The sequence below is a fragment of the Suncus etruscus genome, chromosome 16, assembly GCF_024139225.1.
Source record: "Suncus etruscus isolate mSunEtr1 chromosome 16, mSunEtr1.pri.cur, whole genome shotgun sequence".
Taxonomy (NCBI): Eukaryota; Metazoa; Chordata; class Mammalia; order Eulipotyphla; family Soricidae; genus Suncus; species Suncus etruscus.
In genome coordinates this window covers 85,771,699-85,840,985 of record NC_064863.1, presented here as the reverse complement: position 1 = coordinate 85,840,985, position 69,287 = coordinate 85,771,699, and the positions used below count along the sequence as shown (strand labels likewise).

General features: G+C 52.4%; 2 protein-coding genes across 3 annotated transcripts; one reads left to right on the top strand and one right to left on the bottom strand.

Moving 5' to 3' along the window:
- The first annotated feature begins 22,334 nt into the window (after nt 1-22,334).
- LETM1 (leucine zipper and EF-hand containing transmembrane protein 1) lies at nt 22,335-47,484 on the top strand. 2 transcript variants are annotated; one of them, XM_049789722.1, is made up of 14 exons: nt 22,335-22,622; nt 23,981-24,041; nt 34,713-35,169; nt 36,837-36,980; nt 38,353-38,490; nt 39,265-39,468; nt 41,507-41,626; nt 42,200-42,331; nt 42,510-42,653; nt 42,811-42,945; nt 43,521-43,655; nt 46,322-46,512; nt 46,814-46,952; nt 47,219-47,484. In XM_049789722.1, the coding sequence occupies exons 1-14, from the start codon at nt 22,544-22,546 to the stop codon at nt 47,366-47,368; spliced, it is 2,229 nt and encodes a 742-aa protein (XP_049645679.1). In that variant the 5' UTR covers nt 22,335-22,543; the 3' UTR covers nt 47,369-47,484. The 2 variants fall into 2 exon arrangements, with proteins under 2 accessions (XP_049645679.1, XP_049645680.1); XM_049789723.1 differs by lacking the exon at nt 22,335-22,622 and adding an exon at nt 25,783-25,990.
- Nucleotides 47,485-51,220: 3,736 nt separating this feature from the next.
- Nucleotides 51,221-61,846, bottom strand: FGFR3 (fibroblast growth factor receptor 3). Its single transcript, XM_049789898.1, has 21 exons — nt 61,295-61,846; nt 61,022-61,200; nt 59,247-59,320; nt 59,183-59,200; nt 59,021-59,112; nt 57,546-57,824; nt 57,353-57,406; nt 56,652-56,821; nt 56,443-56,566; nt 56,166-56,356; nt 55,770-55,920; nt 54,503-54,696; nt 54,257-54,402; nt 53,946-54,067; nt 53,730-53,840; nt 53,363-53,553; nt 53,167-53,289; nt 53,014-53,084; nt 52,793-52,930; nt 52,488-52,593; nt 51,221-52,403 (listed from the first exon to the last, which is right to left on the bottom strand). The coding sequence occupies exons 1-21, from the start codon at nt 61,773-61,775 to the stop codon at nt 52,257-52,259; spliced, it is 3,162 nt and encodes a 1,053-aa protein (XP_049645855.1). The 5' UTR covers nt 61,776-61,846; the 3' UTR covers nt 51,221-52,256.
- Between the last annotated feature and the right edge of the window lie 7,441 nt (nt 61,847-69,287).

Sequence of the window (69,287 nt, the reverse complement as noted above, 5' to 3'; positions counted from 1 at the left end):
GTCCTCAGCATACCTGAGCTCACTGAATGTGACCCAAGAGAGACAAGGGACTCAAATGGATCTAGGTCCCAGGATTAGTACAGCACACAGGGCACTTGCCTTACACATGCCATCCCAGGTTCAACTCTTAGTACCCATATGGTTCACCAGATCCCACCGGGAGTGATCCCTGAATGCAAAGCCAGAAGTAAACGCTGTGCAATGCCAGGTGTGGCCCCAAAACCGAAATAAAATAAATAAGAAGGGCCTAGTCTGGACTGGAGAGAAGTCAAAGGGCTAAGCTTTGCATGTATGAGGTCCAGCTTTTATCACCAACATAGCACGGTTCTCCAAGCACCACCAGGAGTGAGCCCTGAGTACAGAGCCAGGACTTACCATAGGCAGTTGTAACCCAAATTCCAACATAGACACTAAAAATATTTAAAAAGGTGGGGGGAGGTTGGAGAGATAGCACAGTGGTAAGGCGTTTGCCTTGCACACAGCTGATCCAGGACAAACAGTGGTTTGAATCCCAGCATCCCATATGGCATATGGTCTCCTGTGCCTGCCAGGAGCAACCCGAGGGTTGCCACAGGGTTGTCACAGGGTGTGACACCCACCCCTCAGAAAAAAACTCCACTGGGGCCAGAACAAATGTCCCTGGGAGGACGTTTGTCTTGCACACGGTTGACCTAGGTTCTATCTCAGGCATCCCATGTGGTCCCACAGTGTTGGTGTACCTATCTGAGACCCTGGATCTAGGTGTAGCTACCTGAGACCCACCCATTTCTGGGAGGGGTCTTGGGAACCAGATAGTAGGTGTAACCTTACCTGCAAGACCCCGCCCATCCCTGGGAGGGGTCTTGGAAAAGGTAGATAAAACCTTGGAGCTAGGGAAATCGGCCCTTTTGGCCCTGCTGAGCTCTTTGGCTTTAGGGTCTCTGCCTCTTTTGGTCTTGGACCAGGATGGAGGCCAAAGGGAAGATGGCTGAATTAAGATGCAGGGTAGCCTAGAATGGCTGAATGCTTGAAAGGTTATGAGATAGGCCACACACATGTGGTGAATAGGGATGAATAAAGTTAATGCTTCCTGATGCCTGTCTCTGTATGAGTCTGATTTCCGCCGTTCACCTGGGCCTGGGACCCGCCGGCTGGATGGGGTTGCGAAGCCACGTGGCCTGGGATGGCAGAGAGAAATCCATCGCCATCCACCGCCATCCAGCCCCATCCATAATTATTTGATACAACACCACAGCACTACCAGGATAGTGCAGTGTGCTCAAATCCAGGAGTAATCCCTGAGTACCACCAGGTATGGTCCAAAAATAAACAAAAACAAAGTATGAAAGAAAACTTCCCAAGTCCAAAAATAGTGTTCAGTGAGGACCACCTACTTTGGAGCCTGGGCCAGGTTAGTCGCAGATTTTATCCCAAGTATCACCTCAAATGCTAGTAAGGCCACCGAGAGAGCATCACTGCAGCTGGCTGAGGTTGTGATCAGCGTGGGTGTAAATGAAGCCAAAAAGGTCATATCCCAAGACGTAGAAGTCACTGCTGAGTGTTGTCTTAATTTTAAATTAAATAGTCCTATTGTTGCTATGGGAAGATAGTGAGGCCTTTCTGGACTCCCACAGCCCCTATGGTCTAGCTGGTCTGAAGGTTGCAGGGTGAGGGCAGAGAGATACACAAAGCAGTCATACTAAGCCTTTTCCCAGCAGCTACTTCTCTACTCCTTCTGGCTCTCTCGGCCTCTGTCTCCCTTTCAGCTGCTTTTCCCAGGCTTCCTAACTGGCTTCCAGGCTGACCAACTAACTGCCTTTGATGATGCAACTGCTGCTGCTTCTTTGATGATGCTCAATTGCTAATGATGAATCTGATGCTGCATCTCTGATAATGATGCTTCTCCTACACTTCTCTAACTCTCCTTCTTATCCCCTCTCTCTCCCCCATGCAGGCTCTTCTACCCGCCCATTCCAGATGTGAGCAGTTCTGATCATTCAGGTGGGATAAATAAGAAGTTGTGGGAGGGGAATACCCACAGGTGAGGTCGCTGGATGTCGAAGTCACTGGTGAGGTTGGATCTCAGGTGAGTAGAGCACTCACAAAGAAACATATACCAGCACTTTGGGAGAGTAACTCGTTTTATTGTAGGTGAGTAGGGGGGAGTAAGGTGGGGACTGTCATATAAGTGGTAGGATGTGAGAGGGGATTACACAGGGTGTGTGCTTCTGTGTTTAGTTAAGATAGGGTAAGGGTAATAAAAAAAAGATGAATGTTAAAACAGGGTGTGCTTAAGGTGATAAGCTTAATCTCCCCTTTTTTAACTTTATAGAAAAATGATGAAATATAAAGTAAAACAAAATAATTCATACCCCAAGATTCTAAGAAAAAGGCAAATAATGTCTCTATTTAAAAGATAAAAGGGGGGCCAGAGAGATAGCATGGAGGTAAGGCGTTTTCATGCAGAAGGTCATCGGTTTGAATCTCGGCATCCCATATGGTCTTCCGAGCCTGCCAGGAGAGATTTCTGAGCTTGAAGCCAGGAGTAACCCCTGAGCGCCCCCGGGTGTAACCCAAAAACAAAAAAAAAACAAAAAAAAATAAAGAATAAAAGATAAAAGGGGTGAAGGGGTGGCATTTTTTTTGCACTGGCACAGCAAAAGTTGGGAAAAATAGAAAGAAAAAACTGGCCTAAAAACAGATGTCCCGGGGCCAGGTGGTGGCGCTAGAGGTAAGGTGCCTGCCTTGCCTGCGCTAGCCTAGGACGGACTGCGGTTCGATCCCCCGGTGTCCCATATGGTCCCCCAAGCCAGGAGCGACTTCTGAGCGCATAGCCAGGAGTAACCCCTGAGTGTTACCGGGTGTGGCCCAAAAACCAAAAAACAAACAAACAAAAAAAAAAAACAGATGTCCCGTGGGGCCCAGAGAGATAACATGGAGGGAGGTAAGGCGTTTGCCTTTCCTGCAGAAGGTCATCCGTTCGAATCCCAGTGTCCCATATGGTCCCCCATGCCTGCCAGGAGCAATTTCTGAGCATGGAGCCAGGAGTAACCCCTGAGCACTGCCGGGTGTGACCCAAAAACCACAAAAAAAAAATAAATAAAAATAAAAACAGATGTCCCTACCCATGAAGCATTCTGCCATAAGACCAACTATACGCGCCAGGCATACTAATTTGTTTAACCTCAAAATCTTTCTTCATGGTCCCAGGAAAGTTTGTCTACAATCACAGTTGTCACAATCAGACTTCAGTAATTAGAGATCTTGGTGTTTGCACAGATCCTGTGTCGAAGTCAGGGTGTCTTGAAGCATCTCCTGGTATTATCTTACTGTTAGGTGGCAAGGCAAGGAAATCATCTGCCTTGAAAGCAAGTTGTTGCTGATTTCCAAGGTATCGTTTGGGTGGTGTTGGGACAAGTAGATGCCAAGGAAGTTCTAGGGCCCTATCCTAGTAGAAGGTCGATTCCTGGTATAGGTGCAAAAAACCATGCCGGATCCAAATATGGGACCCAAGATTCAGGAGTGATTGGCTGATATCCGAGCAACTGAAGCCTAATTCAGGTTACTTGGCAAATGGTCAGGGTTAAGGCCACCCTATAACAAAAAAATTTTGGAGTTCCCATTTCTAATGCATAGTAATTCCTCTCTCTATCTAAAATGTCCCCCATTTTAATGCACCCATGCAAAAAGAACAGTGCCACAGGATACTTATTGGAGCCTAAGGGGAAATAATAAACCAAACAATCCCTATCACCTAGTTCTATCAAAAACACAAAACTCAAAGGATACTTCTATTCCATCAACTATGAATTCCTACTAGCAATTCCTAAGAGAAGGGGGAAACTACATCTATATAATGAAATATACAACAAATAATTATACATATAGAAGAAATACACCTAAGAAACATACAAAGGAGTTATATTTATCCCTTTCAGTCTTTTGAAATAGGCTGAGGGGAGAATACATTCTGAATCACATCTTTAGGCACCGTGGTCTTCTGAAGTCTGAAAAAATGGCTTGCAGCAGTCACGGATCAGGAAATGTCCTAGAGCCAAGGTCCTTTCAAAAGCTAAAACCAGTTGTGTGCAACCGTCCATAGTGAGGGAAAGAGGGGAAGGAGGCCGATGAGAACACATCAACAACAGTGGTAGTATCATCTTCTTCCTGGGAGAAAGAAATGCCTATATACAAGAAGGAAGAGTTATATACAACATAGACAGACAATTATGTACAATATGGATGACATTAAACAGATATGGAGGTGGCCACACAACACACACACACACACACACACACACACACACACACACACACACACACACACTTAGACAAAAAAAGATCAATCCAATGTTGCATTTGAAAAACTGACCAGAGGGGCCCGGAGAGATAGCACAGCGGCGTTTGCCTTGCAAGCAGCCTAACCAGGACCACAGGTGGTTGGTTCGAATTCCGGTGTCCCATATGGTCCCCCGCGCCTGCCAGGAGCTATTTCTGAGCAGACAGCTAGGAGTAACCCTTGAGCACCGCTGAGTGTGGCCCAAAAACCAAAAAAAAAAAAAAGAAAAAAGAAAAACTGACCCAGGGCCAGAGAAATAACACAGCAGTAGGGTATTTGCCTGGCACGCAGCCAACACAGGATGATCCCAGCATCCCATATGGTCCAGCAAGCCTGCCAGGAGTGCAGAGCCAGGAATAACCCCTGAGAACCGCCAGGTGTGACCCAAAACCAAAAAAAAAACCTGATCCAGGTAGAATGGGTCAAAGCACTTCAAAATATAAAGCTGGCATGTCAAGTGAAGATTTTTCAGTTATTTGGAGTAATCAACATTGATGGAGAAGAACTTTGCTGGAAAAGGTTTCATAATTTAGAATATGCATAGAACATTCTTAAAACAATAATAATATTCAAGGCTTGAATACTAATATGATGATGAGTCCACACCTTGGAGTATTGTATCACATGTCTCAAAAATCCAGAGTCCTGGGGCCGGGAAGGTGGCGCTAGAGGTAAGGTGTCTACCTTGCAAGCGCTAGCTTAGGATGGACTGCGGTTCGATCCCCCCGCATCCCATATGGTCCCCCCAAGCCAGGGGCAATTTCTGAGCGCATAGCCAGGAGTAACCCCTGAGCATCAAACGGGGTGTGGCCCAAAAACCAAAAAAAAAAAAAAAAAAATCCAGAGTCCTGGGGCCGGCACAGTGGTACTAGAGGTAAGATGTCTGCCTTGCCAGCACTAGCCTAGGACGGACCGCGATTTGATCCTCGGCATCCCATATGGTCCCCCAAGCCAGGAGCGACTTCTGAGCACATAGCCAGGAGTAACCCCTGAGTGTTACCAGGTGTGGCCCAAAAAACCAAACCCCCCCCCAAAAAATCCATAGTCCTTTCCTGAAGACAAACAAGAACAAAGGCATATGATATAGTACAAAACTAGCATGAATTAAAAATAACTTGGAGGGGCCAGAGCAATAGCACAGCGGTAGAGTGTTTGCCTTGCACGTGGCCAACCCTGGACAGACCTGTGTTTGATCCCAACATTTCATATGGTCCCTCAAGCCTTCCAGGAGTGATTTCTGAGCACAGAGCCAGGAATAACCCCTGAGCGCCACCAGGAGTGACTTCCCCAAAAAGAGCCCAAAAACTAAATAAAAATAAATTTCAAAAACACACTTAATGGCCGGAGAGATAATATGGAGGTAACGTGTTTGCCTTTCATGCAGAAGGACGGTGGTTCGAATCCCGGCATCCCATATGGTCTCCTGAGCCTGCCAGGGGCGATTTCTGAGCATAAAGCCAAGAGTAACCCCTGAGCGCTGCTGGGTGTGACCCAAAAAAGAAAACAACAACAACAACAAAAAAAAACATATTCAATGATTGAGCACTGTAGCAAGAGTATTCAAATGCCTTATCCAAGGATATCTTGGAATATCATACAAGCAGGCATAACCAAATGGAAAATGAATAATTAAAAATATTTGTTAAAACATTATCATAATGAGCTTTGTATTAGGAGTCCAAAAGAGTATATAAATGTAATGCAAAACTAGGATATCCAAACTATATCTTCAAGGATCACTGTGACCAAAATATTAAAAGGTTATAATGGGGGCTGGAGAGATAGCATGGAGGTAAAGTGTTTGCCTTTCATGCAGAAGGACGATGGTTTGAATCCCAGCATCCCATATGGTCCCCTGTGCCTGCCAGGGGTGATTTCTGAGCATAGAGCCAGGAGTAACCCCTGAGCACTGCCAGGTGTGACCCAAAAAACCAAAAAAAAAAAAAAAAATAATGAACATAATAGAATAGAAATTAAGATGCTAAAACATTCTAATAGTAAAAAAAAAAAAACAACATTCTAATAGTGAGCACTGTAGTGGGAGTTTATGTTTTCCCAGTGTATTCTATAGGTGTTTCTGTAGGTAAAAACATTAGAACATTATATATATATATATATATATATATATATATATATATAATCTGTAAAAACATTAAAGCAGTTAATTGAACACCTGCTTAAACTAAACAGCTGTATCTGTTGCTGCAGGTCTCTGAAGAATAAAAAAGAAAATAAGGTGCTAAAGATTTTACAGGCAAGTTGGAGATTTCTGAAACTTTTTTTGGGGGGGTTGGTTTTTGGGTCACACCCAGCAGTGCTCAGGGGTTACTCCTGGCACTATGCCCAGAAACTGCCCCTGGCAGGCACAGGGGACCCTATGGGATGCCGGGATTCGAACCACCCTCCTTCTGCATGAAAGGCAAATGCCTTACCTCCATGCTATCTCTCCAGCCCCTTTCTGAAACTCTTGATGTAAACCAACAATGTCTTGCCACATTTCTACAACAGGCTGTGAAACTACCATTTTCCATTTCCCCATAATGGTTCAAAACAGAGAATGAGTTGTATTCTTCAGGGTTGTCTGTAGAATCCACAGTGTACTGTGACACGTCAAGGTTTTCTAAAGTCAAGTCCACGTAGGTCTGCAGTTTTTTTTCATCCATTTGCCATCGTAGGAAAAGTGTTTCAGATATATTATGAGTGTAGGTGGTAATTTCCCAAATTTCTGTTCTTTTTAGAGAATTCTACTCTGATTTACAGTGACTGCAGTACATTCTTTTGTTTGTTTGTTTGTTTTGGGGCCACACCCAGTGATGCTCAGGGGTTACTCCTGACTATGAGCTCAGAAATCTGTCCTGGCTTTGGGAGACCATATGATATGCTAGGGATTGAACCCAGGCCCGTCTTGGATCAGCCACGTGCAAGGCAAACACCCTACCTGTGCACTATCACTCCACACCTATATAAATCCTATTATTGTCTCTTAATTTTTCTTCCTTGAAAAATAACTTACAGCAATCTTGCAGCATGTGTTTATCTGTAGATGTCAAAGAGAAGGATAAGTGAGTAAAGATCTCAAATGTCCAATATTCTTGGTGACAGATGAGGCATTGAACTGTGGATTTGAACTGGCCTTGGAAATGTGTAGCAGTTAATACATATGAAACTGTTTGTTTCTGCCAAGCTTGTTTTGCGACTTTTGAGTCAACAAGATGATCACTATTTTACTCTTTTTTTTTTTTTTTTTGGTTTTTGGTTTTTGGGCCACACCCGGCAATGCTCAGAGGTTACTCCTGGTTGTCTGCTCAGAAATAGCTCCTGGCAGGCACGGGGGACCATATGGGACACCGGGATTCGAACCAACCAGCTTTGGTCCTGGATTGGCTGCTTGCAAGGCAAATGCTGCTGTGTTGTCTCTCCGGGCCCACTATTTTACTCTTTATGTCTTTTCTTTTCTAAGGGAGTTTGAGTCACTCCCAGTGGCACTCCTGGCTCTGCGTTCAGAAATCATTCCCAGCAGGCTTGGGGGGGGGTGCATATAGGATGCCAGGAATCGAACTGGGGTCTGTCCAGGGTTGTCCACATGCAAAGCAAAAGCCCCACTGTTGTGCTATCACTCCGGCCCTCTTTATGTCTTTTCTGACTATCACTTTTGTTCAAGTCCTGATGAAGACCATCAATAAGGAATAAAAATAGTTCATGTGGGTCTTGTTGCTTGTACCTTGAAAACTGGTCATTTAGCTTCACAATGTGCATCTTAAAGTCTTTTGGGTTGATAGAGCTGTGTTATCCTGCCCACAGGCTTTTATTATTATACTGAGCTAACTCATCTGCCACTTTGCCTTTATGTCCCAACGGATTTGACCTGTTAATGTCCTTCTTGTTATGGTTCTGGTAAAAGTAATGTCAGCCTTGGGATATAATACAGACATTGTAATATTGATTTCATGTAACAAGTGTATCCTAAATTATGAAGTGCGATGAGAGCAGGACCAGTTCCCTCATCTACAGAATCGATGTCCTGGAACTGGTCATCTCCACCCCCAATAGTCTCTGCCTCAGTGTGTGGTGTCAGCTATTGTCCCAGTTATCTGTTGGGGCCACAGTTTGTTTCCTGATCTTTCCAGTACTTTTGATTAGTCTGTGTTGGGTCTGTGGGGCAGCTTATAGACTTATAATGCACCAGTGTCTGATCTTTTTTTTGTGTGTGTGTGAGAATCCTGCTTCTGAAAAGGCATAGTGGGACCCAGAGTTTCTTGGCAGGGTTTTCATATGTACAAACATAAGCCTATCATTTTCCTAAAATAAGATTACCAGCAATACCAGCAATTCATTATAATTTTTACCCAAATAGGTAAATCAAATTTTTGCACCTGAGCATCTTCATTAAGTGTCTTTCTGTAGCTATGTAGAGCTCTCCTTGAGGTAAATTCAGGAAGTTTAGTGAAAATAATGTTAAGGATAGAATGTTCATCAGTGGCATGCCCCTTTTTCTATATTTTAATATTTGAATTTTGAGGGTTCTGTGAGCTCTTTCAACTATGGCTTGTCCCTTTGGATTATAAGTGGCTCCAGTGATATGTTTGATTTTGACATTCTTTGCAAAATGATTGAAAAGTTTTGCTGATGTAGGTGAGGCCATTGTCTGTTTTTATATATTGGGGGATACTCATGACAGAAAAACATTGTTGCATGAATGTGTAAACAGCTTTGGTTTTTTCAGTAGTCATTAGTGTTCCCAGATAAAGTGTGAATACATATTGGCGACCACATGGAGATAGGGTTTATTTGGAAGAAGTCAACATGTGTAATATTTACCATAATTCATTTGTCAATAAACCTCGAGGGTTGGCCCCAGATATATGTGTTCTTTTATTCAAAGATATGCAATGATAAACTTATCCACAATCTGATCTGGCTTGTCTCTTGGAATCTGATAGTACACATACAGGCAGATGGCTTTTGTATGTACTGTTGCATGTTCTTCTGCAGGTGACTTAAATATGGGCATAGCTCGGGCCCGGAGAGATAGCACAGTGGCATTTGCCTTGCAAGCAGCCAATCCAGGACCAAAGGTGGTTGGTTCAAATCCTGGTGTCCCATATGGTCCCCCATGCCTGCCAGGAGCTATTTCTGAGCAGACAGCCAGGAGTAACCCCTGAGCACTGCTGGGTATGGCCCAAAAACCAAAAAAAAAAAAAAATGGGCATAGCTAAAAGGTCATCAATTTCATTTCCTTGAGAGGTCAGAATGGGCTCTTATGTGAGTGGTGAAATTGGCTCAGAACGTTTTTGCAGAAGAACATGTAATTGTTGAAGCAAGTCTTGAACAATCCAGTTATGAGTATTTAAAGAGGCATTTACTATGCCTGGGAACAATCCTACCATGTAAGCTGAATCACTTACTACATTGCATGGCTCTGAAACATGTGATATTTATTAAAGTAGCAAGTTTGTCTTATTGAGCAGACTTGTAATTTGTAGGCACTATTGTGGTCAGTGAAGGGCCAATGATATTGCCTTTTCCTGATGACGACTTGTCATCTGGGTGTAGGGGAGGAATGGATGATAGAGGAGATAAAAAACATATGTGTCCTTTTGAAGAAATCCCAGGCTTTTCCAGATGAATAATGGGAGGAAACATCTCCTGAAAAAAAAATGATAGAGCTCACTGAAGGGGCTCACTGAGAGGTAGTATGCATTCTACTTGTGTGTGTGTGTGTGTGTGTGTGTGTGTGTGTGCTCTACTTGTTAAAATAGGGTGTGTACTTATGGTGATTAGCTACATGTGGGTTCAGCCATTGTTACAAATGGACCACTGCTAGGGTGTTAGTAGAAAAGGATGCACATGTGTGATCCGGGGTCTATGAACCTAAAAGTGCACTAAAAATTACAATTTCTTTATTTGGAGAAGTTTGGGGAATATGGGAGATGTCTAACTTAAAGTAAACTCCCGGGCCAGAGCTATAACACAGCGGGTAGGGTTTTGCCTTACATGTGGCCAGCCCAGGTTTGTTCCCCAGCATCCCATTAATTCAGTGGTCCTCAAACTATGGCCCGCGGGCCACATATTGTATTTGTATCTGTTTTGTTTCTTCATTGCAAAATAAGATATATGCAGTGTGCATAAGAATTCGTTCATAAGTTTTGTTTTTACTATAGTCAGACCCTCCAATGGTCTGAGGGACAGTGAACTGGCCCCGTTTAAAAAGTTTGAGGACCCTGGGCCCGGAGAGATAGCACAGCGGCGTTTGCCTTGCAAGCAGCTGATCCAGGACCAAAGGTGGTTGGTTCGAATCCCGGTGTCCCATATGGTCCCCCATGCCTGCCAGGAGCTATTTCTGAGCAGACAGCCAGGAGTAACCCCTGAGCAACCCTGGGTGTGGCCCAAAAACCAAAAACAAACAAACAAACAAAAAGTTTGAGGACCCTGCTAGCTCATTGAGCCTGCCAAAAGAGAGAGAGAGAGAGAGAGAGAGAGACAGAAGGGAGGGGAAGGAAGGAGGGAGGGAGGAAGGAAGGAGGGAGGGAGGGAGGGAGGAAAGAAGGAAGGAAGGAGAGAAGAAAGAAAGAAAGAAAGAAAGAAAGAAAGAAAGAAAGAAGAAGAAAGAAAGAAAGAAGAAAGAAAGAGAGAGAGGAGAAAGAAAAAGAAAGAAAGAAGAAAGAAAGAGAAAGAAAAAGAAAAAAGAAAGAAAGAAAGAAGTAAGAAAGAAAAAAAAGAGAAGAAAGAAGAAGAAGAAAGAAAGAAGAAAGAAAAGAAAGAAAGAGAAGAAAGAAGAAAGAAAGAAAGAAAGAAAGAAGAAAGAAAGAGAAGAAAAGAAAAAGAAAAGAAAGAAAGAAAGAAGAAAGAAAAAGAAAAAGAAAGAAGAAAGAAGAAGAAGAAAGAAAGAAAGAAAGAAAGAAGAAAGAAAGAAAGAAAGAAAGAAAGAAAGAAAGAAAGAAAGAAAGAAAGAAAGAAAGAAAGAAAGAAAGAAAGAAAGAAAGAAAGAAAAGAAAAGAAATTCCTACCCCAGCCCCTCTTTGGGTCTTTGGGTAGGGGGTTTCTACAGCAGTGTTGTACAAGTCAACATGCCTGGGTCTGAGACATGGCTCTGGGGCTCCAGGGTGGGAGTCTAGCCTTGTCTATCTGGGGTCCCAGCACCACCTGGTATCTGAGCATCATCAGAAGCACCCCAAGCATGGAGCCAGGATAGCCCCAAGACCAGCACATGTGGCCTGAAAACAAACAGGTTCAACACCAAGCTCATTTGCAGGGACCTACATGACCCATGTCCCTCTGAAAGGGGAATGTGACACAGGAGCACAGAGACAAGTGAGTGCGATGACACATTTGCACACTAAGGAATGATAGAGGAGCCGGCCAAGGCCTGGAACAGGGATACAGATTGACTCATTCAGCTGTATTTGTGGATGCCCGTCTCTTGAATACCTCTGAAGTAGAGTGGACTCCAGCTGGGGACAGGCACAGGCTGGGACTTGGGCAAAGGAGCCCCACATTCATTATGAGAAAGAAATGCAGCTTCCTTTTTTTTTTCTTTTTTTTTTTTTTTGGTTTTTGGGTCACACCCGGCAGTGCTCAGGGGTTACTCCTGGCTGTCTGTTCAGAAATAGCTCCTGGCAGGCACGAGGGACCATATGGGACACCAGGATTCGAACCAACCACCTTTGGTCTTGGATTGGCTGCTTGCAAGGCAAACGCCACTGTGCTATCTCTCCGGGCCCTGCAGCTTCCTTTTTTTTTGTTTTGTTTTTGGGCCACACCCGGTGACACTCAGGGGTTATTCCTAGCTATGCGCTCAAAATCCCTCCTGGCTTGGGGGACCAATTGGAACGTTGGGGGACAGAACTTCGGTCCAGGCTAGCGCGCACAAGGCGCCTTACCAGCCCCCAGTTCCTGTTTCTTGACCTCTGACCTGGATCTTGGCTGGGCCTGGATGCCCTGCAGGGTGCAGGGGCACCCATGAATGGAGGTAAGTCAGAGTGAAGCCTGGGGAAGAGGAGGAGGAAGAATCAGGAGGGGGGAGGAGGAAGAGGAGGTGGGATGCAGAAGAAGGAGGAGAAGGAAGATGTAGGGAAGGTGGTGGTGGAGGATGCAGACAGATGTGCAGAAGGAGGAGGAGGATGCAGGAGGTGGAGAAAAGTGATGCAGGAGGAGACAGAAAAGGTCCCCCCAGCTCCCAGAGTCTCCACAGTTACCTCCATTATGGAATCCCAGCCTGTGCTCAGAGTTAGTGGGGGGCACTTGCAGATCCATCTCCACCAAAGCAGTTCCAAAGACCCTGCCCAGTCAGACCTGTACACAGCAGCCTCCCTGGAAACAGCCACAGACCCACCTCTGGAATCTTCTAGAGCCAGCATCTGTCCTCCCCTTTTCCCTCCACACCTGGGCTTCCCCTCTTCTCCTCCCTACTTACCTTCCATTCCTCCCTTGCTCCTCTCCTTCCCTCTCCCCCCTCAATTTTCCTTTCTTCCCTTCTACCCTCTCTTTCCCTCCACTCTAATTGCCCTCCTTTCTGCTCTCCTTTTCTTCCCCTTCCTCCCCAACCTTGCATTCTCTTTCCTCACATCCCCTCTTCTCCTCTCCCTCCATTCCCATCTCCTTTCCTCCTCCTCCTCTTTTTTTTTTTTTTTTTTGGTTTTTGGGTCACACCTGGCAGTGCTCAGGGGTTACTCCTGGCTCCATGCTCAGAAATCGCCCCTGGCAGGCACAGGACCCCATATCCTTTCCTCTTCTCCACCTTTCCTCTCCCTCTCTTACTTTCCCCTCCTTTCTCCTTCCCTCTTTTCCTCCATTCTTCTCCTTCTTCCTCCCTTACCCTCCACTACTCCCCTCTCCTTACCTCCCTTCTTCCCTCTTCCTCCCTCCTTACCCTCTTCTCTCTTTTGCCCTCTCCTCCTCTACTCTTTTTCCCTTTTCCTTATTTTTTTTTTAGTTTCTGACCCACATCTGTCAATACTTAAGAGTCACTCCTGGAGATAGCATGGAGGTAAGGTGTTTGCCTTGCATGCAGAAGACGGTGGTTTGAATCCCGGCATCCCATATGGTCCCTTGAGCCTACCAGGAGCGATTTCTGAGCAGAGAGCCAGGAGTAACCCCTGAGCACTGCGGGTGTGATCAAAAACAAACAAAAAGTCACTCCTGGCAGTGCTCTGGCGATCTTATGGGGTGCTGGGGATCAAACCCTAGTCAGTTATACTAGCTCTCCAGCCCTTTCCTCTGACCACTCAACCCCATTGGCCTCAGCTCAGTCTCCCTTTGGACCAAAACAGAAGGATCTATTCTTTTTTATTTTGAGGTTACATACACCAAGCAGTGCTCAGAGCTGACTCCTGGCTATACACTCAGGAACCACTCCTATGGGTTCCTCCATGTTTGTCCATATAAGACACCACAAAACATACCCTGCTCCAAACCTTGCCTTGCTCTCAGGGGTCTGTAGACAATGCCTGCCCTCTGCAGGTCTGTCCAGCCCCATCCTCCCTGAACAGCTTGGTGGGGACAGAGGGCACACCCCTCTGCTCCCAGGCTGGGCAAGGGTGGTCCTTCCAGGAATGCCCTCTGCTACTGGTTCTTTGAGGCCACTGGGAATATGACACAGCACACATAGCTATGGTACTTGGTCCTAGAGGCACAATACTAGAAATTAAGGAGGAAGAGTGTGTTTCCACTAAAGATCAGTGAAAGAGGGGTGTGCTCCCAACAAAGTTCAGGGGAAGGGGTGTGTGCTTCTACCAAAGAAAAGGGGAGAGTGGGGGTGTGCTCCCAACAAAGATTGAGGAGGGGGATGTCTGCTCCCACCAGTGGGTTTTCTCCAGCCAGGAGCCAGCCTGATACATTCTCTGTGGAATGTGACACTCCAGACATAGAGGGAGCAGAGGAGAAAGAGTGCCAGCAGTTGGGGTGGTGATGTTACACTTACCTCATAAGAGACTTAGAAGTAGCTATTTGGTTTATTTTCGCTTGGGGTCACACCAGTGATGCATTTTGTTTGTTTGTTTGGCTTATGGGCCACATCAGGTGGTGCTCAGAACTTACCCTGTTCCTGCAATAAAATCACTTCCAGATGACTCAGGGGACCATATGGGGTGCTAGGGATTGAACTCGGGTCCAGCATATGCAAGACCTTCTCTACTGTACTCTCTCTGTAACCACTAACACAACCTTTTTAAGATAATGAAGAGAATCTATGGTCTAACAGGGGTCCTCAAACTTTTTAAACAGGGGGCCAGTTCACTGTCCTTCAGACTGTCGGAGGGCCAGATTATAGTAAAAACAAAAATTATGAACAAATTTCTATGCACACTGCATATATCTTATTTAGAAGTGAAGAAACAAAATGAGAATAAATACAATATGTGGCCCGCGGGCCGTAGTTTGAAGACCCCTGACAAGCAAATAAGTTTTCTTTCTTTTTTTTTTTTTTTTTTTGGTTTTTGGGCCACACCCGGTGGTGCTCAGGGGTTACTCCTGGCTGTCTGCTCTGCTCAGAAATAGCTCCTGGCAGGCACGGGGGACCATATGGGACACTGGGATTCGAACCAACCACCTTTGGTCCTGGATCGGCTGCTTGCAAGGCAAACGCCACCGCTGTGCTATCTCTCCGGGCCCAAGCAAATGAGTTTTCTAACAGAATAACGGGAGCCCTAAGAATCAGCAACACAATGACAAAAGAATGTTTCTTTTCCCCCATTGTCAATGTTGGGGATGTGAAGATGGGCTCACAAGCACACATGCCCAACTGGTGCTCCAGTGCTCAGCTATGGTGCTCATCAGGGTCACCTTGTGCTAGGCTGCCCAATTCACAGTTCCCAGGGCCCAGTGCCTCTAGTTGTGAAGCAGGCAGGCTCTTGCAAACATAACCTTTCCCACATCTGACATTCTGCTCCAGTGCTCACACTACTGCCCAGGGGGCTGGTTCCTCTTTCCATGATGGTACCTCCCCAGCTATCCCTAACCTGACTCACCTAACCCTAACTAACCCAACTAACCTAAACTGACCTAATTTGCCTAACTGTAACCAACTATCCTCACTTAACTCTAATTAACCCAACTAAATCAAGCCTCACCTAACCCTAATCCAACTAACCTAAACCTAACTCACCCTAAACCTAATCTAACCTTTGACAATTTAATCCTAATTTCAGTATTCCTAAACCTACCCTAACATTAATCCAACTAACCTAACCCTGGCTCTATTCCTAAAGTAATCAACCCAATCTAATTCTAAGTACCCTAATCCTAACCTAATTTGTATAATTTAACCTGTCCCTAATCTAACTAGCATGACCTCACTTGAACTAGTTTAAAGTAGCCTTAACTGACCCTAACTGCTAGCTGAGAAGCTCACACACTGACCAACCCGCAGTTGAAAATCTCTGGGGCTCAAGACTCTCAGATAGCAGGGCTGGGGGACTTGAGAGAGGACTGCAAGGGGACAGAAGAATCAGAGAGTGTATGGAAGAGAGACCCCGACCTGAAGAACAGCCAAATTACAGGAAGAAAATAAGTCTTGGTGTGATGTGATGCACAATACATAAGGACTTGTTTTGGGGCCACACCTGGCAGTGCTCAGGGATTAATCCTGGCTCTGCACTCAGAAATTTCTCCTGGCAGTGCTCGGGGGGCCAATTAGAAGCCAGGGATTGAACCCGGGTCAGCCTGTATTATCGCTCCAACTCCTAAAATAAAAGTCTTTAGAAGTTTGCAAGAACTGTTGTCTGAAATCATGCTGGACCAGCACTATAGGCTGAGCCCTCCCTAGTCCCACCACAGGTCTCTGTACTGGGCTACTCAGCAGCTGGTCACCTAGCCTGTCTATCCTCCCTTCCTCCTCCCCACATTTAAACTCCAGGACAAGCCTCCTGGCTTCTGGAGCTGAGCAAACATTTTAGAATAGGCCTCTCTTTACACTTCTTGGTCAAGTCCAACCTCTTTATACTTAAGAGAATGCACATTCCTGGGAGATCTTCCTAACCCTCACTCTAAACCGGTTCTTTCTTTTTTTTTTTTTTTAATCACTCTGGCTCCTGTCAATTTTTTATTTTATTTTACTGAAACCATTGTGATCTACAAAGTCCCTCATAGTTGAATTTCAAATATACACTGAGTCAGGGCCATCCCTACCACCAGTGCCAACCTCCCTCCATCAATGAACCCAGAGTGCAACCTATACCACCACCCTTTGTTCCCTGGCCTGCCAGTATAATAGGCCCACTTAAGTTTATTTATTCATTTTGGATTTTTAGGCCACACCTGGCAGCACTCAGGGGTAACTCTTGGGTCTGTGCTCAGAAATCGCCCCTGGCAGGCTCAGGAAACCATATTGGATGCCGGGAATCGAACCCAGGTTGACTGTGTGCAAGGCAAATGTCCTACTGTTGTGCTATCACTCCTGTCTTGACTTTGGCTTGGATATTTAGTTCTGTCCTTATTTTTTCCCATCAATTCTTCTGAGACCACTTGGCCCCCGGCCCCAGCCTTTCTTTTTTCCTTCTTAGTTTTATAGAAAAACACAGAAATGGGCCAGAGTGGTGGTGCAAGGGGTAAGTCGTCTGCCTTGCTGCGATAGAATGGACCACGGTTCGATCCCCTGGCATCCCATCTGGTCCCCCAAGCCAGGAGTGATTCCTGAGCGCATAGCCAGGAGTAACCCCTGAGCGTCACCGGGTGTGGCTGAAAAACCAAAGAGAAAAAAAAAACGCAGTAATACGTAGTAAACAAAGTAATCCATGTGGTTCTCTTTTTGGGGGGAGGGCTTTGGGTCACACCCCGTGGTACTCAAGGGTTACTCCTGGCTCTGTGCTCAGAAATCGCTCCTGGCAGGACCATACGGATGCCAGGAATTGAACAGGGCTCCATCCAGGATTGGACACGTGCAAGGCAAACACCCTACTGTTGTGCTACCACTCCAGCCCCGTGTCCCAAGGTTCTATGAAAAAGGCGGGAGCCCCTATTTAAAAGACAAGGAAAAAAGGGGGAGGACCAGAGATATAGCACATTGGTAGGGTGTCTGCCTCGCACGGGGCCAACCCAGAACGAATGGTGGGATGGTTGTGGTCCCCCGAACCTGCCACGGGCGATTTCTGAGCACAGACAGGAGTAACCCCTGAGCGCCACCAGGTTTTAACCCCCCAAAAAGGGTGTGTATGGCAGGTTTGGTTTTTTGTTTGTTTGTTTGTTTTGTTTTTGCATAGTCACAGCAAAAGATGGGAAAAAGAGAAAGGAAAAACCTTTGCCCTAAAAACAGGGAGACCCTACCCATGAAGCATCCTGCCATAAGGCCAATTACAGGCTCCAGGCATACTAAGTTGTCTAACTCCATAAGGGTCTGAGGAAGCCACCGCCTCAAATGAAGATTCCAAGGACTAAGGAAAATGCAACAGCAAGCAAGTTTATTAAGCTAGCATGCTGGGGCGACCGTGATCGGCAAGCAGATCACTTCAGAGTCGCCTCAAGCAGCTGGTTTCCATACAGTATATGGACAAAAGGGGCAATTCAGCGGGGGTCAAGCATGTAAATCAAGTTTTACAGAATTCACCAATGCAGTTAATTAACAATAGTGTACAAGAGCCAAAATCTTAGCCTCTCCAGAGTTTCCTTAACAGCCTATAGAGTTTGTCTAATTTCAAGCCTATACTATGTCAGCAACTTCCTTATTCTTTTTTTTTTTTTTTTTTTTTTGGTTTTTGGTTTTTGGGCCACACCCGGCGGTGCTCAGGGGTTACTCTTGGCTGTCTGCTCAGAAATAGCTCCTGGCAGGCACGGGGGACCCTATGGGACACTGGGATTCGAACCAACCACCTTTGGTCCTGGACTGGCTGCTTGCAAGGCAAACGCGGCTGTGCTATCTCTCCGGGCCTCAGCAACTTCCTTATTCTTGTTTGGCAAAGCCCCTTATTCTGATCTCAGATCCCGTTTTAACACAATAGCAAGCAAGTTTCTCCCTTATATGGTATGGACATATCCCTGCAAGTCAGGGCAGGCCTCTAAAAACCATGCCTAATGGGATCTCCTTGCTTAGAGCTCCCCCTAACAACTCCAGAGTCTTACTTTGTGGTCCCAGTAAAAGTTCTTCTCAATCACAGTTGTATCAGCCAGGTTTCTATAGTTAGAGATCCTGGTTTTTGCACAGATCCTATGTTGAAATCAGGGTGTCGTGGAGTTCTGGCTTCATCTCACTCTTAGGTAGCAATGCAGGGAACCCTACCTTGAAAGCAAGTTGTTGCTGTTTCCAAGTCGTCAGGATGTCATATGAACCCACTCTGGAGCAAGTTGGTGCCAGCCAGGACTGCCTTAGGGCTTTCCTTGGTAGAAGTCTAATTCCTGGTGCTGGTGCAGAAAACCGTGCTGGTTCCATAGATGGAACCCAAGATTCAGGGGTGAATGACAACTGTTCAGGGTGTAAGGCCCCACTGCAATATAAAATCTATGTGTTCCTATCCCTATTAGATAAGAACTTGTTTCCACATGTAAGATTTCCCCATTTAAATGTGCCTATGCAAAAAAGGACCAATGTCACATGATACTACAGGTACATACCGGGGTAAAAATAACAAACTAAGGGCCAGAGAGATAGCATAACGGTAGGGCTTTTGCCTTGCATGCAGCTGATTCAGGACAGATGGTGGTTTGAATCCCGGCATCCCATATGGGATGCTAGGGCAACCGTGATCAGCAAGCAGTTCACTTTTGTGACCCATAAGCAAAACAAAACAAAATAAAAAAAACTAAATTATCCCTATAATCTGGTTCTAACATGAACTCAGAGCCCAAGAGAAACTTATCTACTATAATTTCCTATTAATTTCCAGATTCCCCTCCCCCCAAAAAAAGAAACGGGAAAACTACCTCTACATAAGGAAATAGATTATAAGAATAATACCTACCGTATTAAGGAAGTACATCTAAAGGATACGAAAGGAGATATACATATCTTTAAGTCTTTTGAAATAGTGGGGGTGGGGTGGGGAATAAAATCCGGAGCACACCTTCAGCTTGAGACATCGTCCTGTAGAGTCTGAAAAATGGCTCGCAGCAGACATGCATCAGGAAATGTCCTTGAGCTGGGGGTTTCTCATAAACCGAATCTAGTAGTGAGCAACAGTCCACAGCGAAGGAAGGAAGGAGAAAAAGGATCACTGAGAGCAAATCAGCAGCATCCATGGTGGCAGCTCTTCTCAGGCTGAGGCAAGGTGGGCTGGAAATCTGCATTATTGCTTTGGGAACTGGTTGGCAGCCACAACCGCAGGCGCTCAGGGGTTACTCCTGGCCAGCACGGGGAACCATATGGGATATAGGGATTCGAACCACCTTTGGTCCTAGGTCGACCACTTGCAAGGCAAATGCCCTACTGCTGTGCTATTTCTCAATCCCCACCACCACCACCACCAAACCGGTTCTTAACTCAAGCCCTAGCACTAAATCATCCCCGATTCAGGCCCTAAGGCAGTTCCTTCCTCATCTGTGCCCTCACCTGATCCCTAACCTGAAACATGAAACCTTCATCTGGCTGCAAGCCTCATTTCCAAACACCCCCCACAGGCCAGAGATAGAGACAGTATTTCTGCTGTTTCTATCACCACACAGAAACCATTAAAGTCAAGTACGCCTGGAGAGATAGCACTGGGGCATTTGCCTTGCAAGCAGCCGATCCAGGACCAAAGGTGGTTGGTTCGAATTCCGGTGTCGCATAGGGTCCCCCGTGCCTGCCAGGAGCTATTTCTGAGCAGACAGCCAGGAGTAACCCCTGAGCACCGCCGGTGTGGCCCAAAAACCAAAAACCCGTCAAGTACTTACATCAAGTACAATGCAGGTTGTGTAGGAAGAAGAAATGGGAGGGTTTTTTTGTTTGTATTTTTTTCTTTGGTTTTTGGGTCACACCCGGCAGCACTCAAGGGTTGTTCTGGCTCTATTCTCAGAAATTGCGCCTGGCAGGCTCGGGGTACCATATGGGATTCGAACCACCGTCCTTCTGCATGTAAGGCAAATGCCCTACCTCCATACTATCTCTCTGGCCCTTGTGTTTTTTTTTTTTCTGTTTTGGGGTCACACCCAGGAGCTCTCAGGGGTTGGTTATTCCTGGCTTTGCGCTCAGAAATCGCTCCTGGCGGGCTTGGGGGACCATATGGGATGCCGGGAATCAAACCGGGGTCCCTCCTGGGTTGGCTGCGTGCAAGACAAATGCCCTAGCGCTGTGCTATTGCTCCGGCCCAGAAATGAAAATTGTTTAAAAAAAGGGGTAAAGACGTGGGTGGGATACACGCAGGTGCGGGTGCAGCCAGGGGTGCTCTGGGGTGGATCAGTGCTTGGTCGTTTGTAGTGGTCGTCACCCTCAAGTGGTTATGCAAGTGTGGGGTTTTCAGAAGATTGGAAACCCACAGATATGTTCTAGTGACTGAAAACAAGTATTTTTTTGGGGGGATGGCATACCCAGCTTTGCTCAAGGATTATTCCTGGCAGTGCTGGGGGTCCAAATGGGAATCCCGGGGATGAAACCCACGTCAGCCACGTTTAAGGCTCTGACTCCTGAAAGTAAAAGCTCTTTGACCAGTGCAGGAGATCAAAGTCACACCTGAATGTGTGTTCTCAGGCTACCGCGCTTGGCAGAGCCTTAGGGATCAACCTGGCCTCCTCAGAGACCCCGGTGTGCACCCTCCTTGCACTGGCCGGGCCTGGAACAGCGGTCCTCCGGACAGGTCTCAGTGGGGCTCACATCTGCACAGCACACAAGCCCACGTCTTGCTCAGCCCAGTTCAACTGGAAAGGATCTGAGGCAGCCTCAGGGCCAGCTAGAGTCTCAGCCTGCTAGGGGCCCATTCCGTGGCCAGTGCCGGCTGTGGGACAGAGCCTGGCAGCTGAGGACCAGCGTGCTCACGGCGCTGACCAAGGCACAGTCAGGCTTCAGGCACGACCACCGTGGGTCAGGTTAGGTCCAGGTGCGGGCGGCAGGCAAGCGTTCTGTCCGCGGTGCCTCCTAGGGGTGCTTCGGAGGAAGAAGGCCCCGCGGGCGTCCTGGTGCTCAGCTTCATGCTGCCCAGAGACGGGCTTGTCACGGGGGGCGCCGCCTTCTCCGCCCTGAGACTACGGACCTCCCGGTCCGGGGCGACGGAGGGAGCCTGGGGCAGTCAGCCCGTGCTGCGAGCAATGAACCCTCGAGCGCAGAGCCTGCCGGGCACAGGCGTGCGGCCGTGCGCGGCGTCTGAGCAGGGCGCAAGCGGGCGAGCGTGCGCGGGCCCGGGGCTGCGGAGCCTCAGCGAGGAGCGGCGCCCGCTGAGCCGGCCCGTTGCGGCAAGACGGAGGCGAGGAGGGAGGCAGCCCGTCAGCCTCCGCACTGGGCGGGAGGAAGGGGCTCTGGAAGCGCCGGCGGAGCTCTCGGGCCGGGCCGAGAAGAGACGCTACACCCCGCGACGCTCGTCCACCCAACCACGCGGGCCGGCCCACACATGGCCGCGTGAGGGAGGCGAGGCGAGGCGAGGCGAGGCGAGGCGGGAGGCGTCCTAGCTCAGGGACACGCGGCGCGCTCCGCGGGTGGACTCCGCGCCAGCACAGCCGCTCGCGGACTGCGAAGGCCCGGAGGCCGCGGGGCGGGGCGGGGCGGGGACGGGCTGGGGGCGGGGTCAGCGCGGGCGGGGGTGTGGCCAGCGGGGCGCGGGGCAAGCCGGGAGCGCGGGGCGGGTGCCGGGTGCCGGGCTGGGGGCGGAGTCGGTGCGGGGGCGTGGCCAGCGAGCGCGGGGCGGGTGCCGGGTGCCGGGCTGGGGGCGGAGTCGGCGCGGAATGGGGCGCGGCCAGAGGCCGCGGGGCAGGCCGGGAGCGCGGGGCGGCTGCCGGATGCCGGGCTGGGGGCGGAGTCGGGGCGGGGGCGGGGCCAACGGGCGCGGGGCGGGTGCCGGATGCCTGGCTGAGGGCGGAGTCGGCGCGGGCCGAAGCGGGGGCGTGGCCGGCGGACGCGGGGCATGCCGGGAACTCGGGGCGGGCCGGGAGCGCGAGCCGGCCCCTCACCTGGCGGGCGGCGGGCGCCGAGGGGCCCAATGGGAGACGCGGCCGGCCGCCCCGCCCCGTGTCGCCGGACGTGGGTGCCGGGACATGGCCGCCGCCGCCGCCGGGCTCGGGTCCTTGAGCTGAACGTCCGCCTGCCGCCGCCGCCGCCGCCCGTTTCCGTCCGCGGTCCGAGCCGGCCGGGCCGGCGCGCAGACAGAGCAGCAGGCGGCGGGCGCAGCGGGCGGCCGCATGGCGTCCATCTTGCTGAGGAGCTGCCGCGCCCGCGGGCCCCCCCGCTTCCCGCCGCCCCGCAGCGCCGCGCCTCGGGGTAAGCCTGGCGGCGGGCGCTGGGGAGTGGGCGCGGGCGCGGGCGCGGGCGCGGCTGCGGCTCCGCGGGGCCCGGGAGCGCTCGGCCGGCGTGGACGGCGGGCCGCCGAGGAGGCGCCGGGCGCGGTGACTCACGCCGTGACCTTAGACGCCCGCTGCTTTCGGGGAGCGGCCGGCCCGCCCGCACGCACCCCTTGCTCGCAGGCCGCGGGCCGCTGGAGCCCCGGCGTGAGCTGCTGGGCCCCGCGCCCCAGCCCTTCCTTCCCGCACGCTCCACCAGGAGCTGTCACCCCTTGGGCCCCCAGATCCCACCCAGGCCCCGGGGTGGCACGCTGAGACGCCGCCTCTGCCCGGCCGCGCCTGGCACTGGAGGGGAGAGCCTTGGCTGTCAGGTGGCTTCTCCCCACTGGGCGTGGGCTGATGGCCTGGGGGATGGACACTAGCTGCCGCGCACACTAGCTGTCGTGGGTGGTCGCCTCAGATACTGACCGAGATGTGTGTCTCAGGCTAGTCCACCCAGCAGACTGACCTGTGGAGTTGCCGAAAGTGACAGCTGCCGGCTGTGGAGAGAGAGTGCAAGCCAGTAGGGTGCTTGGCTTGTGCTCTACTGACCAGAGTCCAGTCCCTGGCAATCCATAAGTCCCTCCAAGTCCCCACAAGAGTGATCCCTGAGTGCAGCAGGATGTGCCCCCGCCCCCCTCAAAAAAAAAAAAAAAACAAAAAGAAAAGGAAGAAAATGGGACGGTATCAGCCTCATTCCCAGAAAGTCCTCAGGGAAGTAGGATATTGGGAGGGAAACAGTGTCTGTTCTGGCCCTACCCACCACCTCCCTTCGCACACTGGCTTCCCAGTGAGTTCTCAGATCATCAGCACAGAAGGTCAGATGTGCCATCCCAACTTAAATAGTGGCCCCAGAGAGCCCGGGGTGGGGGGACCCCTCTGATCTGGTCCTGCTCCTGTAAATTAACTCTCAATTGGGAACTAAACAAGTGTCACACATACATGAAAGCCCCAGAAATGTGTCCCACACTGATCTGTGCTTTTCAACCAAGCAATGGCTACTCTAGTGGTTTCCCTTGTCATTCCTTGGCTCCTGCCCCTTGCATAAACCTTGATCCTGGTGTGCTTTCTTGGCACTATCTGCCTTGGTTACTGCACCTTGGCCTCTGCCTGCCAGAGGCTGCCGGGCAAGTAGAGAGTACTCTGTATACACCAGCCCCTGGTTCTCCTCATGGGGCATTTTATGGCCAGGGTCTGGGCACAGACTTCCAGAAGCACTTCCCAACCAAGGCGATTCTTTCAGGCTGTTGGTGCTCATGGCAAAAAGAGCTGGGACTGACCTGGTTCTCTCTGTTCTAGGTGCTCTGGGGGATTGTGCATGTCTCAGCTGTACCAGCACCGTGGGCTTGATAAGCCGCATGTAAGTCAAGAAACTCACTTTCTACCTGTTCAGCAGTGGATGCTATAACTCACAAGTGATGCATGACTTGGTTTGGAGGTGGAGTAGAGCATACTCTACTAATACTTTTTAATTTTGAAATATATAACCACATATCTTAGTGAAACTTTGTGGAAAATAAAGTGAACACTTGTAATCCCAAGAGCTGTTTCAGTATTAAGTATTGCTGCATTTTCTTCTGATCCCTTTTTCTTTTTTTCTTTTCTTTTTTCTTTTTTTTGTTTTTTTTTGTTTGTTTGTTTGTTTTGTTTTTTGGGCCACACCCGGCGGTGCTCAGGGATTACTCCTGGCTGTCTGCTCAGAAATAGCTCCTGGCAGGCACGGGGGACCATATGGGACACCAGGATTTGAACCAACCACCTTAGATCCTGGATCGGCTGCTTGCAAGGCAAACACCGCTGTGCTATCTCTCCGGGCCCCTGATCTCTTTTTCTTAGAAATCTGTTTTTCACATTGGACAGTGGGAACCAAAAGGCTATTTTCTTTAAAAGAAAAAATTTTGAGGGGGGGGGTTGGGTCACACCCGGTAGTGCTCAGGGCTCTATGCTCAGAAATTGCTCCTGGCAGGCTCGGGGGATCATGGGATGCCGGGAATCGAACCACCTCCCTTCTGCACACAAGGCAAACGTCCTACCTCCATGTTATCTCTCTGGCCCCGAAAAGGCTATTTTCTAAATGGCTAACTTGCTAGATCTCACCTTGCCTCTTCTACTCAACATTCCCAATGGCTTTCATTCCATTGACTGCCTTCCCTTCCCTCCCCATTTCCTTTTTGCCAGAGCATCATGGTAAATGGCTGTTCCTGATTCTAGGAATAAATATAGAGCATGTAGACTTTGGCATATCCTGTTCAGTGGTAGGAGGTCTGGTACTGCTGCAAGGCTGGAAGGCTTTCTAGAGGAGGTATTATTTGCAGTTCCCTGATCTTTGGTACCCTTGAACTTGAATTTCTCTCTGAACTGTTGCACTCACCTTCTACCATCTTTCTGGGCAGAATTTCCCCTGGGTTCAGTCCCTTGAACTTTTAGTGCAGTATCCAGACCTCCCTCTCAGCACCAGGTCTGAGCCAACCTGTCTAGGACAAAAGACAAAGAAATATGTTCCCTCTGTCTCTCTGACAGCCTGATTATTCCAGTACAAGATTCTTAGCCCAGTGCTAAGCATCTGTCTGCCTAGCCCAATACTAGCACTTCCTTTTTTGGGGGTTAGGGCTACAGGTTTAGGCTATGCCCAGCTATATACAGAACTTCCTCCTGGTTCTGTGCTCAGGGATCACTCCTGTCAGGGTTTGGGGGACCATATAAAGTGCCTGGAATAGAATCCAGGTCAGCTATGTGCAAAGCAAGCAAGTACCCTGCCTGCTGTACTGTCTCTATAGCCTATCATCAGCATTTCCTTTGGAGCTGTAGGTCTATCAGAACTTATTTTTTTGTTTTTGTCTTGGGGCCACATTTGGCTATGATTAAGTCTTCTTGTTCTGCTTTTAGGGGTCACAAGGCTCAGGGAACCATATGGAATGTTGGGGATCAAAGTAGGGTCAGCCACATGAAGAGCAAGATTCCTATCCACTGGCCTACCTTGCTGGCCCCAGTCTGTCATATTTTTTTCATTCATCTGAGCTACTTCATTTGTCATCTTATCTTGGCTGGAAAACATTCTTTTTTGGTTTGATTTGCTTTGGTTTTTGGGCCACAACCCACAGTGTTCTGGGGCTGTGCTCCTCAGCTGTGCTCCAGGATTACTCCTAGCAGTGCCAGAGGACTGCAGTACCAGTGCAGTGACAGGGATCCAGCCCGGAATTCCTGCATGCCACGCTTGCACTCTGCCTGTTGAATTTCTCCAGTCCAAGCAAACGCCCTTTTCTGGAACTTCTTCCTGGGACAGCTGTAATTCCCTGATAATGACACTATGTAAGTCACATGTAAATACTTATAATAGTGCTTAGCCAGTTTTGTTTGTTTGTTTTTGGGTTACATGGTAGTTCTTAGGGGTTAATCTTAGCTTTGCACTCAGGAGTCACTCCTAACAAGCCTCGGAAACTAGGATTCCAGTGCAAGCCAACCTCCCTACCCACTGTACTCTGGCCTTGCTTAGCCAGTTTTAAATTATTTGTCTTAATTTTTGGGGGGGCGGGTTATGAGCCACACCCAGCAATGTTCAGGGGTTATTTCTGGCTGTGCACTCAGGGATCATTCCTAGTAGTGCTGGGGGGAACCATCTGGATGCCGGGATTGAACCCTGGTCAGCTTCATGCAATGCAAATGCCCTACCTTCAGTGCTATCTCTTCAGCCCTTTAAAAAATAATATGAAGGGCACTTCCAGTGGTTCTGGGAGTTTAAGGGTAATTCCCAACTGTGCTCAGGCTGGTGCTGTGTGGGTAACACCAGGGCCAAACAACCTCTCTTGCAATCCCTTCCTGTGTCTGGCCTGCTACAGGAGTACACAAACAGCTCTGGGCTTGGATTTGATTGAGTTTCTGTTTTCAGTCATTGATTGCTATGAGGAATTTCTGTTTCTCTTTTTTTTTTTTTTTTTTTTTTGGTTTTTGGGCCACACCCGGCAGTGCTCAGGGGTTACTCCTGGCTGTCTGCTCAGAAATAGCTCCTGGCAGGCACGGGGGACCCTATGGGACACTGGGATTCGAACCAACCACCTTAGGTCCTGGATCGGCTGCTTGCAAGGCAAACGCTGCCGCTGTGCTATCTCTCCGGGCCCAGAGGAATTTCTGTTTTTTTAAGATGCAAAAGCATTTGGGACTCATGTAGTCTGGGCAAAACTCACCTTTCTGGATTTCATTCTGAAGGGAATCCTTTATCCATGGCCCAGCAAGCCATGCTGGGCCATGTTAATGGGCAAAATGCAGTTCTGCAGGATCAGTTTCTGCACATTCAAGAGAAGCCCCGCATCTGCCTCTGGCGTGAACTCTTGGCTTCAGGACTCACTGCTAAGACAATCTGGAGTCTCACAACAGCCCCAAGTGGGACATAGCACTATGGAGCCACAGCTGGCCTGCTGGCAGGACAAAGCCCCTCTGTTCACTCCTCTACTTCTGGAAGTTGTCCAACCAAGTTGTCATTTTGGCCACATGCACTTCTTCCTGGACATTTCTAGATGAACTTTTGTTTGTTTGTTTGTTTGTTTAGGTTTTTGGACCACACCCTGCAATGCTCAGGGGTTTCCCCTGGCTCTGCGCTCAGAAATCGCTCCTAGCAGACTCGGGACCATATGGGTTGCCGGAATCGAAATACTACGTGCAAGGCAAATGCCCAGCCACTATGCTGTCGCTCTGGCCCCTCTAGATAAACTTTTGAGTTCTGTTCTAAACTGATCCTTTCAGCATTGTAACAGGGATTTCATGAAATCTTTGGGGGGAATCTCTTGAAAATAGGTGTAGTCTTTGCAAATGTGCTTTCTTGCTTGAAACCTCTTCTCTGAGCAAAAGGCCCACCTTCCCCATGGCATTGATCACTGGTATTGTCTTGAGACATTCAGATGTGGTGCTTGGTAGTGGAAACGGTCTTCTCTCACTTCCTGCTATAAGTGCTCACTCTTTGTGGCAAGTTAATTGTCTGTGTAAACCTTGCTGTCAGCCTAACAGTTTAGTGCTTCACCACTGGGGGTCACCATTCACGTGAGATGGAAGTCAAGATGATGCAGGCTGTTGGTGGAGGGAAGTGAATACTGGCAAAGGGTTGGTATTGAAACATGATATGCCTAAATCCAGTCATAAATAATTTTGCAATTTTACAGTAACTAAATAAAGAAATAAAGATGATTGTTGTAGGTATATGCTCCAGCCCACTGAGCTATTATTTTGAGTACTTCTTTATCTTTGCCTTAAAGTATCTGGCTTATTTTGTTTTGTTTTTGCTTTTTGGGCCACACCTTGCAGTGCTCAGAATTTACTCCTGGCTGTGCACTCAGGAATCACTCTGGGCAGTGATCAGGGGACTATGTAGGATTCCGGGATCAAACCCAGCTCAGCTGTGTGCAAGGCAAGTGCCCTCTGGCCATGAGCATTTACCTTATATGAGTGAGGTCCTGAGTTTGAGCCCTGGTCCAACACAACAAAATAAATTTATGAAAGTTTGTAGTTTTTTATAAAATTTTTTAGTGTTTTGGGGGGACACCTGTGCTCAGAGTAACTTTTGGCTCTTAAGCATTACTCCTGGCAGTTCTTGGGGAACCATATAGGATGTCAGGGATCAACCTTAAAAGTATTTATCATTTTGGGGCTGGAGAGATAGCATGGAGGTAGGGTGTTTGCCTTGCATGCAGAAGGACGGTGGTTCAAATCCTGGCATCCCATATGGTCCCGGAGCGCTGCCGGGTATGACCCTCCCCCCAAAAAATAAGTATTCATAATTCTGGGGCCGGAGTGATAGCACAGTAGTAGGGCATTTGCCTTACAGCTGCTGACCTGGGACAGGTCCAGGTTCGATTCCCAGGATCCCATATGATCTCCTGAGCCTGCCAGGAGCAATTTTTTGTTGTTGTTGTTCTTGTTGTTTTGTTTTTTGGTCACACCCGGCAACACTCAGGGGTTACTCCTGGCTCTGTGCTCAGAAATCACTCCTGGCAGGCTCAGGGGACCATATGGGACACCAGGATTCCTACCACCATCCTTCTGCATGCAAGGCAAACGCCTTACCTCTTTGCTATTTCTCCGGCCCCAGCAGGAGCAATTTCTGAGCAAAGCACCAGGAGTAACCTCTCAGCATCATTGGGTGTGGCCCAAAAACCAAAAAAATAAAAAAAGTATTTGTAGTTCTAAAAAGAAAAAAAGTTATCTGTAATTCTAATTAACTAGTACCTTTTAATTAATTGATTTATTTATTGGGAAATAAAGTAGGTTATATTTGGAGGTTCTGAGGAGGATGAGGGGAGGATTAGAGAGAGAGTAACACTCTTGAGTAGGCTTCTCCAGAAGCAGAGAGAGCCCCATCTAAGAGTCCACATCTCAAGAAGGGAGATGAGTTGGGCCGGAGTGATAGTACAACAGAAGGGCATTTGCATTCCTTGCGGCTGACTGTGATGCAATCCCCAGGATCCCACATGGCCCTCCAAGCCTGCCAGAAGCACTTTCTGAGCGTAGAGCCAGGAGTAACCCCTGAATGACGCTGGATGAGGCGCTGCCCCCCCAAAAAAAAAAAGGAGGGCCAGAGAGATAGCACAGCGATAGGGCATATGCTTTGCACACTGCCAACCGAGGAGACAGAATCCTATCGGGTCTTAAACTCATGGCAAATGGCCCTCCGTACATTTTGTGGCTCTGCCCTAGAGGAATCTTTTTCTGTTTTGTTTTGTTTTAGTTGTTTGGGTCATACCCCACAGTGTTCAAGGCTTACTACTGACTTTGCACTCAGGATCACCCCGACTTTGCCTCCTGCGGCCCCCAGGTAAATTGAGTTTGAGACCCCTGTGACCTATATAGCCCCTCAAGCCTGCTAGGGGCAATTTCTTTTTTGTTTGTTTTGTTTTGGGAGTTTTTTGAGGTCACACCCAGCAGCGCTCAGGGGTTACTCCTGGCTCCACGCTCAGAAATCGCTCCTGGCAGGCTCGGGGGACCATATGGGATGTCAGGATTAGAAGCACTTTCCTTCTGCATGCAAGGCAAGCGCCCTGCCTCCATGCTATCTCTCTTGCCGCTAGGGGCGATTTCTGAGTGAAGAGTCAGGAGTAACCCCTGAGCTCTGCTGAGTGTGACCAAAAAACAAAAAGAAAAAAGGAGATGCGGGTGACCTGTGGGTGCAGACACCATGTGAATGCTGGCAACACAATAGGTACAACTCTTGTTCTAAGATGGCTTTTTTAGGGTTTCCCCAACCTACTCTAGATAAAGAGTCCTGTTGCTATAAAGTGGTTGTAAAGAGGAAGGTGAGGGAGTTTATGACCTTCTTTGGTATTCCTTTCCTGGCCTTTGTTCCTGTTATTAGGAACGTCTAAAGGGAGCTCCTGGGTAGTTAGTGTAAGGTCTTATCAGGCAAGCATCTTTTTGGTATTTAAGATTCATGACCCTAAAAGACCTAGGAGATTGCTTCAGAGGACTGGAGCACATGCTTTGTGTCCAGTAGGCCCAGGTTCAGTTGTCAACATCACTTTTAGTGACCCTGAAGCACAAAACCAGGAGTAGCCCTCAGCACTGCTAGTGTAGCCCCCCAAACAAAAACAAATGTGGAAGCTGTACTTGATTGTTAAAAATGTTTTCTAAGTCTTGGTCTGGGGATATGGCTCATGGTAGACCACTTACCTTGTATGCATGAGTTTTTGAGTTCGATCCCTGGTACCATACCACTAAAGGAACTTTAGGAAGTTTGCAGTTTTAATTCTTTTTTCAATTTTTTAGTTTTTGGGGGCCACACCTATTGGTGCTCAGGGTAACTCCTGACTCTGCACTCAAGTATTAATCCTGGCAGTTCTCAGGGGACCAAATGGGATGCCAGAGATCAAATTCAGGTATGCGGTATGCAAGGCAAGTGCCCTAACTGGAACTTAGGCTCCAGTTGTAATTTTTATGAGTAATGAAAGCTGTAAAATTGTTTGCTGAGCTCACACACATCAGAGTAGGCTTAATCAATTTGGTAGTTTTAATTGGATAGCAGTAGAAATCCCGCCATGTGGCTCAGCAGCAGCAGACAGAGCCATATGCCCTTTGGGCATTGGTTTTGCCGTCATTGGTCTCTGTGGGGTTGAGGGGGCAGGTTCCTGCAGGTTCAGCCTCCTGTGCCAGGGATAAAGGCAGAGGGTTAAGTGCCTTCCATAGAGTCGAGAGACCCAAGATTTCCATTCCCTGTATCACCCAAAGGTGCTATGGGTAAAGAGCTGGCTCTTTTTTCTGGGACTGCACTTGCCTAAGCCTACATAGTTAAGGGTGTGCGAGCAACCCGGCTCATGATGTGCAAGTACTGTGGAGACCAGTGCCACCCCCGTTTTGAAGCTACAGCCAGGATATGTACCAGCAAGAATGTCACCCTCCCTAGTCCAGCTTATGGGGTATCCAGGCTACTCTGAGACCCAACCAAGTTAGAGAGGGGCACAGGCAGAGTGCCAAGTCATCAGGGAAGTGAACTCTGTTGGTGATAACAGGCCCTGGTGCTGTTCTCACCTGTGGTGAGCTGGAGGTGCCAGGCCTTAAAACTCCCATGGGCCTCTGTCCCCACCTGAGATTTATGTGGCCTGTAGGCTACCCTGTGGAGTTCCTGGACACCAGCACTTTTTTTTTGGTGGGGGGATCACCCTGGCAGCGCTCAGGGGTTACTCCTGGCTCTATGCTCAGAAATTGCTCCTGGCAGGCTCGGGGGACCATATGGGATGCCGGGATTCGAACCACTGACCTTCTGCATGCAAAGCAAATGTTTTACCTCCATGCTGTTTCTCCGGTCCCACACCAGCACTTTTACTTTTTTTTTTTTTTTTTTTGGGCCACACCAGGCAGTGCTCAGGGGTTACTCCTGGCTATCTGCTCAGAAATAGCACCTGGCAGGCACGGGGGACCATATGGGACGCCGGGATTAGAACCAACCACCTTAGGTCCTGGGTCGACTGCTTGCAAGGCAAACACCGCTGTGCTATCTTTCCGGCCCCCACACCAGCACTTTTAGACTTAGCCCTGTTGATGCTAATGCCTGTTCCTGGATCACTTTGTCTCTACTGGAGTCTTTTCTTTGAAGAACTGAGGGTAGCACAGTCCAGACTAATGTTGTGGCTCACAGTCCCTGGAGAAGACAATATGTAATACAAGTTACAGGATGCTCGTGTTCAGATCATCAGCCTGGTAGTTAAGGTCAGTGCTGGTCTGGCTTGAATACACAGACTGTTGGATAGCCAGGTTGGGGCAGCTTCTCCCATCTCCTGGGAGGCAGGAGGAGAACAGGAGTTTGATTCTGGCTGAGGAGTCTTCTGCCGTTAAGGGAGGCAATAAGATAAGGCATCCCAGCTCTTTCGGCTGCTCTGAGCAGATGCCTCAGGGTAGCAGATGCTACCCTGTGCACTCACATTCACACAGGATATCTGAAAGCACAGAGAGATTGAGTTATTTAACTCAAGTCACACAGTAGTCCGTCAGCTGGACTCAGAACCCAGCCATCTTCCCTGAGTTCAGTCCTTTGCTGGAACACGGAATATACTGAATTGGCTGGCTGGCTGGGCATGCTTCCAAGTAAATTGGGGCCTGGGCTGCAGGTTGGTCTCCAGCAGCAGGGAAATAAGTGGGGAACCTTCAGGCATACTAGAAGACACTGTTCTCAAGTTGAGTTGAAGGTTTGATTGGGTGGGCGGGGTTTGGGGAAATTAGGCAATACCTGATGGTGCTCAGAACCCCATGAGGTTCTGGGTATTAAACCTTCGTTGGTCATGTGCAAGGGGGGGGGGGGGAACCATATGGGACACCGGGATTCGAACCGATGACCTCCTGCATGAAAGGCAAACGCCTTACCTCCATGCTATCTCTCCGGCCCCTGCCCTGTCTCTTAAGCTCAGGTGGTTTGGTTTCCGTTTTCTGGAGGGACTGCCTCAGGTGGTGCTCAGGTGCTACTTCCAGTTTCTGTTTTGGAAGTTAGTCCCATCAGTGTTGGTGATTGAGTTTGCATGCACTTCAGTCCTTTGAGCCCTCTTTCCACCACACCCTTAAATTCTGGGCTGTACTAGTGCCATGCTGGGCACTAGGAGCTGTGGAGGCATGTGTGCCCCTGAAACAAGACTACAATGACTTCTTGTGACTGACTGTTATAGAGTTTAAGGCCACAGCTACCTGGGGCCCAGAACGAGACTTGCCTGCCAGACCTCCTGTGTGCAGAGTTCTTACTCCTGGGATTGATAAACCTTCTGGGAGGCCTTGCAAGGCCTTGACCTTGGACCTTGACCTCTATTATCTCTTTGGACCACAGTCACTTTTCTTTTGTTTGTTTGTTTTTGTTTTATGGGCCACATCCAGTGATGCTCAGGGGTTACTCTTGGCTATGTGCTCAGAAATAACTCCTGGCTTGGGAGACCCTATTGGACACCGAGAGATCGAACCGCGGTCTGTCCTAGGCTAGCGTGGGCAAAGCAGACGCCTTACCCCTTGCACCACTGCGCCCGCCCCCACATAGTCACTTTTCTGTATCTCTGATCACCTTCATTTTGTTTTGATTTAAATTTAAATGATTAACAATCCATATGGCCAGGAAGTGCCCACCAATTGCCATACCCTCGTCTTCAGCTAGAAAAGTGGGATCGTTGCCCATCTACATCCCGACCCTGGACTTTATCAATTGTTCCTATACTTTTTGTTTTAAGTCTAACTGCCCAGTGAAGTAGTAGAAACTGACAACAACAACAAAAAAGAAACTCTAATTTTTTTGTTTGTTTTTGTTTTTGGGCTATACCCTGCAGTGCTCAAGGGTTACTCTTGGCTTTGTGCTCAAATTGCTCCTGGCAGGCTCAGTGTACCATATGGGAATCCCCAGACCCTAAAGCTTATAAAGACCACATGCTGTGATCAGTGTCCCCCAGACATCTGGCTGTTGTGTCCAATAGGTCTGAGGTCCTACTATAGCAGTTGCTTCTTCAAATGACTGCCTGCTTCCCTTTGAAACAGCCCTGTCCAGTCCAACTAAATAAGCTTTTGGAGAAGTCCACCTCAGAAACCAAAACTGCTTTCCAATGTAACAGCTAACTGCCAAGATTGTTCTCTTGCTGAGAAATCCCTTGGTATCCACTTGCAAGGAAGAACAGGCTTTGGGCCTTTTCCTAGGGATGCCCTAACTTCTGGTTAGCTGGTGTTGGGGGCCTTAGATTTTGCAGCCTCATTGATTTTTCAGGACTTGTTTAAGAACCATAAGTCTGGGGCCGGGCGGTGGCGCTGAAGGTAAGGTGCCTGCCTTACCTGCGCTAGCCTTGGAGACGGACCGCGGTTCGATCCCCCGGCGTCCCATATGGTCCCCCAAGCCAGGAGCGACTTCTGAGCGCATAGCCAGGAGTAACCCCTGAGCGTTACCGGGTGTGGCCCAAAAACCAAAAAAAAAAAAAAAAAAAAAAAAAAAAAAGAACCATAAGTCTTAAACAAGGGCTTACTACTGTCTCTACACTCGGGTGGATCCCTCCTGATTGGGCTTGTGGGGCCATATGGTGAATTTGCACTTACTATACTGTCTCTGGCCCCAGGTCTTTAAAGTAAGTTATCTGTTAGGGGACAGAACCTTCAACTCTGTAAATTCCCTCCTTTGTACCCCACCTGCTCCCTTCAAATTCTAAAGCAAGAACTGGCTCCCCAGATTATTGGCACTGGCCTTTGAGACCCACTCAGAGGTAGGCATTGTCTGCCCAGGAGTTTGCCTTTGGTCTCATGGGTTGGGGTCTTCCCTGTCCTAGCCAGCTGCTGGCCCTCTTGCGCCCTCTTGTGGCCAGATGACATCACACTGTTCCGAACTGACGGCAGCAAGGCTCACCTACCTATCTTCCTGCTCTCCCGAGTGTCAGGTTTCCCCCGGGTTATTGCTCAGGCATTCAGGAGCCCTGGGAATGTTAACTGTGCAGGGTTGTTGGCTCTCTGCTGTAACATAGCATGTTCCCTATCACTCCTCTGGACATGGTGCTGGCAGGTCATGGGAAGCCCTGGGTCCTCACCACCCATTTCTCTTTTTCTTCTCAAGGAACATCCCATCTAGCTGTTGTGCCCGCTTCCACCCGGGGTACCTTTCTTTCAGAGGTGACACCCTCTTTGGCTCCTGGACTTCAAGGCCTGATCACCCATGGGCAGTAGTGGCCAGGTCACCTTGGACTCCCGCTTTTGCAGACTGTATGATCACAGGGCCACAGCTTCTTCCTGTGCGCTGCTGGCACTCATCCTCTTCTCGGGGTGATGACTCAGTGGTGGAGAAGTCCCTCAAGTCCCTGAAAGACAAAAACAAGAAGCTAGAGGAGGGGGGCCCTGTGTACAGCCCTCCAGCAGAGGTGACTGTGAAGAAGTCGCTGGGGCAGAAGATTCTGGACGAGTTGAAGCACTACTACCATGGCTTCCGCTTGCTCTGGATCGATACCAAGATTGCTGCGCGCATGCTGTGGCGCATCCTCAATGGCCACACCCTGAGTCGACGTGAGCGTAGACAGGTAAGGGAGCTTTCTCTTGAGGTTGCACAGGCACCCCACCTTCTGCGCCTTCATTTCCTGTTGTTTCTTTCCCTTTCGGTGTTAGGGATGGCCAGGCATGTCTTCTGCATAGAGATGTGTCCTAGCCCCTCCTTCATTATCTCTTGAGGCACCTCAGTCAATTTATGACTTCATGGTTGAGCCAGCTCCAATCATGGCTTTCCAGATCTGTTTCTAGGGCTGCACACCTTTGACAGGGCTCTGTGCTCCTGACCGTGGTCTCATCTCTATAATCAATTCTAGAGCCTGGAACGATAGCCCCTTGTACCTGTGGCTCCTTTCAGTTCTCAGTGTCCTCCTGGCTTCCTAGGAGCCCAGCTCAACCTGATGCATTGCTGCCTTTTCTCTTTCCTTTCTTGCTGAGTTCTCAGGGCCCAAGGGTAACTTCAAGCTCTTCAAGTTCTACAACAGTATCTCCCCAAATGAAAAGACACAGTTGACTCTTGGATCTTCTATCTTGTATAAAGACTCAGCAAACTAATGGTTTGAGTATTACTCTTGGTTGCTGTGTTTTCTAGACTCACATCTGGGTACTCAGGAAATGCTTCTTCATCTAGTTCCTGTCCCCTCCATTATTTTTGTAAACTGCATCAACTTTATTTAAAGAATAGAGTTGATGGCTGGAGAGGTAGCATGGAGGTTGGAAGTTTGCCTTGCATGCTGAAGGATGGTGGTTCGAATCCCAGTATCCCATATGGTCCCCCGAGCCTGCCAGGAGTGATTTCTAAGCGTAGAGCCCAGGAGTAAACCCCTGAACACTGTTGGGTGTGACCCAAAAACTGAATTAAAAAAAAAAGCATAGAGTTGAGATTCTGTAGTATGATTTTTCTGTGTCTATGTAGGTGGCATATAGTATTTTCTCCTTTTAATTTTATTAAATGTTTGAAGTGGCCAGGTTAGATTTAAATGTGGGCCCCAAATCTGTGTTTTTCTGAGAAACACTGAATGCTGAGACCAAAACAGACTGACAGTGAAAGAAGGGGGCCACCAGTCCTATCCCAGAGAGCTGGACCACACGGTACTAGACTGCTAGTGCCACTTGCTCTGAAGAAGGAGTGAATCGTCACACGGACATAGCATTTCTAGATGTTGGTATCCCTCACCCTAGAATGTTGGGTTGTGGGTGAGAAGAACTGGGGTCCAGTGTCTAAGAACAAAGCACATGTGAGCTGGACGGAGCAGGAACTTCTCTCAGGGGTGATGTTGGTGATGGCGCATCTTCTCTGGTCTTGTGGAAAATTGGTAGAAAGGTTAGTGCACAAGGGAGTGGGTGAGAAGAGACAAGAGGTGAATGAGGCTCCTTCCAAAATACTCGGCAAGAAGAAAGGAGCCCCGATTGTGCTTATTCTGGGCTGAGAGTTGCAGACAGAAAAACACCCAGAAGGATGGCTGTGGGGACAGTGCAGAAGCTTCCCTAAAGCACCTGGTCAGTGGGAACTGTGTCCTTCCTAGAGCCTGGATAGAACCTGCAGAGTGGGATGGCACATGCGTGCAGCCTTTCCAGCCCATACCATTCCCACCATCGTGTCAGGAGCCTGGGGGGAAGAAGTGTCTCATGGTCAGTGACCTGGGCAGACCCTTTAGGATCCATCCCTATGCACCCCTGTCCTGTTCTCGCCTCTCCTCAGTTCCTCCGGATCTGCGCTGACCTCTTCAGACTGGTTCCCTTCTTGGTCTTCGTGGTGGTGCCCTTCATGGAGTTCCTTCTGCCCGTGGCCGTGAAACTCTTCCCCAACATGTTGCCATCCACATTTGAGACTCAGTCCATTAAGGTGAGGATGTGGGGCAGTGAGCCTCCTAGGAACTTGCAGGTGCTTCTCACTTTTATGTCTTCACCTCCTGGAGCTGGACTGGGCTGGGATCCTTTAACAAATGCTGGGATTGGGGTCATTTTTCTTGAATTCATTGAATTAAAATACAGCTTCTTCTGAGCCAACTAAGAGAGACCCCTGAGTGCAGTCAGGAATAAGCCCTGAGTACTGCCAGGTATGGTCCCAAAACAAAATAATACTAATAAAACATGGTCTTTTGAAGGGGGAGCAGTGGAGCGGTGGCGCTGAGTGGTAAAGTGTCTGCCTTGCTGGCGCTAGCCTAGGACTGACCGAGCGAGGTTCAATCCCTTGGCGTCCCATATGGTCCCCCAAGCCAGGAGCGATTTCTTTTTTTTTTTTTTTTTTTTTTTGGTTTTTGGGTCACACCCAGCAGCACTCAGGGGTTACTCCTGGCTTCATGCTCAGAAATCGCTCCTGGCAGGCTCGGGGGACCATATGGGACGCCGGGATTCGAACCGATGACCTTCTGCATGAAAGGCAAACGCCTTACCTCCATGCTATCTCTCTGGCCCCACGATTTCTTTTTTTGTTTTTGTTTTTATTTTGTTTTTGGGTCACACCCGGCTGTGCTCAGGGATTACTCCTGACTTTACGCTCAGAAATCGCTCCTGGCAGGCTTGGGGAACCATATGGGATATCGGGATTCGAACCACAGTCCTTCCGCATGCAAGGCAAAAGCCCTACCTCCATGCTATCTCTCTGGCTCCAGGAGCAATTTTTGAGTACATAGCCTGGAGTAACCTCTGAGTGTCAATGGGTATGGCCAAAACAAGCAAACAAATACAAACAAAAACATGGTCTCTCGGATCAGAGAATAGTACAGGATAAGGCATTTCAATCCTGGCACAGCTTGGTCCAGTGAGTATCATTGGGGATAATGCCTAAGGCATAGAGCTGTGACGACCCCCCCAGCCGCCCTCCCCCCTCAAATAGGGAAAAATACGGCTTTTCCAGATTCGGGTGACCGTCTGGAATGGTTGAGATTCATTTGTGGGTTGTCGAGATTAGGGTCTGCTGACTGAAGTACCTGCCAGTGCTTTGGTCACCAAGTTCATTTGGAGACCCTGTGCTGGGTTGAGTGAAGTTGTCTGTTGGCTGTGTGCATCCCAGCGATAGTTCTAGCCCTTTCTGCCACACAAACTGCTACTCACTAACCTATATGGGAAAAGGTGGCAGCCCTGTTCTGGATGTTACAATACACATAAACCTGCAAATTTCACCATGCACACACACACACACACCCCAGAGCCACTGGGTCTCCTCCACAGAGGGACATCTGTCTGGGGTCTCACAAGTTGTATCTCTCTTTCAGGAAGAGCGGTTGAAGAAAGAGCTGCGGGTCAAGCTGGAACTGGCCAAGTTTCTTCAGGACACCATTGAGGAGATGGCCTTGAAGAACAAGGCTGCCAAGGGCAATGCCACCAAAGACTTCTCCATGTTTTTCCAGAAGGTGCTATGACCCGCTGTTCTGAGGCTGTCTTAGCTGAATGCGAGCCTCCTTTTTGTCTCTGACCCCTTTGTGGTGTGGAGGTGCTGGTGGGGGGAGAGGCACGAACTTCATACTTGAACCTAGTGATCCGCAGGCACTTGGTGATGTCACCCCATAGCAGCCCTGGGAGTTCAGCACGTGGTGGAACTTTTGACACCAGGACACAGTGTGGGATGGGGTGGGGAGACCACTGGTCCTCGTGCCAGACCATCTAACTGAGGTTCTCTCTGGCTTTGGAGAGACACACTGGAGGGAATGATAGGGCACTGGCAGCCATACCAACTCCTGCAGGGAACCGAGTCTGGCAGCAAGATTTGTGAGACTGGGACTCCCAGGAGCTCACGGTGCTGCTCTGCCATGGACTATGTGCTGGAGAGGTGGTTACAGCCCTGTAAGCAGGTCTTGTGACCTGAGAAAGGGACTCAAAGGTTACTGAGCTGGAATGTGACCCTGGTGCTAGCTGCTGGGGGCAGTGGCTAGGATTCTACTTTGCATCCAGCTCACCTGCAGTGCTGTCTGCCTTGGACAATACCACACCTATAGCATGGGCAAGGCCCAGCCATGCCCCACAAAAGAGCCCTCTTCTCCCATGCAGGCTGCTCTGGTGTGGGCTGTTTGGGGCAACTCCTGGATGAGGGTAGATCTGGGGGAGGCATTGGGTCCGTCTCCTAGTGGGAGGTGTTGGGCTGCTGAGGGGGCCGTACCTGCTACAGAGAACCCTTGTGACTCCCACAGATCCGAGAGACTGGTGAGAGGCCTAGCAATGAGGAGATTCTGCGCTTTTCCAAACTGTTCGAGGATGAGCTGACCCTAGACAACCTGACACGGCCACAGCTGGTGGCGCTATGCAAGCTGCTGGAGTTGCAGTCCATTGGCACCAACAACTTCCTCCGCTTCCAGCTCACCATGCGGCTGCGCTCCATCAAGGCTGACGACAAGGTACATGACTGCTGTGTGTAAACAAATGGACTGAGCATAGCTGGGCTCAGAGCTCCTCGCTTTCTTGGGCCTCACACTCAGGGCAGGGGACTCTGGGGATGCTCACCTGCCTGAGGGGATAAAAGGCTACCATTTGCTACCCTAAACAGCACCGCAGTAATAATATATTGGGGGCCACACCAGTGGTGCTCAGGGCTAACTCCTGCCTCTGCACTCAGAAATCACTTCTGGTAGGATCTAGGAACCGATTTGGGGTGCTGGGGATTGACCTGAGATCAGCAGTATATGTGGAAAACTCCCTAGCAGCTGTACTATCTCTCCAGCCCCTGCAGTAATCTTTTTTGTTTGTCTGTTTGGTTTTGGGTTTGGGGCCACATTTGGCAGTGCTCAGGGGTCACTCCTGGCTCTGCACTCAGAAATCACTCCTGGGGCCGGAGAGATAGCATGGAATTAAGCCTGCCAGGAGCTATTTCTGAGCATAGAGCCAGGAGTAATCCCTGAGCACTGCTGGGTGTGATTCTCCCCCCCCCCCCAAAAAAAAAGAAATCACTCCTGACAGGCTGGGAAGACCATATGAGATGCTGAGGATCAAGCCCAGGTTGGCTGCATGCAAGGCAAACGCTCTACCTGCTGTGCTGTTGCTCAGCTGAGCTGTTGTAAGCCCCCTGCAGCAATATCTTTATTGGGGACCACACTCAGCACAGCTCAGGGCTGCCTCGTGTCTCAGTGCCAAGGATCACATGGGGTTGTTTGTGTGCAAGGCAATTGCCATTTCTCTGTGCTGTCTCTCAGCACCTTTTTGTGCCTTCTGAAGTGATACTTCCTCTTGCTCTGCTTTCCTCTCCCTTTCTGTCTGTTGTTGCTGGGGTGCCGGGGTCCATGTACTTGTGCTGCTTTAGGAGCCTACTCCTGTTAGCAGTGCTTGCATATGGGGGTCATGCCTGGTGTATGCCTTGGCAGGGAGGTAACTCTTGGGGCTTCTTGTCAGGAGTTCATTCATGGGTCTTGCCCTACTCAGTCTCTGTCTTGAACTCAGTTTGAGTCTGACTATCCCAGCACCACCTCATTGTCTAGAGGCCCTTTTCTCCTTTGATCTATTTTTTGGTATTTCAGGTGTAGGGGACACACTTGGCAGTGCACAGGGCTCACTGCTTACTCTTTATACCAGGATTACTCCTGGAGATGCTTGTGGGGCCAGTCACATGCAAGACTTCCCTTTTATCTATCGCTTCAGCCTTGCCCCCTTGGTTTTCATAGGCCAGGTAGGTTTTCTTTGGACACTGGAAAGTGACAGGGGTTCTAAGCAGTATCACTCTTCCAGGCCGGGCCAGCCAAGTGCTTTGCTGCATTCCCATGACTGTCCTGAATCTACCCTTTCTAGCTGGAGAGCACTCAGTGCTGCTTGGATTCAGCACTAAGGCTTGCTCAACTTCCCTCCCCAGCCACAAGGTCCCACTCTGCTCCAAGGAGGCTCCGTGGATCCATATTTGTTTGTTTGTTTGTTTTTTGGGCCATACCCAAGTGACAAAAAGAAAAGAAATGGGACTCTTGCTTTCTAGTGGGGAGGGTTAGGACAGTGGTGCCACTGATGGCTTCTCTTCCTGTCCTCTTCTCCCCACTGCCCTTGTCTGGCTCTGTGCTCCCACGACTTTCTGGCCGAGGTCATCATCAGTGGGGGCATGAGGGTTGGAGGATTACCCTCAGATCAACCAGGCTTTCCCCTGAGCCCCTGCATCAGTGTGGAGAGGCACCTGTCACTACTTCTTGACACAGCACAACTTCTGTGATAGAGCACATTGGACAGTGTGGGCTCTGTCACCCTCCCAGGTGCATGGAGCTAACTGAAATTTTTTTTTTTTTTTTGGTTTTTGGGCCACACCTGGTGACGCTCAGGAGTTACTCCTGGCTATGCGCTCAGAAATCACTCCTGGCTTGGGGGACCATATGGGATGCCAGGGATCAAATTGCCGTCCATTTGTAGGCTAGTGCACACAAAGCAGACGCCTTACCACTTACACTACCGCTCTGACCCTAACAGCTCATCGATGAGGAGGGGGTAGGCAGCCTGAATGTCAAGGAGCTGCAGGCAGCATGTCGGGCTCGGGGCATGCGGGCCCTTGGCGTCACAGAAGACCGGCTGAGGGACCAACTGAAGCAGGTGTGTCTCCATCCTGTGTGGCACCCCCCCATGTATTCCCAGGGAGGCACCATTTGGACTCGCCCTTCCTGTCTGCTTGGAGCATGGCAGGTGATGTGGTCTGTGCATCCTAAAGACTGCCATGCGCCATGGGGTGGCATGGATTGAGGCAGGAGGAATGGCCAATGCCCCAGACTCAGGTCTGAGCTGCTGCTCTTCGGGTTGTCCCTTCACCATCACATCTCACCTGCTGATCCAGCTGGGACATGGAGCCAGGGGTGGAGTAGGGAGACCAGAGGATGGAGGAATCTAGGGTGAGGTGTGTGGGGGCCGGGCGGTGGCGCTAAAGGTAAGGTGCCTGCCTTGCCTGCACTAGCCTTGGACGGACCCTGGTTCGATCCCCCGGTGTCCCATATGGTCCCCCACGCCAGGAGCAACTTCTGAGCACATAGCCAGGAGTAACCCCTGAGTGTTACCGGGTGTGGCCCAAAAACCAAAAAAAAAAAAAAAAAAAAAAATAGAGTGAGGTGTGTGAAAAAGCCCCTGAGTGTGGGCAGTACCCAAAGGAGTTTCTGAAATTTGGTTTTGCCCCAGTGGCTAGAGCTCCATCTGCACCAGGAGATTCCATCTTCGCTGCTCATCCTCTCCCGGGCTATGTACCTCCCAGACACTCTTTCCCCTGCCGACCAACTCAAGTCCACTCTGCAGACTCTTCCAGAGACTGTGGTATGTGCCGTGGGCCTGCGCATCTCCCTTTCTACAGGTCTGCTTTCTGGATGTCAGGGTAGGCTCAGTGGATCCCTGGGGGCTCCTTGTGGGAAGATGCTTAGAGACGGGGCCAGGGCTTTGTGGGTGCACTTGACCCATGTGTCCCAGGCTCACTCTAGATATCTTCCCTCTGAAGACGAAGGAAGCACAGATGAAAGTGGCTGAGGTAGAAGGCGAGCAAGTGGACAACAAGGCTAAGCTCGAGGCTACACTGAAGGAGGAGGCGGCCATCCAGCAGGAACACAGGGAGAAGGAGCTGGAGCGGCGTATTGAGGGGGCGGTGAGCAGGCCTGGTCTTCCCTGGGTGAGGGGCTCGTTGGGCTGGGCACTCCTAAGAAGGTGGGGTCCTCGGGTCAGAGGCACATTTGACCCTGTATGGTGCCTCAAGAGGCTGCTGTGTGCTGCACGGTGCTGAGCAAGGTGGCTTTGCCTTGCAGAAGGAAACAGAGCCTGAAGTGATAGCCGAAGTCACCTCTGGGAGGCCAGTGGCCGACATGCAGCCACAGGTGACCAGTGCGACCCTGCCATCTGAGGTCCTGAGGGACACAGCCCCCGTCCTGGAAGGCCTGAAGGTGAGGCCACTGCTCTGGGGGCCTGCTCTCTGTGTTCCATAAGGCTATGTAGCCACCCCACAAGGCCTCCCATTGTTGTCCTCCCACCCTGTGCTGTGGCTGGCTGGCTTCCTGCCTCGTGGCCATTTCCGCCCTCTGGCTCTGGTAAGTTGAGAAGCATGGTGGCAGTGCCAGTTCCTCATCTGAGGAACCAGAGGCCTGCTGAGCCAGGGCAGACTTTGATGTGTGCTGGGGTGACCTGGCAGGCAGCAATGTGGGCTCACTGGGGCTATCAGGAGCCTTGTCCACAGGGTTAGACGGAACACCCTGGCAAGCATTGGGGGTGAGCCAAGCCTGCAGGGAAAGAGGGTGAGAGAGCCAGATGCCAGGAGAGATCACTGGAGGTCTGACTCTTGCTCCAAATGGTTCTGGCCTTGCTTATGATGGGTCGTTCCTGATGCTCAGGATCTCTTCTGGGCCATGACAGTTCCAAGACAGGCAGCAGGGCCACTCAGGCCCACCTGAGACCTGGGCATGGGGAAGAAGTGGGCTTTGGGGGTCCCCCTTCATCTAGATGCCCGTCTATTTCTTCCCAGGAAGAGGAAATAACTAAGGAGGAAATTGACATACTCAGTGATGCTTGCTCAAAGCTGAAGGAGCAGAAGCAGCCTCTGACCAAGGAGAAGGAGGAGCTAGAGCTGCTGAAGGAGGACGTACAGGACTACAGCGAGGTGAGCCCCTGGCCGGCCTGTCCTGTCCCCATCCTGGATAGACTCTTCCTCAGCAAGATGGAACCCAACACCAGCCTTTATTTGGGGTTTCAAGCTCTACCTGGCAGTACTCAGGACCGTGTAATGATTGGGCTTCCTCCAGGCAAAGCCCACACTTGGGCATGACTGGCCATGACTGGCCCTAAGCCACATACCCTCTTCTTCTTTCCTTTTTCTTGGCCACACCTGGTGATGCTCAGGGATTACTTCTGGCTATGTGCATAGAAATTGCTCCTGGCTTGAGGGACCATATGGGACGTCGGGGGGATCAAACTGTGGTTCATCCTAGGCTAGCGTGCGCAGGGCAGATGCCTTACCACTTGCGCCACCACTCCAACCCCAAGAGAGAGATTCTGTAGGTTTAGGGTTTGGTGTCAGGATTGGGACCCAGGGTCTCCCCTGTTAGGTGTTGTGCTGCCCACCAGCTGCACCCCAGCTTTTCAAATTTATAATTAATAGAAAGTTTAGCAGGCTTTGCATGGGGAAGACCTAGAATCCCAGTACTGCATAGTCCCCAAGTACTGTCAGGAGGAGCCCCAAAACAAACAAAAATTAAATTAAAAATATTACCTCCTGGGCCCGGAGAGATAGCACAGTGGTGTTTGCCTTGCAAGCAGCCGATCCAGGACCAAAGGTGGTTGGTTCGAATCCCGGTGTCCCATAGGGTCCCCCGTGCCTGCCAGGAGCTATTTCTGAGCAGACAGCCAGGAGTAACCCCTGAGCACTGCCGGGTGTGGCCCAAAAACCAAAAACCAAAAAAAAAAAAAAAAATATTACCTCCTGAGGCCGGAGAGATAGCATAGAGGTAAGGTGTTTGCCTTTCGTGCAGAAGGATGGTGGTTCGAATTCCGGCGTCCCATATGGTCCCCTGTGCCTGCCAGGGGTGATTTCTGAGCATAGAGCCAGGAGTGACCCCTGAGCGCTGCCAGGTGTGAACCAAAAACCAAAAACCAAAACAAACAAACAAACAATATTACCTCCTCTTCTTCCTAATGTGCTTTCTCATCTCTGCTGGGGAAAGTGACTGATTTGGAGAGTGGGAAAGTATTTGGCCACTTTCTGAGATTTTTATGGCCTCCCTCTTAGTATGGGTTCTGGGGGAATGGGATGACTGTTTTTTTAACCACACCAGCAGTGTTCAGGGCTTATTCTTGACTGCAATCAGAAATCACACCTGGTGTGATTGGGGGATCATATGTGATGCTGGGGATAAAACCGGGTCAACTAACCCTTTCAGTTGTGCTATGGGAAAAATAGCTGGAATTTAAAAAGACTTAACTCTCCTCCATTTTCTGACTCATTTCACTCCCTTATTTTACAAATAGGGAGGAAGGATGGTTTTTAGAATAGATTATATTTCCTCTTTTTTTTTTTTTTTTTTTTTGGGTCACACCCAGCAGCGCTCAGGGGTTACTCCTGGCTCTAAGTTCAGAAGTCACTCCTGGCAAGCTCGGGGGACCATGTGGGATGCCAGGATTTGAACCACCGTCCTTCTGAATGCAAGACAAGTTCCCTACCTCCATGCTATCTCTCCAGCCCCAGATTATTTTTCCTTTGGCACAAAAGTAGTATTTGAGTTTACAAAAATAAAAACTGGCCAGAGATACAGTGCAGCGGGCTGGTCACTTTGCTTGCACACAGTTGACCTGGATCTGATCCTCAGCACCCCATATGGTTTCCCCAAACCCTGCCTGGAGTGAATTCTGAGAACTACCAGGTATGGCCTTAAAAAAACAATAAATAGGGGTCAGAGAGATAGCACAGCAGTAGGGCATTTGCTTTGCACACAGCCAATCTAGGATGGACGATGGTTCAAATCTCAGCATTCCATATGGTCCTCCAAGCCTGCCAGGAATGATTTCTGAGCACAGAACCAGGAGTAACGCCTGAGCACTACCGGGTGTGACCCAAAAACAAAACAAGAAATAATATGGGGGGGCCAGAGTGGTGGCGCAAGTAGTAGGGTGTTTGCCTTGCATGCACTAACCTAGGACTATGGTTCCATCTCCCAGGGTCCCATATGATCCCCCAAGGTAAGAGTGATTTCTGAGCGTATAGCCAAGAGAAACCTTTGAGCATCATTGGGTGTGGCCCAAAAACCAAAAAAAAAAAAAAAAAAAGGTGGGGAAACTGAAGCAATAGCAGAGATGTAGGGCATGTATGTGCTTTGTATGCAGCCAACCTGGATGAACTCAGGTTTGGTTCCTGGCATCCCATATGGTCCCCTGAGCCTGCCAGTAGTGATTTCGCTTTGTGTGTGTGTGTGTGTGTGTGTGTGTGTGTGTGTGTGTGTGTGTGTGTGTGTGTGTGTGTGTGTGTGTGTGTGTGTGTGTGTGTGTGGTTTTGGGTCACACGCGCCAGTGCTCGGGAAACTCCTGGCTCCGGGGGACCATATGGGAAGCCGGATTCGAACTGATTCTGCATGAAAGGCAAACGCCTTACCTCTCTGCTATCTCTCCGGCCCTGCCAGTAGTGATTTCTGAGCTCAGCCAGGAATAACCCCTGAGCGCTGCCAGGTGTAGGCCAAAAACCAAAAAAAGAAGAAAAGAAAGAAAGAAATAATAATTAAAACCAGTTTGCTAGGTAGAGCTGACATAAGTCCATGAAACGTTCATCATTTCACTCAGGACTTGCAAGAGATCAAGAAGGAGCTTTCAAAGACAGGAGAGGAGATGTACGTGGAAGAATCTAAAGCCAGCAAACGACTGACAAAGCGAGTGCAGCAGATGATTGGGCAGATGGACAACCTGCTCTTGCAACTCGAGTTAGATCAGAAGTCAGGCAAGCTGGACCCAGCCACAGACGGCACTTCAACTGGGTAAGTTCAGAAGAACTGCTGTGGCTTGGTCTGTGTGCACTTGCTCTCCTCCTCTGACTAAGTCCAGTTTCAGTCCAGCGCAGCGGGCCTTCTAGTCCCCATGTACTACACATGAGCATGTGTGCGCACTGGACCAGCTGCTCCCGTCCACAGCATTAGGGGCTGGTCTCTCTTTGAAGGCACGCACACACCACCAGATATTCCCATAGCAAGGAGCAAGGGGGCTGGAAGGAGACTCCCCATGGTGCCTCCATGATGCCAGGGTGCAGCCAGTGATGCCACATTCTCATTCTGCCCCCAGGGAGACCATCGTCAGCATCACTGAGCTCATCAGTGCCATGAAGCAAATAAAGGACATTCCAGAAAGCAAGCTCATCAGTTTGGCCGCAGCACTGGATGAAAATAAGGATGGAAAAATTGATATCAATGACCTGGTCAAGGTGGGTCCCTGGGTTCTTCCTTGAAAACTGTAGGCTGGAAAGTGCCACCCAGGTCCCTCTCATAGCAGTTTCCATTTGATAGGGCACAAGCCTGTAGGAAGCAGCCTGGCAGCTTCACCTGGATTTGGCTAACCACCAACTCCTGTGGCCCGCCCTTCTCCCTGTACCTTTTGCCAGGCCTAGCCAGGCAGAGTCGGACAGAGCAAGGGCTGGCTGGAGATGGGACAGTACTGGCCACCCCTTGAGCCCCCATTCTCCTTGCACAGGTGATCGAGCTGGTGGACAAAGAAGATGTGCACATCTCCACCAACCAGATGGCCGAGATCGTGGCCATGCTGGAGAAAGAAGAAAAGGTGGAAGAGAAGGAGAAAGCCAAGGAGAAGGCTGGGAAGGAGGCTGCGGAGGCCAAAAATTAGGTGCCATTGTGTTTGCCACACCCACCGCCTGGTCCTGCCATCATAGTGATTGCTTAGCAGTGATTCTGAGCGACAGAGCTAATATTTTGTCTGGAATAAATTGGAAGCTTCCATAATCAAGTTAATTTTTAATAATCATTCCATGAAGATTCAATATGGACCCCCTGGGCTCCCTGCAGAGAGTCACGGGCTGCAGGGGCCACATGGTGACCAAGCCTGCAGTCTTTTGGTGGCCAGGGCTTGGGAGCTAGCATTGGCCTTTGATTGTGGGCGCTAAGTGAATTATCTTCCCTGGAGGAGAGGACATGCTGCAGGGCCTGTACCTGTGACACATGCCAGTGGGACAGATACAGCCTCTACTCCAAAGAAGACATTTCAAAATCAGGGCCTTGGGCCACTGAGCTCATCACATGGTCTCTTGGGCCCATTTCCAAATCCAGGGCAGCCCCCTTCATCTCCCCAGGGGCTGCCTCTGTGTATCATGGCTTCTCCCACCCTTTCCCCACTGCAGGAGCCAGGTTGTCTTTCACTCTCCAGGGACTGGGGTGCCATGCAGGGCACTCCCACAGCAGCCACGACAGCTCCTCTGAGGGGGGGACCTCGTGGGCTTACTGCCTCCCCTCTCCATACCCAGTAGCTCATCATCCTGTAGTATCACTGCCGCTGCTCAGATTTGCCTGTGCTCTGAGAGCCTTGCTTGGGAGCCACAGTTCAGCGGGAGCTTGGGACCGTGTGCCGGACTCTCAAGGACGAGGCAGTGAACAACTGGAAAGAATGACTTACTCCATCGCTTTTCACTCCACCTCCAAAGAGGTCATGCTAGAAAATGCCTTTGCAATTACTGGCACCACTGGCAGGCTGGGGCTGCAGTGCTGCGTTCTGCTCCGAAGAAGGTTGGGCCAATTACCCACCACCAGGACTGCCCAGTGGGTGCTGCCTTGAGCCTAGGGCTGGCAAGGGTCTCAGGCCCTTCACACTGTGCTCTTCTCACTGTAGGAACCTTATTTATTGTGGCTGGAATGAGTGTCACAAATGCAGGCCCAGTGGCCAGAGCTTCCTGCGAGCAGGTGTTCAAAGCAGCTGCCCTTTCCCCTTGGGTACCTGCATGCCCATGGTCTTGGGCCATTTGGGGCTAACCAGGTTTACCGAAGCCAAGTGTCTGCACCTGACAGGGAGACTAGACCTTCCCTTGACCCCACTCTACCTAATGGCACCTTTGCCTCAGGACTCTCAAAGGAGTTTCCCAGACTCTTAACAATGAAGGGCTCCTTATTGGTTTGAGGGAGACCCCAGACTGAGGTCCTCACCACAGGGTAATGTTGCCCACCCTGTGCAGTGACCACACCTGCCCACTGGGCCATGTGTCAACTTGTACTAAGTACTAAGTAAATTGAATGTTCTTGTTCCAGGCCAAGTGTCATGTGTGATACTACTGCTGTGTCCTTAGTGAATGGAGGTGTCAGGACCTCCGTTGCCTGTCTGTGGGGTCTGGGACTGCCTCCAGGGCTGTCAGCCTTGGATGGATGCCATGTGAGAAAGGGTAAATAAAGTAACTGTGTGGATCCATGCCATCCTGGCTTTGTCCAGCTACAGTGGGTTGCCCTCTTCTGGCCAGGAGCCAGATCAGACACGGGAATTACCTGCATGCCTGAGGGCCATGGGGTGGTGCTGAGAGGAAGTTTCCCCTAGTGTATACAGGATCCCCAGTGGACAGTTCTGGAAGCCTGAGGCTCCCCATTCAGCCTCAGTGCCCTGCTTTGAACTGGACTAGTTGTATACCAGCTACTACATCCCTCCCTGAGCACACTGTCCCTGTGTGCACTTGTGCATGGTTCATAAACTGGCCTTCGGACAGGTCCAGGTTCTAGGCCATGCCCACTGCAGTTGCCCTTCAGGACAAGGAGTGAATGAATAAGTTAAAATGTTCCCCTAGGATGGGGCTGGAGAGATAGCACAATGGTAGGGCATTGCCTTGCAAGCAGACAACCCAGAACAACCCAACATCCCATATGGTCCCTTGTGCTTGCCAGGAAGTGTCTCAGTAGAGCCAGGAATAACTTCTGCGTGCTGGTGGATGTGGCCCCACTCCCACCCCAGAAAAAAAGTTGTCCTAGGGTATTCTTGTCTCCACAGCCCAGGAGGCCACAGAAGCAGCTTCCTTGGGGCTGGAACTGCAGCTGAGGTAGCTATGGACAAACCTTCCTCAACATCACACACACACACACACACACACACGCCTGGTACCAGTCCTTATCCTGAAAAAAAGTTGTCCTAGGGTATTCTTGTCTCCACAGCCCAGGAGGCCACAGAAGCAGCTTCCTTGGGGCTGGAACTGCAGCTGAGGTAGCTATGGACAAACCTTCCTCAACATCACACACACACACACACACACACACACACACACACACACACACACACACACACACACGCCTGGTACCAGTCCTTATGCTGACAAGCCTTCCTCAACATCACACACACACACACACACACACACACACACACACACACACACACGCCTGGTACCAGTCCTTATCCTGAAATTAGGCAAAGTCCCTTCCCAAGAGGCAGTGAGGGGACATGCCAGGCAGCACATGGGCACCACAGATGACAGAGCCCTTCTTGGGGGCCTCAGGGGAAGTGGCACTGGCGTGAGCTGAAAATTTAATCCCTGCTATATTTTTTGTTTGTTTTTGGACCAAATCCAACCACACGCAGGGGTTACTCCTGGCTCTGTGCTCAGAAGTTGCTCTGGCAGGCTCGGGGGACCGTAGGGGATGCCAGGAATTGAACCCAGGTTCATCCTGGATCGGCTATGTGCAAGGCAGACGCCCTACCGCTGTGCTGTCTCTCCGGCCCAATCCCTGCTATTTTGTTGGGATCTTCTGTTTTGTGTTTGGGACACGCCAGCAGTGTTCACAGACTTTTCATGACTGCCCAGCAGTAAGCATTGGCAGTGCTCAGGGGACTGTGTGTGATGCCGGGGATGGAACTGGTATCCTGCTATTATGACTGCATGCAGGACAAGCTTAACCCCAGTGCTCTCTCCAGCCCCCATTTGGCTGCTTCATTTTCTTTGGGGTCCTCCCAAGCAGTGCTCAGAAAATCCAGCCTCCCACTCCCAGGCTGAATCAGGACATCTACCTGTTCCTCAGCTCAGAAGCCAAGGGTTGGGACCACAGCTGTGTGCCAGGCCAGCACTTTGACCTTTGTTCTCGGGTTCCCAGGGTACCCCTGGGGCTCAGAGCTCAGGCTATTCAGGTGATGAAGGGGTATGGCCCCCGGTTTCCAGGTTCTGGCAGGACAGCAAGTGGGATATGTACTGTAGGGTAGGGTGGTATCCCAAAAGTAATGGGCACCAGCATGCTAGCCCTGGGGCAGGTCACTGCCTGCTCCCTCCCCTCTTCCTCCTGTCCCTGTCCTTCCCTTTGCACTAAAAAATGCCCCGGCCATGACTCAGAAGCTCCCTGCTGGCCAGCTTTCCTAGGGTGGCCACTGGGTGTCCCCAGAGAGTTGGACAGATACTGGGGTGTTGGGCTGCAGGGCCTCCTAACAGCTGTTCCTAAACTACTGGAATGAAGATCCTAGGGGTGTGTGCAGAACCTGGAGGGGATCTGAGAAACCAAAGCAGGCCACGGTTGAGGACTGGTCCAAGCCAGCGCTAGGCCCAGTCCACACATTTCCAATTGGCCCGCAAAGTACAAGGTACAAGACTGGAGATGCAGAGAGTAGAAGGAGCAGAATGGGAAGTGCAGACAGGACCCTCGGGTCTCCTGCCCGCCCCCAATTCTAGCCACAGTCCTCAGCCCTCTCCCAGGGATCAGGGCCCTCAGCGGCAGGTGTGAGCAAAGGAGCGAGTGGGAGCCAGTCACGTTTATTTCTTGGGAAGCACATTTGCCTGGCTGGGCAGGACGGCAGAGTCCCTGCGGCGCTGCCCCTCGAAGCCAGGGCACCCCCACGCTGAGATGTGGCAGATCTGGCTACCAAATCTAGAAGCATTGCATCAGAAATTTTAAACCTATAGTAAATATATCTTATCAAAACTCAATAAATTATATAGATAGAAACTGGGAACATTCAGAAGAGTGGAGGCATGTAGGAGGGAATCCTCTCCCTGCCTCTCCCCAGCAGGGCTCGAGGCTCTGGAAGCTGGCGAGGTCCCATCCAGGCCCCGGCACCCGCACTCTTTCCTCTCATAGGTGGCTGAAGGGGCTGCAGGACCCTTCTTAGGACCCGTCCCCCCAAGAGCACCCCCCTAGGGGGTGAGGGCTGGGGCATAAATAACTTTACAAATATACAGGCCCAGGAACAATTTCTAAAACAAAACTGCGGGGCCAGGCAAGCCCCTTCCCACTGGCCTGCACTCCAGAGGTGAGCCGGTGAGTGAGTGCTGGGTGCCCAACATGGAAAGGGTGCAGGCCACAGGCGCCTAGTATCTGCCCAGAAGGGTGTCCAGCTTCTACCTTCAACACAGGCCTTTGGGTAGAAGAGAAAAGCTCCCACCTCAGGTACCCGTAATCTCAGTCTCCTTTCAGAGGGCAGCCTGGGGCTCTGCATGTGCTGCCCCAGACGACGTGCCACTTAGCCTACCTGTGGGGTCAGTTTAGGTACTTGGTGGTAGCTTGAAACTTTCTGGGGCACAGCCATGGGAGCAGGAGAGTCTGGGGGACCTGGGGGAATGCCCCCGTTTACATTCTATGTTCTGGCACACAGCAGGGCGGGACCCTAGAGGCCAGCGCTGGGCCATCTCATGCACACACCACCCACACGTGTGTGTATACACACACACACACACACACACACACACACACACACGTCCATCTTGGGCCCAGAGGTTCACTGCAGCAGCGGCAACTAGAGACGAGAGAGCATCCTGCAGACCAGCAGCCCTTCACGTCCTGGGGCCCCCACTGCTGGGGGGAGCAGGGGGTAGTAGGTCATGAGCAAACACGGAGTCATCCCCTGAAGAGCTGGAACTGGGGGTATCCTGGCCACCCGGTGAGTACTGCTCGAAAGGCACTGACAGGTCCAGGTATTCCTGCGTGGTGGGGTGCTGGGGTTGGCCTCTGCTCCCCACCCCACCCCGCCCTGCCCTGCCTCCTCCCCAGGCCAGGACTCTCACATCAGTGGATGTCATGGTGAGAATGCGGTCCAAGTCCTCCACCAGCTGCTTGAAAGTGGGTCTCTGCGAGGGCACGGCGTGCCAGCACTCCCTCATGATGGTGTACCTGGGGCACAGTATCTCAACATCTACCTAACGCCACCCCCTGCACCCACCGAGCAGGGTGACAAGTGAGGCAGGAAGGCCCTAGGATCGATCATTGTGTGAGGGGGAACTCACACCCTCATGTGTGCAGGAGTGGGCGTTCACAGGTCAAATGTGCAAGGGGACATTTCTAGGCCATGTGTGCATGTAGGGACACTCACAGATCATGCGTGCAGTTGGCTGGCTTGTCCATGCGATGACCCTCTTTCAGCAGCTTGAACAGCTCCTCCACTGGGATGCCAGGGTACGGGGAGCCCCCCAGGGTGAAGATCTCCCAGAGCAGCACCCCAAAGGACCAGCTGTGGGGATCTGTGATGTCAGTGTCCTATACACACACAGTGACACCCTCACACACACACACACCCAGCTCCCCTGCACTCACACATCACTCTGATGAGTGTAGACACGGTCAAACAAGGCCTCAGGGGCCATCCACTTCACGGGCAGCCGGCCCTAGGAGGGAAGGAGCGGGTGAGTGCCTGGTGGTCCCACTCCCCAGCCCCTGGCAACTGGCCCCTGGTCCCACCCAGCTCACGTTGGTGGTTTTCTTGTAGTAGTCGAGATTGTGCACATCCCGGGCCAGGCCGAAGTCTGCGATCTTCATCACATTGTCCGCCGTCACCAGCACATTGCGGGCAGCCAGGTCCCTGTGGATGCACTGGTGGGGCAACTGCCATGAGCCTGGGGAACCAATCCCCAACAAGCCTCAGGGGGTGCTGCCGGCCACTCACCTTCTTGGACGCCAAGTACTCCATGCCACGTGCCACCTGGTAGGCACAGGATACCAGGTCCTTGCAGGTGAGCTGTTCCTCGGGCAGCCGGCAGGCGTCAAAGGAATAGTCCATGCCCGGGGGCCGCCGCGCCCGCAAGTACTCACGCAGGTTGCCCTTGGCCGCATACTCCACCAACACGTACAGGGGCCCTGTGGTCAAGGTACCCCCAGGAGGGAAAGGGTGTGAGTGCATGGGGTAGAAGGAGGGAGTGGGGTGATTATGGGGGAGTGTAGCGACTGTAGGAGGGGTGTGTGCATATGAATTTTCCCAGCCCTGCAGTACTCGTCCTTGACACAGACACCCTCTGCCCCACCAGCCCACTCACCGCCCTGTGTGCAGGCGCCCAGCAGGTTGATGATGTTCTTGTGCTTCCCCATCATCTTCATCATCTCCATCTCCGACACCAGGTCCGACAGATCCTTGTCTGTGGCATCATCTGCCGAGGGGGAGGGTCCCAGGTCAAACGGTGCTCTACCCTAGCCCTCTCCGGGCCACACAGGGCTCCACCCTAGTCCTCCCCACCCTAGCCGAGAGCCTGCACCTTTCAGCATCTTCACGGCCACAGTGATGGGCTTGGCTGCTCGGTCCTTGTCGATTCCGACGGCCTCCGCCATGACCACCTGGCCGAAGCAGCCCTCCCCCAGAGGCTTGCCCAAGGTCAGCCTGCAGCAGAGACAGCAGTACTGAGCACTGCCACCTGCACTGTCCTTTACAGGAAGCCCTCAGCACTGACCCACACCACCCTGGCTTGGGAGGTTCCCAGAGGGAGCACATGGCAGGGTGCAGCCAGGAGGTGATGCTGTGCCCTGGAGCACCTCCTCCACTCTCTGATGCCCACGACCCACCACTCACCGGGTACGTGACAGTTCCCACTTGGGGTCAGCCGGCAACTCTAGTTCAGACACGTTGGCCAGTGCAGGACCCTCCCCGGACGACAGCCGGGCAATGCGCACCAGCGGCGTGTTGGAGCTCAGGGACGAGCTAGACTCCAAAGACACCTGCTTGGGGGGGCAGCGCCAGGCTGGTACACGCAGGCAGGCAGGGGGACCCCCATACCCCAAGCTGGGGGCTTGGAACTTGGGAGCTACTTTCTGTTACCTGTCGCTTGAGAGGGAAGCGGGAGACCTTGTGCACAGGGGCCACGGTGTCTAGGTCCTTCTTCGGGGGACTGCGCAGACGACACAGTGTGACAGCCACCACCACCAGGATGAAGAGGAGGAAGGCCACGCCGTAGCTGAGCACTCCCGCGTACACGCTGCTAGCCTCGCCTGCCTCCATCAGCCTCTCCTCGGCTGCAAAGACACGGGGCACTGGCATGAGGGCTGGGCCAGGGACAGAGTGGACGCCCTGCCCTGCCGTGGGGTGGGGTGCCTTGGACTTGACACTCCCTGTCAGATATCCCCATCAGTCCAGAGGAGAAGAAGCACAACAGAGGCACCAGCACCCAGTACCAGCCACCCAGGGAGACGTCGAGGCTGCCGGCCAGAAGGGGGCAGGGGGGGTGTTCCCGAGCCGAAGGGGTGGGCGGGTGTGGGTCCGAAGAGTCGGCAGCCGAGCGTGTCCCCAGAGCCCAGAGGGGCTGAGCGAGCAGCAGCCGGCAGCAGCGGTACCTGGCAGCACCGCCAGCCACGCAGAGTGGTGGGAAAACCCGATAGAATTGCCCGCCAGGCACGTGTACTCCCCAGCGTCCTCAAAGGTGACATTGCGCAAAGCAAGGACCTCCAGCTCCTTGTCGGTGCTGTTAACGCCCGCGGTCTACAAAGAGAACAGAGCAGCGATAGGCCCACACCCAAGCCCACTGCCACCACAGCCCATCCAGGCGACGAACTAGCCAGGCTGCCAGGAAGGTAAACGGCGCTGCTGCCACCACCATTGCTGCCACTGCTGTGGCCGGCCCGGCCCACGGTCCTCTGCCTTGTGTGTCCACACTGAGCCCGAAGCCAGTCAGTCCCTCCACCGGCGGGTCCTCTGTCCCAAGTGAGCACAGGCGTGCAGCAGAGTGCATTGGGCAGGGCATGCAGTGCCATGCAGGGGGAAATGGGGCACGGCGGGAGGGGACGGGGCAGCGGATGCAGGCAGCCATCAAGGGTGTACACACCAGTAGGCATGAAAAGTTGGCACTGGGCTAGAGAGAGGTAGGCAGCAGGCAGATGCACATATAGGGGGCTCAGCCTGGCCAAGGCACACAGCCTCCGGGGTCAATGTGGGTGCAAGTGGGGTTAGCATGGGCCGTGGGACCTAAGCAGGTAAGCACCGTGAGGCCAGCAGGGTGAGGTGGGGTGTGCAGGCGTGCAGGTGGATGGGTGGCCGGCTGGGGAGTCTGTGGAAGTTATGCGTGCAGGCAGGCGTGGGACAGACTGGTTACCTGCTTGGGGCCCATGGACACGCAGCCAAAAGGCCTTCTCAGCCGCGCCTATGAAATTGGTGGCCCGACAGAGGTACTGGCCCCCATCATGCTCGGACACATTGGCCAGGCGGAGGCGCGCGACGGCCTCCACACTCTCACTGATCCACGACTGCAGGGACAAGAGAGCCGGCTCAGGCAGCCACGAGGGAGGGCGCGGGCAGGCAGCCAGGACAGTGGGCAGGCGGGCAGGTGGGCATCCCACACGAACTCATGCAGCGGCCCATGTGCCCACCTGCCCTGCCTTTACACACATGTTCCCTGGAGCTGCAGGAACAAAGTGGGGCCTAGTGGAGGGAGGGGGGGAGTCAGTCGCGCTCCCACCCACCCCTCACTCTGAGGCGCCAGGGTGCCCACCTTGAGCACGGTGACATAGGGGGTGCCATCTGGGCCCACACGGCTTCCGTTCACCTCCACGTGCTTGAGCCACTGGATATGGGGCTGCGCGTCGCTGTAGACCTTACAGTGGAACTCAACGTCGCTGCCCAGCACCACCGTCTGGTTCGCCGGGAGCCCTGCCTGCAGGATGGGCCGGTGCGGAGAGCGCTCTGCAGGAGGGCCAGCCAGGCTCTAGTGGGCCACTCTGGAGGGGCTAGGCTCCCCCAAGGGCCACCTCACCCTCACCACCGCTCACCCAGCACATCCAGTGTGTAAGTCTGCTGGATGCTGCCAAACTTGTTCTCCACCACACAGGTGTAGTTGCCACGGTCCGAGGGCACCACGCTCTCCATGACCAGGCTCCACTGCTGGTGCCGCAGCTGGGGGAGGAATACTCGGTGAACGACCCAGACACCTGCATCCGGCATCCACCCTCGCCCAAGGCCCAAGGAGCCCGGCTCACACCTTGATGCCCCCAATGCGATGCTCGCCCCGGAACTCTTTGCCATTCTTCAGCCAGGAGATTGATGGGGTGGGGTTGCCTGCAGCTGGGCATCGGAAGCGAACGGTGTTGGCTGCTGGCACGGCCAGGAGCTTCTTGTCCATGCGTTCAGGCCGAGTCCAGTATGGGGCGCCTGTTTGCAGGGACACGAACTTGAGGTCCGGGAAGCTGCTCACAACCTCCAAACCTCAGAGTCCCCTCTTGTGCTGGGCCTGGAGGGTGTCTGATTGGTCTTTATTGGAAGTTACATTTTAGGGGACACATCAGCGGTGCTCAGGGGTTTTCCTGGGGTGCTTGGGGACCTTGTGTGATGTGTGCCTGACCAGTCCCCAGCTGTCCCAGCCACTATCAGAGCTGGGACCCCACACTCAGACCAGGGACAACATGTTCCCCAGATCCCCCTCATCCAGCCCATGTGAGTGAGCAGGGACAAGCAGGGAGGGGGCAGAGGTGGTAGCAGGGCCCCGTGGGGAGGCTGGGCAGGAGGTGCTCCTCCTTAATCCAGAGCCCTCTCTGTGTCCCACCTGTGCCTCATAAGGGACTTGGCCACCCATATGCTCACTTGGAGGGGTCTGTCCCTTCAAGAGCTGCCTGCAGCTTGACTGGGCAGCCCAGCCCCCTTGGTGGCCTGCACCCCCACCCCCACGCCCACCTCTGCTCTCACCTGTGTCCTCAGTTTCATCCTCCCCATCCTCGTCATCTCCTGAGGAAGGTGCGTCTGGAGGCAAGAGAGACAGAGTAGGCTTCCCCCGGCCCCCGCAATCCTCACCCCTGCCCCACTGTCCTGTGTCACGCATATGCTCACCTGTCACACTCACCTGTGACACACACACACACACACACACACACACGCTTACCTGTCACACGCACACTGAAGGAGCACAGGATGTGATGGCCCAGCTGCTGGCGGCAGCTGTAAACACCGGCGTCGTCCTGGGAGGCGTTGAGCACACGCAGGCGCTGAGGCCCCAGCAGGATGCGGTGGGACTGGAGCAGGTTCTGGCCGTCCTTGGACCAGACTGTGGGCCCTGTGGGCATCCCTGCTGGCTGGCAGCTCAGCTCCAAAGTGTCTCCGCTGGTGAACATCAACTGCTCCGGGCCCGGACCCTCTGTGGGGGAAGAACACACCTGACTGACTGACCCAGCCCACACATGACTGATACTGAGGTGCACTCTGCATCCTGCCAACTGTCCCTGGGATGATGAGCCCGAGATGATGCGTGTTAGGTGGGGGCAATGCCCAGGAGTGGGTGATAGCACCCCAGAGTGAAACCACATGACAGTCAGTGTCGCCACGGCCACAGCTCTTCTTCTCCTGACATAGGCCTTATTCTTTGTTGAAAGATGGAACCCGGGCCCGGAGAGATAGTACAGTGGCGTTTGCCTTGCAAGCAGCTGATCCAGGACCAAAGGTGGTTGGTTCGAATCCCGGTGTCCCATAGGGTCCCCTGTGCCTGCCAGTAGCTATTTCTGGGCAGACAGCCAGGTGCGGCCCAAAAGAAAAAAAAAAGAAAGAAAGAAAGAAGGAAGGACGGAAGGAAGGAAGGAAGGAAGGAAGGAAGGAAGGAAGGAAGGAAGGAAGGAAGGAAGGAAGGAAGGAAGGAAGGAAGGAAGGAAGGAAGGAAGGAAGGAAGGAAGGAAGGAAGGAAGGAAGGAAGAAAGAAAGAAAGAAAGAAAGAAAGAAAGAAAGAAAGAAAGAAAGAAAGAAAGAAAGAAAGAAAGAAAGAAAGAAAGAAAGAAAGAAAGAAAGAAAGAAAGAAAGAAAGAAAGAAAGATGGAACCCAGGTCCCACATGCGAGGAGAGAGAAATTCCCATCCACCTACCCAGAAAGTTTTGGAAGCTCAGCCTGGGCCAGAGCAATAGTCCAACAGTTCAATCTCTGGCATATGGCCCCAAGTACCCCCAGGAATAATCCCTGAATGCAGATCCAGGAATAACCCCTTGGCACCACTGCGTGTAGCCCAAAAAATATAAAACAAACAAGAATTCTGGAAGCTCAACTACAGCGTCCCGAAGGAGCAGCACCCCAGGGCAACACTGAGCCTCCCATAGGAGGCTCCGAGCTCTCCAGCTTGAAGCAACCCCATCTTTAGCGGGATCACCTCTGAGCACTGTATCAGGAGACTCAGAAACTGAGTCAGAGAACTGAAAGTGCAGATGTCTAATGGGGCCCCGCCCAGCTCTTGGTGACAGGAAGCACAGACACTGGTGTGGCCCCAGGGCACTGGGGGCCACAGCACTCTGGGTTACTTTTGCCCACATCTGTCATTCTACAGCCATTCAGCTTAGATTCTGATGCTCTGTCCCTGGGGCCTACACGTCGTCCCCTACCAGGCAGCACCTGGCCCCATGCCCTGTGGAGACCTCCTCCTTTCCTCCCCATGCCAAAAGGCCCCACCAAGAGCAGCTCCAACTGGTCTGCCCTGTGCAGACCCCACCAGGCAAGAGGCCGGAAGAGCCAGCACCCACTGCTGCACCCTGGGACAGGGGTACCTGAGGGCTGATGCCAGGCTGAACAAGGGGACAGGCGGAATCAGAAAGGCGGGTCTGTTTCTACCTGGAGAAGCCATAGCACAGACCCAGCTCCCCAGGGACTTCTGCACAGCCCAGTAGGGACGCAGGGCATACAACCTGGGGGGAGCAGGGAAAGGGAAGGGGGGATAGGTAAAGGGGGCAGGAAAGGGAGGATGGGGGGAAAGAAGGAAAGAAGCATAAAGTCCAAGCACCCACTGCCACAGTTGTCCAGAGAACCAGGAGCCACAGCTAGAGGACTGCGAGGGGAGTGAGGCCCCAGGACAGGGACACAGCCCAAGGCAGGCCAAGCCCCACTTAAAAACATTCTCAGTGGGGCTGGCGTGGTGGCGCTAGAGGTAAGGTGTCTGTCTGCCTTGCCAGCGCTAGCCTAGGACGGACCACAGTTCGATCCCCCAGCGTCCCATATGGTCTCCCAAGCCAGGAGCAACTTCTGAGCGCATAGCCAGGAGTAACCCCTGAGCATCACCGGGTGTGGCCCAAACACCAAAAAAAATAAAATAAAATAAAAATCTCAGTTTTCCAAAAAGTTAGGAAAGGGGGTAAGGGGCTGGGTATGCTAATGAAGGTTTTAGGGAGTATCCAGCTGATCTTCCTGACCCACCGCCAAGTCCCCTTCACAGGAAGAGAAACTGAGTCTGGGGAAGATGTGGGGCCTGTCAATCATTCAGGCCGAGGCGCCCCCAACCACCTGCCAGGTCTGTGGATTCTCATGGACCCCTATGCCCTGCAGGGGGGCCAACAAAGCAGACATGGACACAGTGATAGCACCGCTGGGAGGACCAACCGGGTTTGATTCCAAAACTCCATTAGAGGTGCTGGCGCACTGCCAGGAGTGATTTCTGAGTAGCCGAGAGTAAACCCTTAGCATTGCCAGATATGACCCAAAGCTCAAAATTGAATAAATAAATATGGGCCAGAGTGATGGCACAGTAGGTAGGACGTTTGCCTTGCAAGTAGCCAACCTGAGTCCAATCGCCGGCATTCCACAGGGTCCCCCAAGTCTGCCAGGCATGATCCCTGAGCCCAGTCAGGAGTAACTCCTGGAGCCCCTGGTATGACCCAAACACCACAAATAATAATAAGAAGAAATAAGCAAAAGTAACAGTGGTCAAAGTGATAGCACAGTGGTAGGGCATTTGCTTTGCATGCTGCCAACCCAGGACAGACCCTGGTTCGATCCCAGACATCCCATATGGTTCTGAGCCTGCAGGAGCAATTTCTGAGAGTAGAGCAAGGAATAACCCCAGAGCGATGGAGTAGGCAGAGGAAGAGGAGGAGGAGGAGGAACACACCAGTGGTGCCAGCGGCTTTGAGAGGCCAGAATCCAGCCCAGCAGGGCTGAGTTAATGAACCACAGGGCAGTCGGCAGGTGTCAAAGTCCAAGTCGGTAGAGGGGGACCAGGGCACCCTCACCCCCCAGCGAGTGAGTTCCTGGCTGGCGGCCTGGTCACCTCTCCACATTGCAATGGGGATGAGCATGGCTCATCATGGTTCGCAACCCTGCGGGCCGGCCCCACCTTCCCTGCCCTGGACCTGGTTCAGCAGGGAAAGTGCCTCAACAGCGCATCAGTCTTTCCCAGGCTTTGCTGCAGGCCCATCTCGTTAAGGAACCTGTTTAAATTTATGGCCCCATTAACTCCCTCCCTCCCAGTGTCTCCAACCAACCAACTCGGGAGGGGACGTCGCTGGCCCCGCGGCCCCAGGCTGGGGCCCTCCCGGAGGGTCCTTCCCCACTCCGACCCGGCTAGCCCTTTCCGCCGGACACTCCGGAGCTGCGGGCCGGGCCACCCCACCCACCCGTAAGCCGGGCTCAGTTCCCATTCCACGGCCGTCGGAAGTAATATCTCTATCTGGACGCGAATGCAAACGGGAGGCGCCCCCGCCGCGGCCCCCTCGGCGCCCCTGGACGCTGAAAGCGCGCGCTGACCTCCCGGTGGCCCCTGTCACGCCGTTGAATGACACGCGCATTTCTGCTCCTTCATGGCGCAGAGGGGGGACAGGACAGGGCCGGGGCGGCCGAGGGGGCTCCGGGAAGACGGGGTCCCGCCATCTGCCCCGCGGCGCCCGCACCTCGGCCGCGCCCGCACAAAGAAGCGGCTGTTGGGACGCGGAGGGCGGAGGCGAGCGGCCCGCCCTGCCCGGTGCTGGCCGGCCGCGGGGGGCAGCGGCGCGTGTGTGGGGCGGGGCCGGGCCGGACAGACCCTCCGAGGCGCGCGTCTCCACGGGCAGGGGTCCCCGTCTCGGTCTCCTCGTCCTCGTCCTCGTCCTCCTCTAACCGGACGATCTGGATGGACATGCGGGGCACTGGGGCGCTGGCACCGGGCACTCCGCGGTGGCGCAACCCCGCGGCACGCTGGGCACGCGGCCCCCCGCTCCGGCCACTACTTTGCGCTCGGGGCCAGGCGCCCCTCGAAGCGCCGTCCAGGGCCATCGGGGCGCCAACGCGCGCGTCCTCACCTGTGGCTCTGCGCTGGACGTTGGAGACGCCGCCGGCCGCGAGGATCACGGCCACGCACACGGTGCGGGCGCAGAGGGTGGCCAGCGCGCCCATGGCCAGCGGGGGTGGCGGCTCCTTCAGGCGTCGCGCGCGGCCCCGCTGCCCCCCATGGTCCGGTCCGGAGGGGCCCCGAAGCCTCTGGGTCCTGCCGGAGAGGCGGGAGCGCTGAGCCCAGCAGCGTGCCCTCCGCCCGCCCAGCGCCCAGCAGCCGGCCTCGGCGTCCCCACCGGCAGGCTCCGCGCCTCGGCGTGCGTCCGAGCAGGACCGTCCGTCCGCGCGGCGCCAGATGCCCGCGCCGCCGCCGCCGCCGCCGCCGAGCACTGCGCCCGGGCGCCACAGCCAAGGGGTGGCCAGGACCGCCCCGCTGCCCGCCGGCCGCCGCGCCCCTCGACTCGACACGCCCCGGGGCGGAGCGGCCAGCGCGGGCGGGGCCTGGCGGCGCGGGCGGACCCCCCATCGCGCCGAGCCAGGCCGGAGCGGGCGCGATGGCGGGGCCGGGCCTTGCCCGGCACGGCGTGGCATGGCGTGGCAGGGCGGCCGGGCCGAGAGGTGCCCACTCACTTCCCCGAAGTCCCCGAGGCCCGGAGTGGACGCTCAAAGTGTGCGCGGGACTGCAATGCGGGGCGCGTGCCCAGCCGTGACACCCCTTCCCCGCTGGCGCGTCTGTCCATGCCGCTACCCTCCACGGGTGCTGGACACCGCCCTGGGCCAGGCAGCTGCTGCTGCAGAGCCTGAGTGGCCGGGCCACTGGGTCCTGGACCCAGGCTGAATGAAGGCTCGGCACCCCGAGCGACCTGGTGTAACCGTGACCATGCCTGTGTCCAGCCCACACGGAGAATGCTCTGGGGGCCTGGGGTCAGGGACCTGTCCTGAGCTTCTGCCATGTCCCTCCCCACGCTGCCTGTAAGCTCCCTAGCCTTCGTGAGACTCACAGGAAAGGGGACTGTGGACAGGGTGTGGACCCAAAACATCTCTCCTCTCCACGCTGTGGGTATCTCTAAGCGGTTGGCCCCCCAGGGCCGGACCTGAGTCCTGGACACTGTCCGCAGACCTCCTAGGGCCCCTCAGCGTCCCCAGACTGCCGCCCTGATCCCCCGAGCACGGCACTGCTGGGGGTCCCATCACTTTCTGTGCTGCGAGCCTGTAACTTCAGACCAGCTGTGTGTGCCCCTGTTAGAACTCCTGCGCGCCCTGTTTCTGCTCTGCCTCTTGACTGTGCCCGACCTGGCCCGGCTGTGCTTCAGGGCTGTCCTGACTCCTGTTATGGCCTCCTTAGGTGGAGAACTGGAGTCTGCATCCATTATTCCAGTTCCCCCAGGTCTGGAGGACTCTGCCCCATGTGGCCTGACCCTCACCCCAGTTGGGCCCCATCAGACTGGGCACAGGTCAGGCTGGGACACAGACACTGTATTGGTGACCCAAGAGCCCTTTGCACCCCTCCGGAGGCCCCTGGGACGTTCATTGTGTCACTGCAGTGTCCAGTGTCCCCCTGGCCTCCATTCTGTATTCCCCATAGAGGATACCCCACACCCCAGTGTACCCCACCCCATCGGAACAAGGCCTGGAGACATTTCTTAAAAGTTGAGTAACTTCCTGGTTTCCAGTCCTGCTCCTACAGCTTCTACTCAAGGGACCCCTGGAGCACCTGGTTCCAAACTGGGGCCTCAGTTCTCTTACAGCCCCTACTAGGTTCTCCGCAGTGGGGGGCAGTGGGCAGGTGGGGGCAGGGTCCGTGCCTTTCTCCTGCGCCCACGCCCAAGGGGTCCCAGTGAAGGGGAGTGTGAGAGGCAGTGGGTGAGGCAGGCCTGCCCAGCAGGAGGTGAGTCAGCAGTGGCCCTGGCTTGCTGGGGCCTGTGTGAGGCAGAAGGTGGGGGGGGGGGGAGGCTGTGGGTGGGGAGCAGTGCAAAACTTGCCCCAGGGCAGGGATGCAGCAGTGGGCCAGGCAAGGCCAGGAGGTATGGTCAGGGGTGGGGGGAGCCTATGCCACACCTCACCTGCCAGCCTCAGCCTTCCACAGGCACCCCCAGGGGGATACTGAGGACCCTGAATCTTCTTCCTAGTCTTCTTTCTGCCCCAGCAGACCCATCAGCCCAGCCCTGCTCTGGAGGAGAGACAAGGGAAGCATTTCACATGTCAATCCCTACCTTTGAAAGGCAATTCCTCACTTTCAAAATGTGTTTTCAGGGACTCTGAGAAATGAAATGAAGAGGCTAGGGGCTGGAGAGATAGCACAGAGGTAAGGCATTTGCCTTAGACCAGGGATCTCAAACTCACGGCCCTCGGGCCGTTTGCGGCCCTCCGTACAACATTTTGTGTGGCCTGCAGCCCACCTTCAAATATCACAGTATTCGAGATTATCGCTTACCGAAGAATCGCAATAAAAATCGCATTAGTAAGAAAAAAATCGCGGGCCGGGCGGTGGCGCTGGAGGTAAGGTGCCTGCCTTGCCTGAGCTAGCCTAGGACGGACCGCGGTTCGATACCCCGGCGTCCCATATGGTCCCCCAAGAAGCCAGGAGCAACTTCTGAGCACATAGCCAGGAGTAACCCCTGAGCGTCACAGGGTGTGGCCCAAAAACCAAAAAAAAAAAAAATTGCATTAAACATTCGCATACCCCGAGCACTTCTGTTCAGGGTATGCAAATGTTTAATGCTATTTTTTGCGATTTTTTTCTTACTAATGCGATTTTTTATTGTGAATATTCGGTAAGCGAAATCCCTTATGCAGACTTGCCTCACCCCGACTTTGCCTCCTGCGGCCCCCAGGTAGATTGAGTTTTGAGACCCCTGCCTTAGACACAGAACAATGGTGGTTTAAATCCCGGCATCCCATATGGTCCCCCAAGCCTGCCAAGAGCGATTTCTGAGCATAGAGCCAGGAGTAACCCCTGAGCGCTGCTGGGTGTGACCCAAAAACCAAAAACCAAAAAAAAAAGAAATGAAGGGCCCTGAGAGATAGCACAGCAGTGTTTGCCTTGCAAGCAGCCGATCCAGGACCAAAGGTGGTTGGTTCGAATCCCGGTGTCCCATATGGTTCCCTGTGCCTGCCGGGAGCTATTTCTGAGCAGACAGCCAGGAGTGACCCCTGAGCACCCCTGGGTGTGGCCCAAAAAAAAAACAAAAAAACAAAAACAAAAAGACAAACAAAAAAAAGAAATGAAAAGACAAGGATCAGTAACTTAGATGGAATTTGTTTTAGGGGCCACACCTTGCAGCACCCAGAGGCTACTCCCCCGCACCGCTGAAGGTCACTCCAGCAGGGGCCAGAGCCTTGAGGTCCTTGGGGTGGAACCTTTGAGTAGGGAGGGGGGCAGAGATGGAATGTTAACGCCATGCACCATGGAGAAGGAGAAGGAAACAGTCTCTCAAACCAACACTCACTAATGTGTGAAGCTCCTTCCTCTTTCTCTCTTTGAGCTTGCCAAGGGAGCCAGACTGGCATGTTTGTGGGGGGCCTCTGGGTGTGTGGGGGCCCTGGACCCAGCCCTACACATTCTCACTCCTCAGGCTGAGATCCTGGGTCTAGCTTCAGTGGGGAAGACTGGAGATGAGGTTGAGACTGGGGAGTGCCCGGGGAAGCAGTGCCTGCCCTGAGCTGGCCCCACAGTGGCTGGGTCCCTGCCCCTCCCCAACCAGTGGGCCTGTCCAATAGCCACCAAGCAGCTAAAAAAAAATCTATTTTCCTAAGCACTTGGCATTGGCCTGAAACCTCAAGTGTATTTTCCCTCTGTTTTATTTTTTTTTTGACCCCACACTCTGGTAAATTTAAGGGAAATTTAATTATGATATTTTGGGTCCATTTACACTCAAACCTTCTCAGCATTTTTTTTCCAGGGCCCTTTTGGAACTAAGCACGTCCTGGGAACCCTCTAAGGGAGCGTTTTTATTGGGATTACTTTTTGCAAAGACATCTCCCTCCCCTCTAGCCTGCCTCACTCCCAGCTCCTGCCAGGGACAAACAGGCGAGGCCACGATGCCAGCTGCCTGCGGCACCCACCTTAGGAGGGATGTCGCCGCCCCTGCTCCTGCTCTGTGACTACACGCAAGCCCTTGCTCTGGGGACAGCCGGCAAGTGGGGATTCCAGGCCAGACCCAGTGCAACCCTCTGTCCCCACAGCCTGGCTGAGCCAGGACAGTGGCTGGGGTTGGCATCTACTGGTGAAGGAAACCAAGGCACAGAACCCTAGTAGCTGCCTATTGGCCTGACCTTGGGGGTTGCTCTTTGGAGCTCTGAGCTGTGTTCAGAGCTGACTGAATCCTGCTGAACTCCAGTTACCAAGGCCCGGGCTATGGGGAATGGGTGCGCAGGAGGGTCCTGGGGCTCTGCAGGGGTGGGGGGATGACTGAAGCATCCAAAAGACACATAGCCCTATGGTCCCCAAACACACAACAAACAGACGAGACCTCAGCCTGGCCTGGCAAAGCTGGAAGCACTGGGCTCAAGAGGGCAAGGCAGGTTCATGTGGGTAGAGATGACTCAGGTAGGCATAGATGGGCACAGGTGGACTCAGACAGGCTCAGAGGGTATAGCGTGCTCTAACCATCATGGAAATGCATGTTGTCTGCTCAGAACTTGACAGGGCAGTCGGCTCACGCTGCCTTATAGATGGGAAAGCTGAGGCACTGACCATGAAGCTTCCCCAGGTCTCCCATCCCAAGGTCTGCCTGGGGCTTCTCTCCCTGCCCACTGTCCCCACCAGAAGAGTTCCCGCCTCATTCCCCCATGCATCTGTTGCACCCTGGGCTCCAGGCTTGCTGCTTCCTTACAGCCCAGGACATTGAGGGCTGTGCCATAGGGGCAGGAAAGCAACACCAAGTGGGCACCCCATGAGTACACAGGAGGCCTTCCAGCCACTGTGCCTGGTGCATGGTCAGGCAGTGCTGCTGGGCACAGGGGTGTAGTGGGGGGGTATGTGCAGGGCCCACAGCTTTCTGGGACCACAGCACCCTCAGCCTGGCCCACACTGTATCCAGGGCTGCCCTATCCTTGAACATGAGTTTGGGGCATGGAGTACAGGATCCCCCACAGGTGAGGCAGCCCCAATGCACAGTGTACAGCTCTCATTTCCCCCCACCTCCCACTGCCCAGCAGCCATTAGAATGATCCACAGGGCGATGTGTCCAACTCTGCACATCGGCTGTGCTCAGGAATCTACATGGCACTGGGAGAAACGGGTGTCAGGGCAGGGCCTGTCCCTGCTCTGTCTCATCCACTGGCACAGGTTGGGATGCAGCCCCACCTCAGAGTGGAGCCCCAGGGCCAAGGGGAGGCATCGCACTCAGTTTGCAGGCTGGTCCCCAAGGCCTCTATTACTGGGTGACGCAACATAACCCAGCCTGGGGTGGTATCAGTATCCCCAGGACACGCAAACAATACACGTGCCCCAAACACACACATGTATCTCAAACAAATAAGTAACTCAAACACACACGTGGCCCATACACATGAGCTCCAAACATGCACTCATCGGCCCCAAACACACACACTTGTGTCCCGGTTACCCAGTGCCCAAAACACACCTCATGTGCCCCCATACACAACATACACCACATATACACACGTCCAAACACACACGCATGTACCCAAACACACACACACACACACACACACACACACACACACACACACACTGTCCCAGGGCCATCAAACAGCGAGGAGGGTATTTGCCTTGCCCACAGCGGATCCAGGTTTGGTCCCCATATCCCATTATCCCATACAGTCCTCTGAGCACACCAGTTGCTCTGTTCCTAAGCACAGAAGCAGGAGGAAGTCCTGAGCATTTCCAGGTGTGGCCCAAAAAACAAACAGCAAATAGCACGCGCGCACAAACACACACACACACACACACACACACACACACACACACACACACACACACACACACACACATCCCAGACACCTTGTTTCCTTGTAAAGGGCTTAAAGGATTGGGACTGTTTGCTCCTTGCAGCTCACAGAACTGGAAGTGCCAGAAACAGGCCAGCTGGGCAGGTAGAAACGCGAAGAGGGCTGGGCTCAGGCTCTGGCACTGGGATGCTTCTCCTTGCAGCTCCCCTCCCGTCCTCCCCCCTCCCTCTCTTCCCTCCCCCCTCCCTTCCCCTGCCCCTCATTTCCCTTCTCCTTACCTGCTGCCCTGCCTTATACCCAGTGCAAGGGTTGGGGGTCTTGGGTCTAATGGGGCGCTTTGGACAGGTGAGGAAGAAAGGCTGCGCAGACACATTGGAAGGTCGTTGTTGCCAGAGCCAGGAAGGGGCTGCATGCCCCCATCCCCCATCCTATCCCACTCCACTCACTATGCCCACCAGGGCTTAGGGCCTATGGGAACCAGCCCTCCCCTGTGTCCCCTAAGGCCCACTCAGGGCCACAAGATGATGAGACAGACCCCTTAAGCCAGTTCTTGGGTGCTCAGAGCCGGTGCTTACTTTGGGTGGGGCTGCACTCCTGCACCCCCATGTGATGCCCAGCCTGGGAGTCTGAGCTGCTCTGGGAGTTCTTCCTGCCCACTCCCCCTCCCCAGGCTCCCAGGCTCCAACAGGATAACAGGACCACGGGGGAGGGGGGGTGCAGAGAGATAGCACAGCAGTAGGGCATTTTGACAGGACAGATGGTGGTTCGAATCCCGGCATCCCATAGGTCCCAGAGCCTGCCAGGAGCGATTTTTGAGTGCAGAGTTAGGAGAAACCCCTGAGCATCACCAGGTGTGACCCAAAACCAAAAAAAAAAAAGCAGGACAAGGTTATCCAGGAGGAGCCTGAGCCTGGACTCCAGGTGCTGAACACAATGGGGGTCAGGGCATGGCCTGTGGGGATCCCTAGGAAATTGCCAGGCCAGGTCAGTGTCCCCAGAAAGGATACCTGGGTACTATTACCAGCTTGTGACCCAGCCCCAGACACCAGGACTGATGAACCCAGTGTGTGTGTGTGTGTGTGTGTGTGTGTGTGTGTGTGGTGTGTGTGTGTAAGCACGCATGTGTGCTGGGGCCATATTTTGGAGAAGTCACCTCCCTCAAAGCCCTAATGTATCTGTGAGTATGTGTATGTCTATATGTCTGTTGTGAGTCTGTGTGTCTGTGTGTGCGAGTCTATGTTGCCTGTGATGTCTGTGTGTGTGTGTCTGTGCGTGCACATGTGTGTATTTGAAACATTACCTCTCTGTGTCCAGGGCGGACAGTTAAGAGCTCACCTGTCTGGGGCCAGAAAGGTGGCGCAAGGGGTAGGGCGCCTGCCTTGCATGCATTAACCTAGGAGGACTTCGGTTTGATCCCCTGGCATCCCATAGAGTTCCCCAAGCCAGGAGCGATTTCTGAACACATAGCCAGGAGTAACCCCTGAGCGTCACCTGGTGTGGCCCAAAAAGCAAAAAAAAAAAACAGAGCTCACCTGTCTGTCACTGGGGCAGAAAGGGGCCTCTGACTGACACTCTGCCTGGCAGCCCAGCTCTGTCCTTCTGGCTCTGGGCAGTCTTTGTTCCCTCCCCGTCCTCGCCCCCACCCCCCAAACTCAGGTTCTGAGTTGCCCCACAGCCCAGCTACCCTGCATGCTGGGGGAGGCAGCACAGCTCGTGCCC

What these genes read in the sequence shown, in the direction of transcription:
- LETM1 (XM_049789722.1), top strand. Translation starts at nt 22,544, where the DNA reads ATGGCGTCCATCTTGCTGAGGAGCTGCCGCGCCCGCGGGCCCCCCCGC. An exon ending in TTGAGACTCAGTCCATTAAG is followed by an intron (nt 36,981 to 38,352) that starts GTGAGGATGTGG and finishes TCTCTCTTTCAG; the next exon opens with GAAGAGCGGTTGAAGAAAGA. An exon ending in AGACTCTTCCAGAGACTGTG is followed by an intron (nt 42,332 to 42,509) that starts GTATGTGCCGTG and finishes TTCCCTCTGAAG; the next exon opens with ACGAAGGAAGCACAGATGAA.
- FGFR3 (XM_049789898.1), bottom strand. Translation starts at nt 61,775, where the DNA reads ATGGGCGCGCTGGCCACCCTCTGCGCCCGCACCGTGTGCGTGGCCGTG. An exon ending in GCTTCCCTCTCAAGCGACAG is followed by an intron (nt 54,403 to 54,502) that starts GTAACAGAAAGT and finishes CCCCCCAAGCAG; the next exon opens with GTGTCTTTGGAGTCTAGCTC. An exon ending in AGTACTTGGCGTCCAAGAAG is followed by an intron (nt 53,290 to 53,362) that starts GTGAGTGGCCGG and finishes TTGCCCCACCAG; the next exon opens with TGCATCCACAGGGACCTGGC.